This window comes from Anomaloglossus baeobatrachus, chromosome 4 (assembly GCF_048569485.1).
Source record: "Anomaloglossus baeobatrachus isolate aAnoBae1 chromosome 4, aAnoBae1.hap1, whole genome shotgun sequence".
NCBI classification, from domain to species: Eukaryota; Metazoa; Chordata; class Amphibia; order Anura; family Aromobatidae; genus Anomaloglossus; species Anomaloglossus baeobatrachus.
Window position 1 is genome coordinate 24,717,097 of NC_134356.1, and position 72,089 is coordinate 24,789,185.

Consider the following 72,089-nt stretch of genomic DNA (forward strand, 5'->3'; position numbering starts at 1 on the left):
GTGAAAGGGCAGAGGTGATGCTTTAATGATATAAACTTTGATATATTTTCTTTATGAACTAAGTATAACCTCCTTCTGCTCTCCTCACCAATAATATTTTTTTAGGTCAAAGATCCCCTTAGTCTAGGTGTTTTTTTCTGGTCATGTTTTTCTTGATGTTGTGATGTTTTTAGTGATTTGGAATAAATAAATGTTTTTTAAAAAAAATATTTTTTGCAAAATAAAACTATTTTGATACAATATACTTTGATTTCTGTTTGTTTGTTGATGATCCAATATTTTATGCAATGTTATACATCTCATCAGCGCCGGCCGCTCCTGAAACTCTTCTCTGCATTCAGGACAGGAATAAACTCCAGACCCGTCCTGTGTATCCAGCACACGATCAATACAGACCCGGCAGAAGTTGTGTCCACATCTCAGCATTACAGGATCTGTATAAGAGCTCAGACAGATGGAGCAGACCAGCTCGTCTCTCAGATCAGCAGACGTCATTGCTGAGAGTGAAAACCAAAATGCACAAAAGCCAAATGTGGGGTTCGTATTCCTGTCTACAGTGCAGAGCTGAAACGATCAGTCCTATTAACCAGTTTATGGAAACTTGTTAAAATCATAAATTCAATCTGCTGCATATATAGGGCCTATGATGTGGTCAGTAGTGATGGGCAAACCCCCGATGTTCGTGTTCGGGACACTCGCCTGAACGTTTTGTAAAGTTCAAGTTCGGCTTCCGAGATAATGCGAACTTGCATCCGAACACCGAACTTAGACTTTACAGTTACGGGATGGGGTTGCAAAATAAAGAATATCGTTAATAAGAAACATTGTCATTATACTTACAGGTCCCGCGATGCGTCCTGCAGACCCTGTCTCCTGAGGTTTCTGCTTCCAATCATCGCTCTGCCCTCCCGGTAACTAGCACCGACTTCCAGGACCTTCCGAGACGTGATAACCATGTGACCAGTCACGTGTGAATGTTGTTTTACCTCGTTGGTTAGAGACCGGTCACATGGCTATGACATCATTGCAAGGTCCTGTAGTGTCAGTGCATCTCACCGGTATGCAGTGCTCGCCTGAGCATCTCAGTACTCGGTATACTCAGCGAGCTCCATGTACTGGCGAGATGCTCGGGCACATGCTTGGCTACCTCTCCCTGCATGTTGGCATTTTTTACAGAGTCCCCCACATGCAGGGATTGGCTGCCACACACTAATGCCACAGCCGGTGATGAATATTGGTGCCGGGAATCAGGTGATCGGAGATCACCGTTGCTATAGTAACCCGTTCGTTAGGTTACTTTGGCAATGGTGGTAGCGGTGATGTCAACGCTTACCAACCCGCAGCCTGTGCCCACTCATTGAGTGATTACACAGCACAGGTAGGAGCAGCGTCTTTATCCCCCTGTGCTTTGTGATATAGCAGAGCTAGATGGGTTGAAGAAGAGAGAAGACTAGGATCGTGGAGGGGTGAGAGGGAGAAATAAAGATGGAGTCCATAAGTGTGTCTGTGTACTGATTTCTAATAAAATATTTTTTCTCTGAGTGGTGTCTTTTTTTAACCCTTTATTAGAGATTCTTAATGGCCGTGTCAAACTTAGCGTAACATTAAGAATTTTGGGCTTAATACCACCTGGTAAGACAAAGCTTGGATTAACCCCTTATCACCCAGCGTGCCACCTGGCACCAGGGCCACTGGAAGAGTTTGATACAGCGCCAGAAGATGGCGCTTCTATGAAAGCGCCATTTTCTGGGGCAGCTGTGGCAGTGGGGGGAGGGCAGAAAGCTTGAGCCACCCTGCGCTGAAGATTCCAATCCCCAGCTGCCTAGTTGTACCTGGCTGGACACAAAAATTGGGCAAAGCCCACGTCATTTTTTTTAATTATTTCATGAAATTCATGAAATAATTAAAAAAAAAAAAAAGGGGCTTCCCTATATTTTTGGTTCCCAGCCGGGTACAAATAGGCAGCTGGGAGTTGGGGACAGCCCATCCCTGCCTGCTGTACTTGGCTAGCATACAAAAATATGGCAAAGCCCACGTTTTTTTTTAGTTTTTTGGGAAAAAAACTTCCCTGGATTCTCCATTGCCAGTGAACGTAACACCAAGCATCAGGGATTACCTTTAGCTAGCAATAGAAAATGCATCGGGAGCCCATGTTTTTTTAGCTTTTTTAAATAACTAAAAAAAAAAATGGCCTTCCCTGGATTTTGATCTCCAGGCAGCTTGGGGCTGGGATTCTCGGCAGCCCGCAGCCGCCCCTGGAAAATGGCACATTGTTTCTTAGCGCCATTTTCAGGAGCGTTACCCAACTCGGCTAGCGGCCTTGGTGCCGCATGGCAAACTGGGTAATAAAAGGGGTTAATACCAACTTTGTATTCTCAGATGGTACTAAGCCCGAAACTCATGGTGTCACACCAAATTAGACATGGCCACCATGAATTTCTAGGAAACAGTAAAACAAAAAAACACAACACAGAGAAAAAAATATTTGATTAGAAATAAAACAAAAAAAACCATTTAGAGACTCCAGAATTATTAAAAAAAAATTCTTAGTCCGACATAATCCACTGGTACAGCTGTTATAACCCGGTAACCGTGGAAGATTACAAAAAACTCCCATTGGTGAAAAAACACCAAGAAACAGGAGTAGTTGGAACCTGGGCTGACTGTAATCCCCTGACTATCAGACCACACTAGAAGTAGCCGTGGAGAGTTCCTAAAAACCTAGACGCCACGTCACCTGAGAAACTAGCTACGCCTCACAGAATAAAAAGAGGAAGTCTACCTTGCCTCAGAGCAGTCCCCAAAGGAGTAGGTAGCCCCCACATATAAAGATCACGGTGATATAGAAAAACACAATACTCAGGCCCAAGGCGAGGCCCAACTAACTTGATACAAAAAAAAGGAAAGGAACTGATTGTGGTCAGTGCAAAATCCCTATAGAAAAAATACCAAATTCCTGATAGCAAAAAGGCCCTTGAGGTCATACGACCTCACCCCCACCATATCAGGTACTCCTGTAAATAATAGGAAAACAAAATACCAAAAAAGAACACAAAATACAAAAGAGCAAATAATCAAATCAGACAGGGATAAAATCCCTTTTCCTGCAGGAGAGCCAGCAAAGGGGAAACCCCCATGCTCACAACACAATTGAAACAAAACTTCACCTGCAAGAAAAGACACAAAGCAAAACAAGGAAAAACAACACCCTAAGGTGTAAACCAGGAAGCAAGGCAAAAAACGGAAAAAACTTATCTGCAGAAGTCTTGCTCAGGGATACAGGAAAGTACAAAAGCTCCAGGCCAGGGAGAGAGGCTGAGGAATATACAATTATAACCGGCGTCAGGCGGGCTGAAAGTGCTCTTCTATATAGACCAGACTTGTCTGCAATAGGACTTCCCCAATGCCCAATTAACACTGACACCTGTCTGAGTCAATGGCTCAGATTTAGCTCCATTACCATTCCTGGCCACCAGAGGGAGCTTCAGAACAGCACCCACACAGATGACGTTCATAACAGACCGCAAAGTCAACTTTGCTTCATCACTGTGCACAGACAGTGTCTATACATAGTGAGAAGCAAAGAAACCCATGTCATATCTGCTATATCACTCTGTACAGAGCAAGATGCAGGCTAACAGTCAGGGGATGATTGCACTTGCGTCTCGTATTGCATCACCCCACTCAGGACAGGAGCGACTCAGCTGCATGGAAATAAACGCAGCTCACCCGCTGCTGTCGGGAGATTGTGCGCGTGCTGCGATGTAACACTCGAATCACGGCGCGCCAGGACTTTTGATGATGTCATACTCACGTGACCAATCTGTAGCCAATGAAGTAATACAACATTCACACGTGACTGGTCACATGGGTATGACGTCACGGAAGGTCCTGCAAGTCCAGTGTTGGTTATCGGTTGGCACAGCAATGATCGGATGGACGCCGAAGCAGAAGTGCTGCGAGACACAGCCTGTAGGACGCGTCGCGGGACCTGCAAGTATGATCATAATGTTTTTAATAACGTCCTTTTTTTTTTTTTACAGCCCCTGGACCTGAACTGTAACACGAGCTTCCCTCGTCAATGTCCTGTAGGGCAGTGTGGTGACGAGGCTGCTGAAGTCCTCAGAGGAATAAAAATAATTGTCAGAACTATAGCTGAATGCTGATGGGGTTAAGTCTGGTGGGAGGGGTTTGCTCGGTTGTGTCCCATGCCGGGCCTCACACCACTTTATCAAGGTGTGGATTCCTCCGGAACATTGCCAGTAATAGTTCCTGCTCTTCAGCATGCTCAACTGGTTCTTGTGAGTTAGCCCTGATCCGTCCCGCTAGCCAGCTTTCCTCTCCCTGACCTCTGTTTCCCTTGTACTGTTTATCCAGCCTGTCTACCTGACCCCGATCCCGTTCATTGTGTCTTGGTCTCCACCCGCTCCTTGTACTTACTTGCTCTCCCGGCCTCTGACCTCAGTAATGTTTATAGAATGGATTTAGCAGGCTCACCACTCAATGATCTGGATCCACAGGTGCTGGGATGAAGTGGTTGGCATCCACAATTCAATGCAAGAAAGGAATCCAGCACACCGTTCTTCATAAAATTCTTCAAGACTTAATTAACTTTTATTTAATAGTTTTAAAGAATTTTATGAGGAATGGTGTGCTGGATTCCTTCATCCTTTTCTCAGTAATGTTTCCTGACCTCGGCTCTGCTTCCCCTATTTGGCTTTTGACGTGACTCCTCGGCACCAGTTTTACTTCCACCTGTTTACGGCTTGCTCGCTCCCCCCTGTATTGACGTGACATCCGGGTTTTGATTTAGGCTTGTTGACTACTCTTTCTGGTGCTTGCGCCCTCTTGTGGACTTTTGTCTAACTGCACTTTGGAGTTCTATCTCTATTCAGCTTCTGCGCCCCCTGGTGGAAGCCTGACCATAATCTTACGTACCCACAACCAGTGGTTGTCTTCATTTTATGTGTCTCCACGGATTACTGAGGTGCATTTAGAAAAAAAGATTCTTGATTTCCTTTATGGGATAAAAATGGTGCTCAGTCTCATTGATGAATTACAAGCCAGAGCATACTGTAGGTTTGCACAGGGTACCCTAGATACGTCCACAGGTATCCCCATTGCAATCAAGTTGTTTTTTTTTAAAAACATCCAGTCCAGGCCGTTCCTGCCCTAGGGAATCCCGGTATTGTGGATTACTTTGTATGTTTATTTTGTTTTAGCAGAAAAACATTAGCGAAATCAATTTCTAGGACTTTTTTTTTTCCCATCACTTCACCAGAAACCTAGATCTAGAAAATCTGTAATGATATTAGAGGGTTTAAAATGATCAGAAGGAGAACAGTCAGTTAATCTTTCCTTTGGGCTCAACTATACATTAAAATATCCTGGAATGTAAGGCGATAATCCCAGTATTGAACTACCTGAGGCTGTAGACATATTTCTGCCATGTCTGGTTAGAAAATTGTGGCTGGTACTGGTATGACCCCAAAATTAGCTACATTGCCCCAAATATAGTGAATGCCACCGTGCACTCATATATAGTGATAAACACAGTATTCCAAAATACAGCAGCAGTCCCTTGGAATATTTATATAACTCAAGCGAGTTGAGCAATCTCCCGAAATTTGGCAGACTAGATTGACTCGGTAAAAATAAAACCGGTCCCAAATCAAAAGTCCTCCAATTGCTGTGTAAAGACATTTAAGATGTGCCATAAGGTCTTTTCAAACACCAGATTTAAGGGAAGGAGTTAATAAAATATATTATACTCGCTTGTCCTAGTCCTTCACCTCTCCTTACTTTGCCTCCACGGTTCCCCGGTCCTATAGTCCATTTTTCGGTTCTTCCAGTTCTCAATGCCAATGCAGGGACCAATGATTGGCCTCAAGAGTCAATTGGGAGGGGCAATGCGGTCAAGAGGTCATTTGATGGAAGGGGAGGGTTCGAAGCTAGCCAGTTATGGCCCACATAGACTCACATATGAGGCGATAAACATCACTGATGTCAGTGATGTGCATTGCCCCCCCTCCAGTTGAGCTCAAGAGGGCAATCTTTGGCATATTGGACCGAGTGGTTATGGAGACAGCATAATGACAATTAAGGGCTTAGGACAGGTGAATATGCTGTATTTTATTCTTTTAATCACATTCTAATAAAAAAATGACCCAAGAAAATGGAGCCAAGTGGAGAACTGAATCCCCAAAATTTTGGATTCACCAAAATGAATTTGATTTGCTAATCAATTACCTCATCTCTAAACTCCTTCCCTTGTCCTGCTGGGGATTATATCACAGCACTGCCTCAAACACCATGCATACAGCATGGTGTGTGAGGCTCTCCGTAGCTCAGTAACCCAGGGTCGTCATATTGATGACCCAAGGTTAACATGGTAGCGATCAGATTCCTGTGATCACGATTGCCCGGGAGAGGATAGCAATTCCTCTCCCTGTCTCCTGAATGCTGTGATTGCAGCATTTAGGGGGTTAAACTGCCAAGAGCAGCACGGGCACCGCTCCGGGCAGTGAGAGCTGGGTCCCGGAGATGTGGGAGTACAGAGACCAAACCCCTGTGATTGTCATGTCTTAAAAAAAAAAAAAAGCACAAAAAGAAGCAGGTTAAAACACATATGAAAAAACGCGCAAACACAAGAAGTGTTTTTTTTCTGCTGCGTTTTTTTCTGCCAAAACATGCTTTTTTTACGCGCAGAAAAGAAACGCACAAAAGAAACAACATTGGAACGTAGCCTAAAATAATTAATCCGATTTTCATCCAGAAGAGTGGGACACCTTTTTTCTCATTCTTGTGCAATGAGTTTTTTTTTTACTCAGAAGCGATTAATCATTTACAGTTTCCTATGCTACAGAAGTGCAATGTATTTGTAAAAATTGGATGCAAAACTGGGGCTCCATGTGGCATCCGATTTTGTTCTCACACCCATAGACTTGAATGGTTGAAAAAAATCCAAAAGAGTCAGCGGCACTCACCATACAGTTAAAAACGTCATGCTTTATTTAAACCACTTAATCAAATCACAGCTAGGGGGAACAGGTGCCAGAGGCCGGATGATGGCCGTTTCGCATTTCCAAGCACTTTAACAGGTCCTATCCACCGCTGGTCCTCTAGGCGTTCCACCGCAGGTCCTTGATACGTTCCACTGCACTGCATCCCAGGTTCCCCTGCAGACTAGAAGCAATCGGTATCACCAGATATGGTGAGTGTGTGCGATCTGATGTATGAGTGTGTCGGCCAGAAGCAGGGGAGGATAAGTGTAGAGCATACCTGCTGAGAGCGCCCACCGAAGATCGCAGGAGGACCTGGGAGTGATGCAGACGTCCGAGGTCAAGAAATTAGACTCTCCTGGTAAGAGAGTCTGTTTTTTTTTGGGGGGGGGGGAGTAAACTCACTCCTAAGGCCCATTGCCCACGCTGTGTAGATTTGATGCATATTTTCAGAAATCTGCAGCTCAATCTGCATGTCCATTGTGAAGCCAGCAAAGTCTATGAGAATTCAGAAGTGCTGTGCCCACGTTGCTTATTTTTCCCTTGTGTATTTGGTGCAGATTTGGTGCAGAAAAAAAGAAATCTGCACCAAATACGCAAGGGAAAATACTCATAGCACTTCTGAATGCTCGTCGACTTTGCTGGCTTCACAATGGACATGCAGATTTTGCTGCAGATTTCTGAAAATCTGCGTCAAAATCTGCTTCAAAATACGCAGTGTGGACACAGGGTCTAAGGGACACTTTGCACACTACGACATCGCAGTTGCGATGTCGGAGGGGTCATGTCGAAAGTGACGCACTTCCGGCGTCGCACTCGACATCGTAGTGTGTAAATCCTAGATCATATGATTAAAGAGCGCAAAATCGTCGTAATCGTATCATCGGTGTAGTGTCTGGGAATTCCATAATTACGCGACTGCGACAGGTATGATGTTGTTCCTTGTTCCTGCGGCAGGAGCGAGGAACATCTCCTACCTGCGTCCCGGCTGCCAATGCGGAAGGAAGGAGGTAGGCGGGATGTTTACGTCCCGCTCATCTCCGCCCCTCCGCTGCTATTGGCCGCCTGCCGTGTGACGTCGCTATGACGCCACACGACCCGCCCCCTTAATAAGGAGGCGGATCGCCGGCCAGAGCGACGTCGCAGGGCAGGTGAGTGCATGTGAAGCTGGCGTAGCGATAATGTTTGCTACGGCAGCAATCACAAGATATCGCACCTGCGACGGGGGCGGGTACTATCGCACTCGGCATCGCAAGCATCGGCTTGCGATGTCGTAGTGTGCAAAGTGCCCCTAACAGTCTTTCCCCAAGGATTAGCCCCACCCTGAAAATAAGCCCTAGCGCATTTTGGGTAAAAAAAATTATATAAGATCGTGTCTTATTTTTGGGGAAACACTGTAGTAAAATATTTGCTTTCCCATGAAGCTGGAGTACCTACTTTTCTTTTTATATAGTCAAAGTGCCTGATGAGGAAATTGGAATTAGTAACACTAAAAGATAAAAAGAAAAAAACTCAGGTATTCATCATCTATATACATAGATTTTAATAGCCCTCTGAATATCCAGACTTGGTGTCCCCAAAAATTAAACAAACTGGCAAAAAGGCAGATTTCATGTAATTAGGATATTATCAAAACAATACAGGGAAGATTTACGAGATTACATCCACAGTTTCAGACGGTGGCAAAATTTTGAGAATTTAGAGATCTCTTGTGCAGGATAAAAGTAAAGCTCCACATAAAAGGAAAACTGGTGAGACTATGATGTGACTTCAGTTTCCCATCACAAACAGGTCGGGAGTGTTTTACACTCATAATGCTGCTCTAAGAATAAAAAGATTTCTATGTATGTGGAATGTTCTTTGTGTTTAACCCAAAGGTGGAATCCGACCATAGGGTAAATTGTGCGGAATTCCATTTGCGGAATCCATGATTATATGGGGGAGTCGGATGAGATACCCATCGACTGAATAATCATTGGCTGACAGCTATATGTTGTATATTGTCAGCTTTAGAATACAGACATTAAAGGCCCTGTCACACACACAGATGGCAGATCTGTGGCAGATCTGTGGCAGCAGTGAAATTGTGGACAATCAGAGACAGGTTTGTGTCTGTGTACAAATGGAACAATATGTCCATAATTTCACTGCAGCCACAGATCTGCCAAAGATTTATCTGTGTGTGTGACAGGGCCTTAACTCTTCTCACTGGGGGTAAAAACGTTTAGGGATGTAATGTGCCCCAAAACACTCACTTCCTCCCCCAGAAATGCTTTGTTTATGGCTGGCTGTATGTGGGTGGAGAGCCATACTGACCAATCATTAACTTTTATTATACTCATTACTCGAGTTGAGGCCGTCCGGGCGTCTGACCTGCTTGACTCGAGTAATGACAGGTGAATTGTGAAATATTCAGGTTCAGATTATTTGTACTGAGTACTATTCCAGTATTCGTCACAAATAACGAATCTAATGCAAATCAATGGGAAACCTGAGCATTTTTCTGGGAAATACTTGGATTAGGTTTGTTATTTGTGACTAATACAGGAATAGTACTCGGTATTCAGAACAAATAATCCAAACCCAAATATTTCACTATTCGCCTATCACTAGTAACGGGCACTCGAGCATCACAGTGGTCACTCATCATTTTGCGTGCCGAGCATTGTACTGCTTGCCCATCACTAATCAACACCTACAGCCTTGTCTTCTTATTTATCCAATTGGCTGATCCCAGTTGTTGCCTCCCCCGAATATCTTTATCGAACCATCCCATATACATAATGCAGCATGAAGGGGCTCGGTGAAGATGGCAGTGAATGTGTGTAAGTGTCTGATGGGGTCACACAGCTCATAAAAGGACAACTGCCCGACCTCATAATCCAGACATATCCTTACTCTATCACTGGAGATCTTGTCAGGTAACTGGATCTCTTCACTGTCATGTCTCACTGAATACTGATTATCATATCTCCACAAACTCCAGGACTTGTTATTATACCCAATATATGACTGGCGCCCCCTCCTGTCTATACTGAGATAACACATCCCTACAATCCAATAATATGATCTTCTGTCCTCCACATCCCAGTAATGTCGTCCTGAGGTAAATCCCCTCCTGCTCATCACCTGGTAACCCTGGAATCTCTCTGCTGTTTCTGGACGATTCTGGTTCTCTCGTGTCCTGGTTGCAGTTTTTCGGTTATCAGAAATATGAATATAATTATTAGCTGTGTTTTCATCCAGTAATATGTCTGCAGGACCCTCCACATAGATCCCGCTCTTTATATCTGTTATTACCTCACATAATGTGTCAACTGTGTCTGAAATCACAGCCACATCCAGGTCATCTTCATCATGGAGCTGTTTATCATGGCCCCCTGTGTCCTCATCACCTCCCTCCTCTTCAGGATCACACAAGTCCCCGGTGTCTGGTTCCTGTAAGACGGTCAGTGGATCAGTCATGTTACACAGCTCCTCAATGTGCCTCATCTTCCTGGACAGCTCGTCCTTCTTTATTTCTAGCTGATAGATCCGAGCAGGCAGTGACAGTGACTCTTCCTTTTCCTGTCTGTATATCTCCCTTGGGATCCTCATCTCCAGGTCGTCCAGTCGTCTCCTGATGTCTGCACACAGGGCAATGACTCTCTTGACTTTTCCAGCTGCTTTTTCTTTAGCTTTTCTTCTGCGCTCCTTCAGACTGTGGAGTTGTTCCTCAGCCTCCTCTCTCTTTATGGTCAGTTTTTGATAAACATTCCTCAGCTTCTTCTTCTTCTCAGAGGCGCCTCATCTAGCATCTCCACCCGGTGTCCCCGATGTTCTCCGGCCAAACTGCAGGACACACAGATACAAGCCGCGTCCTCAGTGCAGTAATATTCCAGGATCTTCTTATGGACAGAACATTTGCTTTTCTCCAGAGAAGTGCTGGGATCAGATAAGACGTGTTCTGGAGATTTGCTGTGAACTCTCAGATGTTTCTCACACAGAGAAGCCTCACAGTGTAGACAGGATCTAACAGCAGGTACAGGAGAGTCCACACAGTAAGTGCAGCAGATCCCGATTTCCATCTGTGTTGGTGGAGTAATCAGGAAATTCTCCATTACTTTACTCAAAGCTATGTTCCTCATCAGCGTCGGCCGCTCCTGAAACTCTTCTCTGCAGTCAGGACAGGAATAAACTCCAGACTCGTCCTGTGTATCCAGCACACGATCAATACAGACCCGGCAGAAGTTGTGTCCACATCTCAGCATTACAGGATCTGTATAAGAGCTCAGACAGATGGAGCAGAGCAGCTCGTCTCTCAGATCAGCAGACGCCATGGCTGACACAGGAAGAGAGAAACAAAACTACAGTTATCTGCTGCTCAAAAACCAGAGGGCGGATTTTATATCTGTGTTGCTCAAGGGCGTTTGTAAAAATCAAGTATCCAAGCTAAGTTTTTACTTGTAGTTAAAGTTCTTAAGGTCCAGTCACACTAAGCAACTTACCAGCGATCCCAACAACGATAGGGATCGCTGGTAAGTTGCTAGGAGGTTGCTGGTGAGATGTCACACTGCGACGCTCCAGCGATCCCACCAGCAACCTGACCTGGCAGGGATCGCTGGAGCGTCGCTACACAAGTTGCTGGTGAGCTCACCAGCAACCAGTGACCAGCCCCCAGCGCAGCGTGGAAGATGCTGCGCTTGGTAACTAAGGTAAATATCGGGTAACCAACCCGATATTTACCTTGGTTACCACCGCACGGAGCTACACGTGCAGAGAGCAGGGAGCAGCGCACACTGAGCGCTGGCTCCCTGCTCTCCTAGTTACAGCACACATCGGGTTAATTAGCCGATGTGTGCTGCAGCTAAATGTGCACAGAGCAGGGAGCAGCGCACACTGCTTAGCGCTGGCTCCCTGCTCTCCTAGTTACAGCACACATGGGGTTAATTAACCTGATGTGTCCTGCAGCTACATGTGCACAGAGCAGGAGCCGGCACTGACAGTGAGAGCGGCGGAGGCTGGTAGCAAAGGTAAATATCGGGTAACCAAGGACAGGGCTTCTTGGTTACCCGATGTTTACATTGGTTACCAGCCTCCGCAGAAGCCGGCTCCTGCTCACTGCACATTTAGTTGTTGCTGTCTCGCTGTCACACACAGCGATCTGTGCTTCACAGCGGGACAGCAACAACTAAAAAATGGCCCAGGACATTCAGCAACAACCAACGACCTCACAGCAGGGGCCAGGTTGTTGCTGGATGTCACACACAGCAACATCGCTAGCAACGTCACAAAAGTTGTTCGTTAGCAGCGATGTTGCTAGCGATGTTGCTAGCGATGTTGCTTAGTGTGACGGGGCCTTTAAGGTCCCCATACACATTAGACTGTCATCCAAATCCACTAGTTTGGCTGATCTTGAATGTGTATGGCGGGGTCCCAAACCTGTGGCTCTGGAGTCACATGTGGCTCCCAGGGCTCGTGATGTGTGGCTCTCTGCAGTCTTTCAACTTAGTCTCCAGATGGGGACTTTTGTGAGTAGCCTCACAGAGAAGAGCACTTTTGAATGGGGGTAGAATAGAAACCCCTGTACCTTGTATCCCCTTAAAATTAAGACATCTGCCCATTAGCTGAATATCAAGAGCAAGTGGGTCACACAGCAAGACAACGACCCAAGGCACACAAGTCAGAAAGACAATTTCTGTCCTAGGAGCTCCTACACTTCACATAGTTTTCTATGGAAGCAGTGCTAAGCCAAGTCTTAATACTTCACAGTAATCCTAATAGAATTCAAAAGATTCGAAGCCACGCTAAGATCCCAACAGGCTTCTGAAAAGGAGTCAACAAAATCCTTTTGTCAAGGAGCTTTCTTGGTAGAGTCTTGATCTCTCACTTTCCCAGACACCATTGGTAAATTACTTTCAGAAACCATGTAACATAAGGCTGAAGATGTCCATGCGGTGTGCGGAGATCCTTCCCTTACCCTCCCGTCTCCCATTCATGGAAGAAAGTCTGAAACCATCCCCTATAGAATACCCATGTAGGAACCCTATCTAGACATTTTGCAATATTGATCTTAAAAGGGAAGGTGTCGTCCAAAAAAAAAAGTAATAATTTCAATAACTGAAAAAATGTAAAGTATTAACGTTTTAATGTTTGTTTAATTGAGTAAAATATATATATATAAAAAAAATAAAAAGTTTGATATTTTTCACTCAAACTCTAGGGTGGCTTTAAGTATGGATACACCCTGATAAAATGGAAGTGGTTGCTGATATCACCTTACCGTTTGTGGCATATTAGTACATGGAAGGGGCAAAACATTTGAGGCCGGGTGACGCCCATGGCAGCTGTGACGCCCTGGGCAAGCCAGGGGTCACAGGTCATCACACCACCACACCCTACACCCCAGTTAGGAACACCAAAGCTAACCAGAAATCCTTGTTGCCTTCCTCCAGGGGCTGGTGTCCACACCAGGGGGTGGGCCAGGCGGTTGGCTCCGCCCACCGAGGAGTTCACAGCTCTGGAGGCGGGAAGAACCAGGCAGAACAGAGTCCAGCTAGGGACGGAAAGGAGTAAATGAGTAGTTCAGTTTAGGAAGTGAAGTGGTAGAGGAGCTTAGGAGAGAAGCTGAAGTAAAGTGAAAAGTGACAGTTTGTAAAGCCTGAAGTTGGTCCGGGTGTGTGCCCCGGGCTGAGAGACAGCAAGGTCAGCAGACGGCGGTGATTGTCCGCAGGGGTGACTGCTCGGAGGTTGCTGGAAGGACCGCGGACGGGTGGTGACCCGGCGGTCTGGAGCAGTGTACAAGGAACAGTCAGCACCAGGGCAGGGGCCTTTCGGATCCCGGCAAGGCGAGGAGTCGCCATAATTTGCCAAATCCGTCAGTGAAGGGGACGACTGTCTCCCAACAACCAAGTCCCGATAGAAGGCAACAGTCCGACCATAACGGAGAGACACCGCCACCGCCAGGGCACCAGTTTCTCAGGGCCAGCGCCTGCGGGCAAAGTAGGGCTCCTCTTGCCCATATCCAAGCCGGGGAGCGGGTTACCGGTGGGAACCCATCGCAACCATCATCATCTTAGGTGCAGGACAAAGGGACCGTCACCGTCAACTACTGGGGAAAAGCAAGTGCAGCCGTCCGTGGGAACCGTCTTTCCAGCCGTGTGTTTTACCGAGAACGGTGTCATCGTCTCAGGCTGAGTGAGTACCACAGTGCCGCAAGGCACAGCGCTGCCCCCGCGTCCCTGCGCCCACCAGGCCCTGCATCTCCCACCTCCTCACTGGGCCCCGGGATCACCAACCCCTACCCACGGAGGGGCAACACAACAACTTGCTGCTCCATACCATCATTCCCGGGATCCCCATACAGAGCAGCTGTGGTGTCAACAAATCACCACAACCGTGGGTGGCGTCACGGACAATAAACTATATCCCAAAACACAATCCCCTTTCACTCACGGGCGAGGAGCGCCGCTCGAGACCCACGGGATCCGGCCCACCGCTTGAGCCACCACAGAGCAGCGGCAGCCGGACCCGAGCAGTGGGGTGAGCGCAGTGCTGACACCCTCCTCCCCGCCCGCGACACAGCCATCTGCAAAGCCGCCATTTTGAATTCAACTTCACTTTTTTCAATGGGAAGGGAGTCATGTGACACATCAAACACAGAGAATTGCACAAGAAAAACAATGGTGTGCTCATTTTTAACTTAGCTTTATTCATTATCGAGTTATTGACACGCTCAGTGCCCTCTCTTTTCTGCTTTTATTTAATTTAGATTCCTTAGTGGGGAATGCATCTTTTATTTTATTGTCCTCCTTGGCCCCTCAGCTTCTTCACGTCTGCTCCTTCCCTCCCCAGTAGAATCAGCCTCATGACATTCTTCCACCGGGAAAAAAAATGCATTAGGAAAGGCGCAATGGCAACACTGAGGTCAACACAAAGTACTGTAATGCGCATGCTCAGGGAGAGGCCAAAGAAAACCATTGACCGGGAAGTAAAGCAGGTGTATGCGCATTTGTACATTATAAATAAAGTATGCCTGCGCAGGAGCAGAATTTGGGGACACTGTGCGTATGATATAAGACGACTCATCCCCATAAGGCAAGCAAGAGGATGGCGATTGCAGCGAGACAGGAGGCGTAAAAAACCCAAAACAAAACAGGGAGAATCTTAGAGGGGAGAAGCTAGAGAGGAGGAACCTGCATGGGAGGAGCCAGAAGGGAGGAGCCTGCAGGGTAAGTGCGGAGGGGATTAAACGTCAGTTGGTGTCTGTGCTGTGAGGGAGAGAGAACGCGTTTCGGAGTGACCTGGCCCCCGAGGCGATTTTTGGCACAAGTGAGGAAATCCTCTATTTTACCCTTATCAGCCGCCATATTTGGTCCATCACGTTACCATAATTTTAGATCTGGGAAAACAAATTGATAACATTAAGAATTTATTTTGGACTGGGCCCAAGAGTGTTATAATATCCCTGTGTGTAAGGTGATACATTGCAGCATTATTCTCCTTGAGGTGGCGTACATGTTCTGCCATGCCAGGTAAGAAACTGTAGCTAGAATTGATGTGAGAAGGCCTCACAAGTGCCGACCACACTGTCCACAACTATAGTGATTACCACAATGTCCTCACATATACCGTAGTGACACACTCTGGACCCCCGTATGCAGGGATAGCCCCCAGTGTAATTTGCCCCATTGGCCTGGTGGGAGAAGTCTGAGCAGGAGGAGACATCACTATCGGAGAAGAGATCTTTGTGATTGCAGGAGTTATATTCTTCATAATGTAGCATGATTTGCCCGAGGATATAAATCCTAAAAGATTGAGCGGGTTCACAAAAAAACCTGTCAGACTGGAAAAAAAAGCAGGAACCCACCCAACTCGATAACTTTGTAAATAAATAAATATTATAAGAATTGGATTGCAGAGCCTCATTACTGTTGTACTTTTTCCTTTATCTCTAAGGCCACGTACACACAGTATTTGGTGACTATTTTATTTTTTTACCTCCGTATTTGTAAGCGGCTAGGAATATGCAAAAAACGCAGAAGTGGTGCACGTGTTTCTATTGTACTTTTCAATGCCATCGGCAGTTCTCACAGAGCAGCATGAGACCCGGCAGAGGCTGGTGTCCCAGAGGGTGTTTTGTTTTTGTTTTTTTAAATAAAATTATTTTTTGTGTAAGTTTTATTAAATATACATTTTTGGGTTTAGTAATGGGGGTGTTTGATAGATGCCCACCCATTACTAACCTCTGGGCTTGATGCCAGCTGTCATTACACAGCTGGCATCAACCTCATAAACCTTTATCCTGTTTGCCACTGCTCCAGGGTAATGGGAAGAACCAATGCGAAGCGCCAGGATTGGCACATCTAATGGAGGCCCAACTTCTGGATTGGCTGCAGCCTGCTATTTTTAGGCTGGGAAGGACCCAATAACCATGGACCTCCCTAGTCTGAGAATACCAGACCACAGCTGTCAGGTTGACATTGGCTGGTGATCCAATTTGCAAATTGTTTAGTTAAAGTTAAAAAAAAAAATAACGTGGGGTGACTTCTGTTTTGGATTACCAGCCAAGGTGAAGCTTCCAGCTGTGGCATGCAGGCTGCAGCTGTCCGCTTTACTTTAGCTGGCTAACAAAAAAGGAGATACCCCCACGTTTTTTTTTTCTTTCCAAAAATTATGTATTTTCTTGCAAAATAGAAAGCTAAACACCCTTTAGTGCCACATGAAAGGCACTAAATGGTGCAAGCTTAGAATATGTAGAGGGTTGGGACATTAGATGGCTGTTTGACCTCTATCTATTTTACTATCTATCTAGCTATCATTTAACTTTATTCCGTATGTCGTCTTCTTTTACATGCAGGTAAAAAAAAAAAAAAAAGGAGCCAGGATATTCAGTCATTCCATGACGGGAAGTTAGCACTTCAAGGAGTGTTTGGAATATTATAAAAAGCTTGTGTGCGCAAGCCAAAACATTCATGCCTTCATGGAGTACTGCTGAGCCACCAAAAGATGTCATGGCCGACTTATGTGGAATGCTTCTGCTCCTGGTCCGAATATTGTGACAAGGTGAAGCGGACTGTGTCATGGACTTTTTATATGCCACCAGATGTACCCAAAGTTCGACAAAAACCCACCTGATGTGCAAGATGGAATTAGTAAGTTTTTTTGGAACAAAATTTATTCTTGCTTACCCCTTGCTGTGGCCTACATGTGTTAGATTAGATTCCAATATAATCTTGACGATTCTTCCCTATTATATAACAAATGATTTCGGATAACTTAAAATCTGTGTCTTGCTAGCCATGTGTGGCTTGTGTCCACGTGATGTGTATCTTGTGGCCCTGTCGCCAAGATGACTGACTCTCAAGGTCAGTCATTTTGGAGAGCTCTGTGCAACATCACAGTAGTCATTCCTTTATTTTTTGGTTGGGGAAGGGGGTGAGTTATTGTGGCCAAAAATGTAATTTTTCTTGACTCCAAATTTGACAGTTTTGTTTTGTTTGTTATTTTAGGGCATTTTGATTTGCACAGAGATAATAGCTTTTGTGAGATGACCTTAAAAATAAAATTTAAAAAAAAAAAATTGCTAAGACAGCTCCCCCCCCCCTCCCAAAATACAAAATAATTTGCCAAACACATGATCAAAATGCACAATTCATATTTGTCATTTGAGGATCTCTTGTCCTGATAATGCGCTGAAACAAATGATAACATTATCAGACGCTGGCAAAGCTGTAGAGATCGGCATAGGAGGGCGCTGCAGCAGCAAGTCCGAAATGAACATGGGGCATCCTAAAACGTTCCATATATTTACATAGCCAGACTTAACTTCCTGTCGCCAATGATAGACCTCGGGCTATAAGATTCATTCTGGGTTTTTTTTTATGGCAAATTTGTGTTATTTCTTATTGTCTTCGCACTTCTTACGTACCGGCACTTTTTACATTACAGAACAGAAATAAACTTATGTGAGCAGGACACAGTTTCCAAGACAGAGGCGGCAGAAACTCAGGAAGATGAGGTGGACCATCAGCGGAAGCCAGAGAGGATGAACCTGCGCATAGCAGCAGCCCAACGTTGCCGCTTGACACCTCCCCCACAGCGGTACTAATACCCTGCAGAGGACATCAAAAGGGGGGAAGAAATCGCCAACACCACCTGTCACGAGGTAGATAGTCAGGTAATCAACTATCTAGCTAGCACAAACAAAAGAATCCGCAATCGTGAATTCACATATGCGGCTATCACATGACCGCTCAAGCACGTCCTTAACATACAGAATAATGAATAGAGGAAAAAAGGACTTAACGTGCAAAAAATCAGAGTTGTCATAATCAATCAAAATCACAACCTCAAGTAATGCATATAAAAGTCATTTTTATTATAAGATATATAAAAAGCAGGTTGGATTTTCATAATATATAAATATACTTTGGTACAGAGTATTTGTGATCACAGTGAAAATGAGGACAGAAAAAAAACAGCACATTAACCCAAGCATGTAAAGTATAATATAGGCTAATAATGAGCTCACCCATGGAGCTTAGTAATGGATCATACATAAAGGTACAGGTAAAATATATCTTTGCACCGTGTTAGCCAGTAGAGATAAAAAATTGGTTAAAAGAACTGAGAGTCCTCAGTGGTTGATACCTTTTAATGGCTAACTGAAAAGATGGTAATAATAGCAAGCTTTCGAGACTACTCAGGTCTCTTCATCAGGCATGGTATCAAATACCAGATACCATGCCTGATGACTCAGGTCTCTTCATCAGGCATGGTATAACACAGAATCTGAAGAGTCACATATTTATACACAACAGGACATAGAATACTGCAGTAAAAAAAAACAAAAAAACAACAAGTTATATGAAACAGAACTCTCACTATGGCAGGGGGGCAAACTAGTTTGCCCCCCTGCCATAGTGAGAGTTCTGTTTCATATAACTTGTTGTTTTGTTTTCTTTTTTTTTTTTTACTTCAGCTCTGATTTTTTGTACGTTAAGTCCTTTTTTCCTATATTCATTATCTAGCTAGCACAGTCAATGATGGAGATGCGGATTAATGCCATAGTCTGTAGTGGCATTTATGCAAGACTTCCTAAGGACCTTCAGCTGTGGACCAAAGCTGCAATCATGCTGCTCATCGATTCCACACTTCCCCCAAATAGCCTTCAGGATGTCTTCACTTTGCTGGACTCAAAGCAGCTACAGCCACCAACCTGAACCCTGGCTACCAGCACTGTGGCCAACCAGACCCTACCACTACCACCAAGACCCACATCCACTGGCTACTATGGTAGTTGTTATGAGTAACAACAATATAGCGGGTCAAGGGAATGATGTAGTCAACAACATCATCCATACCATGTGGGATACATGTCCCAACGTCGTACCCGAACCCACCACCAGGAGGCCCCACCTGCTCCAAATGATGAGGAGGGTACCTACTTCCCACCACACCTCAACCCAGCACACCCTTATGTTCCACGTCAATCCACCTGCTCTTATAATCCCTCAACTCCTCTACCTAGCCATCCAAACCCTACCACCAGACCCGCACCCACTTCTACTTCTCCATCCAGGTATTATAATTTATAAATTGCTGTTTTTTGGTTAAAAGAAAGAGAACATTTTTAAGTTTTTCTTTATTTTCTGTATATTTATGCCCAGGTTTGAGGTTTCGGGGGGGTTTTTTTTGGAACATGGAAAAATAAAACCAGTGTTGTGTTTTTAAAAACATGTCTTAATTTATTGTTTGAACATTCCTTTTGGTTAAAGTGCATTTTGCAAACAAATTACAGGATGGTTTTGAACACAAACAGTGGGTGGGGGATTATGGACAAAAAATTCTATTTGTCAAGACATCAGGTAACATCATTTTCCTACCTGGGTGTTGACCCATCCGGCGACAAAAAAATAATCACAAAAAAGCTCACTCACTCTCAGGTCACAATATGGTGGCGCTTTTCAGTAAGTATGGTGATGCTAAAGTCATGTTATAAAGTTATCATGTAGGAACTGTATGGCAGTATTAGTTATAATATAATGTATTTAGTTATTGTATGGTGCTCTCGGAAAAAATGCTCAAGTTCCCATTAACTTCTATTTTAAATCGGGTACTGGAGTTGTGCCAATCCAAGCATCCAACTGCTCTTAATGAGTACTGAGAATCTGAGCATGGTAGTGATCACAGGGCGGCACGGTGGCTCAGTGGTTAGCACTGCAGTCTTGCAGCGCTGGGGTCCTGGGTTCAAATCCCACCAAGGACACCATCTGCAAGGAGTTTGTATGTTCTCCCCGTGTTTGCGTGGGTTTCCTCCGGGTTCTCCGGTTTCCTCCCACACTCCAAAGACATACAGATAGGGACTTTAGATTGTGAGCCCCAATGGGGACAGTGTTGCAAATGTATGTAAAGCGCTGTGGAATTAATAGCGCTATATAAATGAATAAAATTATTATTATTATTATTATTATTATCACTCATCACTATTCTTTCTGTATGTGAAATGTTATTCACTAATGATGGGCGAGTGTGCTCTGCACTGCTTGGTACTCAATCGAGCATCGGGGTGCTCGGGTACGCTCTGTGCTCAGCCAAGTATCATGGGTGCTTGTTTGTGTCGTTCGTGAAACATCAAAGACAAAGCACAGGCTCGCTTCAGTGAATTGAATGATTTGAGTCGACACCCCAGTGAGCGCCACTTGCAGTCTCTGAATGGCTCTCACTGGGGTAAAAACAACATTTTCGGATGTACCATGTTTCCCCGAAAACAAGCCCTAGCAGGAGTTTTCAGCATTTTTGGTGTAAGGCTTAAATATAAACCCTACCCCCGAAAATTAGCCCTAGTTGCGGTTCAATAATTAAGTGTCCATGCAACCAAAAAAAGTTAGATGCTGCAGGACACTTTATTATAGACAGCAGACACCCCCAGAAGAAAGAAGAGAGAAAACCTCGAGATCATACTCAGTAGATGCTGATCGGGAGGACCTGTAGTGGATCGCACACACATATGATCGCACACCCACAAACATTGCACGCGCGCGCACACACACACACACACAGTCGCACACACACAATCGCACACACACAAACCACATCCAGCGATATCGATTGCTTCTGGCCAGCATAAGGACCTGGGCCACAGTGCAGTGGAGCGCAAGGACCTGCAAGTGGAACGCATGGAGGATCCAGAGGTTGAACAAATCGGTGCGTTACAGCCACAGGTCCTCACACACCACTGTACTGCGACCCAGGATTAGCCAGCTGGAAGCTATCGGTATTACTTGATGTGGTGAGTGTGTGTGCGCAATCTGATGTGAGTGTGTGTGTGTGTGTGTTGTGTCAGCCAGAAGCCGGGGAGGATTGCGTGCAGCATACCTGTTGGAGCACTCGCCGAGGACCTGGGAGCCACGCAGACGCCCGGGATCTGGTAAGCATGACTCGCCTAGGAAGGAAATCTGCATTTTTTTTTTTCGAGGGGCAAACTTTCCCCAACCATGTTTCTCCGAGAGTAAGCCCTACCCCAAAAATAAGCTCTAGCGCTCTTTCCAGGGTAAAAAAAAATATAAAAAAGTGTCCACACAAAAAAAAAATTCCCGTCGTTCCCTGTATACGTTCTGTGTATGGGTGGCTGTATGTGTGTGAATAACCGAACTGCCCAATCATTGACTCGTTACTGGAGTTGAGCCAGTCCGAGTGTCTGACCTGCTCGACTCGAGTAAAGAAGTTCACTCGTCATTACAAGTACCGAGTATTGCACTGTTCACCCACCACTATTATTCACACATCAATTTTTTTGTTGCAGAATCTGCACTTGAAAATCAGCAACGAATTAAAGTACAATGTGAGAAAACAGTATATTACCCATCCCAATCTAACTCTGTAAAAAGTAGCACTGAAATTCAGATCTGTACCATACCCAATCTATTGCAGAAATGTCACAGATTTTCACTTTTCTGATTTGGGCTCATTCAGATGTCTTTGATATTCTAATATGAATAAAATGGACTAAGTTTCATCAGTGTCATCAGAATTTGGTCAGTTTTAAAAGCTTTTTTCACTGGTGGGAAGAAAACGTTTTTGCTCCTTCTCTACCAGTCAGTGAAAAACGGACAGCATACAGATGACATCCCAGTGGTATCTTATTTTCTTCACAGACCCATAAACTTTCATTGCTGACTTTGATCTGACACTTGGATCAATAACAGACATGGCTCTTCAATTTTGCCTAAACCAGTCGGTCCATGCGAGGTGAAAAAAAATAAATAAATAAAAATCGGACTTGTGAACAGACCCATAGACTGCCATAAATCCAAGTGCTAAATGTGAAAAAGCACAGCACTCGAACATGAAAAACTGACGTGTGAATGTGGAATAACTATGGAAAGAGCTCCGCACCATACCTGTACCAAGATCTGCCAAAAAAACCACATGCAACATTATTTGCTGAATTTTCAGAAAGGTTTTCATGTAGCTTTATTCAGGAAACTCTTCTCAATGTGTAAATTTACCCTTGTGTCACCAGATTTGCGGCCATCACCAGTGGGCTCTTATAACTCATTCTAACATGCTGTACATAAGAGCCCAGAACGCTGTGTAGAACGTAAAAAAACCCAAAACTTTATAATACTCAACTAAACGGTCGGTGTAGAGCAGACTGGTAGAATGGGCGTCTCCGTTCTCTGGGTCCGGCGCCTCCTCTTTCGGCCATCTTTGTCCTTCTTATGAGGCTAGTGTGGATGACTCATCCAACGTCATCCACACAAGCTGACACTGGGGTCCTGCGCAGGCGCACTTTGATCTGCCCTGAGCAGGGCAGATCAAAGTATTGTACTGCGCATGCGCGGAACCTCAATGCTGGCTAGTGTGGATGATATCGGACGCGTCATTCAAACTAGCTTCAGAAGAAGGAGGACAAAGATGGATGAAAGAGGAGGCGCCAGACCTGGAGAACAGAGACGCTCATTCGACCAGTCTGCTCCGCACCAACCATTTAGGTAAGTGTTTTTTACGTCCTACACAGCGGCCTAGGCTCTTATATACAGCATGTTCGAATGCTGTATATAAGAGCCCACTGGTGATGGCCCCAAATCTGGTGACAGGTTCCCTTTAATATGAGACATAACTAGGAATAATATAAATGACACATGGGTAACAATGACTACAGTGACACACATCAGCATCAGTCCCCAAATTTTCATTATTGTCTGAAATGTACAGCTGCTCTAAAAGTAATCACCAAGTACCTACACCAGCGAATCATCCACCCATGTGATATAGTCATAGGGAAAGCAGTGATATAGGGATCATGACCTGTAGGCCTGACTTCTTATTAATTCCAATGGCAGAATGATGGAATTCTTAGGTCATGAAGGTTTCTTCAAGTTGCTGCTTCACCCCAATATCGTTATAGAACCATTATATACATATAATGCAGCATGAAGAGGCTCGGTGAAGGCGGCAGTGATGGTGTGTAAGTGTCTGATGGGGTCACACAGCTCATAAAAGGACAGCTGCCCGGCCTCATAATCCAGATGTATCCTGATTCTTTCACTGGAGATCTTGTGCGGTAACTGGATCGCTTTACTGTCTTTTATCATTGTATACTGATCAATACACCGACTCAAACAACAGGACTGATTATTGCATCCAATGTATGAATGATCTCCCCTCCTGTCTATACTAGGATAACACATCCCCACCATCCAATCCTCTGATCTTCTGATCTCCACATCCCAGTAATGTCGTCCTGAGGTAAATCCCCTCCTGCTCATCACCTGATCGTTTTGGAATCTCTCTGCTGTTTCTGGACGTTTCTGCTTCTTTTGTGTCCAGGTTGCAGATTTCCGATCGTCTGATATAAGGAGATTATTAGAAGCTGTGTTTACATCCAGTAATATGTCTGAAGGACCCTCCACATAGATCCACCTCCTTATACCTGTTATTACCTCACATAATGTGTGTAATGTGTGTGAGATCACAGCCACGTCCAGGTCATCTCCATCATGGAGCTGTTTATCATGTCCCCCTGTGTCCTCATCATCTCCCTCCTCCTCAGGATCACACAAGTCACCGGTGTCTGGTTCCTGTAAGATGGTCAGTGGATCAGTCATGTTACACAGCTCCTCAATGTGCCTCATCTTCCTGGACAGCTCGTCCTTCTTTATTTCCAGCTGATGGATCAGAGCAGACAGTGACAGTGACTCTTCCTTTTCCTGCCTGGAGATCTCACTCAGGACCTTCTTCTCCAGGTCGTCCACCCGTCTCCTGATGTCTGTACACAGGGCAGTGACTCTCTCGGCTTCTCCAGCAGCTTTTTCTTGAGCTTGTCTCCTGCGTTCCTCCAGTCTTCGGACTCTTTGCTCCAGCTCCTCTCTCTTTGAGAAATGTTCTCCAGAAACAGACCACAGTTTCTGCTTTTTCTTCTCTGAGGCCTCATCCAGTGACTCCAATTTATGTCCATTATGTTTCCCAATTAAACTGCAGGACACACAGATACAAGCCGCGTCCTCAGTGCAGTAATATTCCAGGATCTTCTTATGGACAGAACATTTCCGTTTCTCCAGAGAAGTGCTGGGATCAGATAAGACGTGCTCTGGTGATTTGCTGTGAACTCTCAGATGTTTCTCACACAGAGAAGCCTCACAGTGTAGACAGGATCCAACAGCAGGTACAGGAGAGTCCGCACAGTAAGTGCAGCAGATCCCGGTTTCCCTCTGTGTTGGTTGAGTAATGAATAAATTCTCCATTATGTTCCGCAGAGCTATGTTCCTCATCAGCGTCGGCCGCTCCTGAAACTGTTCTCTGCATTCAGGACAGGAATAAACTCCAGACTCGTCCTGTGTATCCAGCACACGATCAATACAGACCCGGCAGAAGTTGTGTCCACATCTCAGCATTACAGGATCTGTATAACTGTTCAGACAGATGGAGCAGAGCAGCTCGTCTCTCAGATCCGCAGACGCCATGGCTGACTGAGGAATAGAGAAACGAAATTACAATTCTCTCCTGCTCAAAAGGGCAGGTTTCCACTTGTGTACACACGGGAGGGCTTAGCAGCAGATCAATTACGTATCAAACCTGTTAATTAAAAAGAGCAAAGAAATATGTCACACAATGGGATCACCCACAAAAAGTTTTTTGATAAACATAACAGAGAAGATCCACAAACATTAAAAACACTTAAAAAGTAGAGATGAACCTGCAGATGTTCGGGTTTGCCGGTCCAGCTGGACTTAAAAGAAAAAAAGTCCAGGTTTGAGACCGGACATGAACCTGAACCCCATATAAAAGTTTATGGAGACCCGAACGTTATTGCTATAAAGTGATCTTTAGTAAGGGCTAGAGAGCTGCAAAGCAGGAGAATTATACTTTGTTTCCCCATGGTTGTCGCACTACCTCCTGGTCTCATCATTAAAACTTATAAATATTCACTGCTTCCCTCACTCACCTTCTGTACTGGAATCTGTGATTAGTTGCCCTCAGACTAGCTGTCTAAGTGTCCGAAGTAAAGAAAAATGAAAACATAAATTGCGCAGGGGTCCCCCATATTTTGATATTCAGCGCAGATAAACGCAACAGCTGGAGGTTGCAGCCCTCAGCTGTGTGCGTTATCTTGGCTGTGTATCAATATAGGAGGGAGCCCATGGTTTTTTTTACAATTATTTAAATAATTAAAGAAAAATGGCGTGGGCCCCCCACCCCCCAAATTTTGATACCAAGCCAAGATAAAGCAGACAGCTAGGGGCTGATGTTCTCAGGCTGGGGAGGCCCATGGATATTGGGCTCTCCCCAGCCTAATAATAGCAGCCTGCAACTGCCCCAGAAATTGGCGCATCCATTACATGCGCCAATTTTGGCGTTTTACCCAGCTCATCCCGAATACTCTGGTGCAGTAGCAATTGTGGTAATATGAGGTACTAATGACAGCTGTGATTTGTCAATAAAATAATAATCACAGCTGTGCCCAAGCCCTGGATTTGTAATGGGTAGGGGTTTATGAGACTCCCATTACTAATCATGTAAGTAAAAAGAAAAAAAAAGAGAAAAATCCTTTATTATAAAAAACCCCACCCTCTTTCTATAATTTAGTAACACCCAAAACATCCCTGCGTATCCGACATAATCCAGAGGCACGACATCCCACAATGAACCCCACTCTGCTACATCCTGGGGTTGCAGTGCATAGTCACATTAGAATACGTGACCGATCACTGTGGCTTCTGAAAAACATTAATGGAGCCGCAGCTGTGAGAATGGTGATGTGAGTGAGTTCACCTGAGGTCACAGCTGGAGTTTCCCATGGTACCCCAGCTGTGACCTCAGGTGAACTCAGCTGAGGAGAGTTCACTGCATCTCCTGGCAATGAACACACCAAAAACACGATACGGCTTTGACTTCTTTTTCTGCCAGGAAATGCAGGGAACTCTGCTCAGGTGAACTCCGTGGTGGAATAGTGGATTAGGCTATGTGTGCATGCTGAGTATTTGGTTGCAGAAATTTCTGCACTGAACTTGCAAAAAAAAAAAAATTGCACCAAAAAACGCATCTTGTTTTTGGTGCAATTTTTGCCAGGGAAAGCAGTGAGCTCACCTTTGCTGAGTTCATTGAGTTCACTTGAGGTCAGTTCAACTGCGCCTCTGTCAGTATGTCCCAGAGGCCGCAGTGGTGAGCTCAGGATGTAGCAGAGCTAGGATCGTTGTGGGATATCATGGTGTGAGTTACATTGGACCTGCAGGGGTGTTTGGGGGCGGGTTATTAAAATGGATAAATAGGGTGTTTGTTTTTTTTAAATAAAGGATTTTTCTCCGTGGTTTGTGTTTATTTCTTTTTACTGGCACTATAAAAATGGGGAAGGTCAAGTAATGGATGCACCATTCTTGGGCGCCTGCAGGTGCTATTTTTAGGGTGGGGAGGGCCCAAGAACTGTGGGCCTCCCCAGCCTGAGCATACCAGCCCCCCCTAGCTGTCTGCTTTATCTTGGCCAGATATCAAAAAATTGTGGGGGGCTCCACATTTTTTTCTTAATGATTTAAATAGTCAAAACAAAAAAAATAAAACAACGCATTAGGTCCCTTGCATTGTGATACATAGAGAAGATAATGCACACTGCTGGGGGCTGCAGCCTCCAGCTGTCTGGTTTATCTGCACTGGGTATTAAAATAATAGGGACACTGCGCCATTTTTTCCATCTATTCATTTCTATACTCTTCTCCCAGGAAACAGGCAGCTAGTGTGAGGGAAACCAATCACACATGCTGGCACAGAGGGTGGGTGGGGGAAGCAGTGAATAATCATAAGTTTTAATGATCGGACCAGGAAGCAGCGTGACAGCCACGGGGAGACTCAGCAAGTGTAAATCTCCTGCTTTAATCCCCATTTTGCACCCCCCTTAGCCCTTTATCCTTGAGGTTGAACACGAACAACAAAACAGACTTCCCTGAGAAGTCCATATTTGGGGTCTGAACACGGACACTAGATTTCCGGTATGGATCCCGAACTTTACAGTACCAGCTCACTCACCACTATTAGGCCTTGTGCGCACTAGGTGTTTTTGCTGCGTTTTTAGCGGCGTTTTTGTGCTTCCCCAGCAATGTCTATGGGTTTTCATAAGTGCTGACCGCACACAGCGTTTTTTTGTAGCTGTGTTTTTGTGGTGACCACAAAAATGCAGCATGTCAATTATTTCTGCGTTTTTCACTGCGTTTTTCACCCATTGAGTTCAATGAGATGTTCAAAAATGCAATGAAAAACACACATTGCAAATATAGCTGCGTTTCTATGACTAAAAACGCAGCTATAAACGCAAGGGGTGGGTACTAAAGTGACGTGTACAGGAAGAGGATTCCTTCTGTTGGTAAACACAGAAGCGTGAATCCTCCCGGTACCGCCACCGCTGCTTCCACAACCCGCCTGGTGCCATGTCCGCTCCCGTGCGGCGTCATGTCTGGGCGGGAGGTGGAGGCAGCGGCGAAAACAAAAGTGAACAGTAGAAAAAATGTCATACTCACGTGTCTGCAGACTCCCGGTAGCATGTCCGCTCCCAGCTCCTCTCCCGGTACCGCCGCTCCGGCTGTGTGCAGTCTCCCCGGGCACGTCCGATGCCTGCAGGACCTGGCGCTGATCACCTGATGCTGTCACCTGACACATCAGCTGATTGTAATTCTCACGGTGACGCCGGCGCCCGGTTTTTCCTATCAGCTGATGCCGTTAGGAGACTTAATCAGCTGATTACCACCAGCTCCTGCAGCGATGGGACAGGATCAGACTCTCATCCGATCGCTCCAGGAGCTACCGGTAATCAGCACGGACGTGACTCAGTATTTTATTTTTTTTTTCTACTGATGCATCAGCTGATTGTATATTGGCTGATTGTATAAAAGCCAATCAGCTGATGTGTGATGTGATTCAGGCCTTGAACCTGACATCATCTGATCGCTTTGCCTTCCAACAAACCGATCAGATGATATTGGATCCGGATTGGATGGCGCAGGACCCTTGACCCAGGATTACTGCGGAGGGGGTTCTTTATTTCAATAAAGATGGAGTCACTAATTGTGTTGTGTTTTATTTCTAATAAAAATATTTTTGTGTGTTTTTTTTTTTATCTGTACTAGAAAATCATGGTGGCCATGTCTAATATTGGCGTGACACCATTAATTTTGGGCTTAGGGCCAGCTGACAATATACAGCTAGCCCTAACCCCATTATTACCCAGCGAGCCACCCGTCACCAGGGCAGCTGCAAGAGTTGGATACAGCACCAGAAGATGGTGCTTCTATGAAAGTGCCATTTTCTGGGGTGGCTGTGGACTGCAATTCGCAGCGGGGGTGCCCAGAAAGCTTGGGCACTCTGCACTGCGGATTCCAATCCCCAGCTGCCTAGTTGTACCTGGCTGGACTCAAAAATTGGGCGAAGCCTGTGTCATTTTTTATTTAATTATTTCTTGAAATTCATGAAATAAAAAAATAAAAAAACCAAAAAAAAAAAAAGGGGGCTTCCCTATATTTTTGATTCCCAGACGAGTACAAATAGGCAGCTAGGGGTTGGGGGCAGCCTGTACCTGCCTGCTGTACCTGGCTAGCATACAAAAATATAGCGAAGCCCATGTCATTTTTTTTTTTTTGGGCAAAAAACTCCTGCATAAAGTCATGGATGGAGGATGCTGAGCCTTGTAGTTCTGCAGCTGCTGTCTGCTCTCCTGCATACACTAGTTCTGCAGCTGTCTGCTCTCCTGCATACAATGAAGAACATATTGAAGAAGGAAATGACATCAGACCTTTTTTTTTTTTTTTTCATCAACAATCTTTAATGGCATTGTGCACTGATTAAAAACGCAGTGAGCAAAGACGCACCAAAACGAGGTAAAAACGCACGCGTTTTTGCCACGTTTTTTAGCCACGGGTGCGTTTTTTGAGACAAAAACGCACAAAAACGCAGCGTGAAAAAACGCCTAGTGCGCACATACCCTTAAAATCCCTATAATACACAATGGTAACTGTCAGAGGTTTAAAAAAAAAAAAAAGTGGGGGGCTGCTTATGACACACTAATGCAAAATGTTCTCCTTATTTCCCCGATGAAGCTTGTTTTTACAAGCGACACGCGTTGGGTGAGGACTTATGAACTTGCACATCATGCCAGCATCTACATAATGATGATATTTTTTGTCCATTTGGTTGTGACAGTATGGGTATCTGATACAGGTTGTATATTGTATATTGATTAATTCTGGTGCTATTTGCTATATATTATTGTTATTTATTGGATCCCAGTGACTCAAACCATCTCAGCTTTATCCTGTTTATTGAGGGCTGTTATATGTGGATATTTTAACGGTTTATGCCTCCTATTGTTATTGATATCCACTGTCTGTTTATTGATCCATATGGACTCTGCCTGTGACAACTATACTCTATTTATGCTGCATTTATGATGGGTGGCACCTTGTTTTTAACATGTTTTTAAGGCTCTGTGCGCACTAGTGCGTTTTACCCGCGGATTTTCCGCGGAAATGTCTGCAATCTTTGTGCAGACATTTACCAGCAAATTCTATGAGAAAAAAAAATAGCTGTGCACACTGTGCGGATTTTTCTCAAGACATTTCCTTGAGAAGAATTTCTCGAGAAAATTTCTTGAGAAAATGATCATGTCAATTCTTTTCCGCAGGTACCCTGCGGATTTCGGCAGTACAGCCTGCAAAATCTGCAGGGAACCACCCGCGGGAAAATCGCGGCAAATTCGCGGCTATTCCGCGGCAAATCCGCATGCGGATTTGGTGCGGATTTTTTCCGGAGGTCCGGAAATCTTTCACTCCCAGAAGTTTCTCAAGAAATTTTCTTGAGAAACTTACCATTTCTAGTGCGCACATAGCCTAATTGTCTGTCTAAATAAACATGGTTGATTTTTTTTGTATACTAGTGAGTGGAGTGCATTATTAGCCCAAGCTTTCTCCTTGTTTTCCATTGTTCCCTTTGGGCTTATGCACCCTCACATAATTAAATTGTAAATTATTTATTGCTGTGCATCCCCAACTTATGTTTTTCAAATGTGATTAATGGGACGAAAAGCAAAAACAGATAACCCAAATAGTGTAGCTTGAATAAAGTCAAACTTGAAAAGTAGAATAACAACAACGTGCCATAAAAGTGGTATTATCAGAAGTATGGAAACACAGTGAGACGAATATCACCACTAAGAGATTATAATTATATATATATATATATATATATATGTATATATATATTTATAACCATACACGCACAATAATGAACCAATAAGTAATTCTTCAATCAACCTACCATATAATAATTGCAGCAGGTACACCTAGTCCATACAGCCAATGTTAATGATGCACATGCCACAGTATTTGAACCGGAAGCATAAGCTGCAGGAATTAAGGTCAGAGACCAACCACTAGAGCATGTGCCAAAGAAAGAATTGATACACATGCGCTGTGAGGGTTATCATCATGACTACAACAAAATAGAGTACACCAAAAGAGAAACTTGTACTGTGCGCATGCCCATATAGGAAAATGCACACATTAAATTGTAAGTACAATGCACTAGTAAGCAAGGAATGCGCATGTGCACAGCGCCAAAGGGAATATTAGATGCACAGGTGCTAAAAAGGTCAACAACATGACCACAACAAAATGGAGGACACCAAAATTAAATCTATAGTGCGCGCGTGCCGAAGCAATACAGTGCACGCGCAGCTTTAAGGCTATGTGCGCACTTACCGGATTTTGCCGCGGGTTTGCTGCATGTGTCGCTGCAGAAAATGTTCATAACATCTCTGCAGTGAATCACCAGCAAAACCTATGGGAAAAAAAAATCCTGTGCGCACTAGGCGGATTTTGACAGCTGCATGTTTTGCTGCGGGATTCCCGCAGCAAAAACAATTGCATGTCAATTCTTTTCCGCTCATTGCTGCGGGATTTCACTCCATTGACTCCAATGTAATCGTGAAATCCCGCAGGGAATAACGCAGGCAGCAAATTCTGTGCGGTTCACTGCGTTATTCCCTGCGGTATTTCGCAGTTTACCTCCGGTAATGTACATCGCTTGCCTGCAGTTTTGCAGGGAAGTGATGTCATTACAGGAAGAGGAAGCCGTGCAGAGAGTAAACACACACAGACACATAGAACACACATAGAAATCAAACGGAAATATAGAAAAAAAAAACCACGTGGGCTCCGCTGTATTTTTACCTTCCAGCCGAGGTAAGCACACAGCGGCGGCCCGGTATTTTCAGGCTGAGGAGGGTGAGGGGCAGGGTTAATGTCCCCCGCCTCACTCCCCCTCCCGCAGCCGAGAATATCAGCCACAGCTGCCCCGGCACTGTCGCATGCATTATGCGGCACTACCAGAGTGTCCTCGGCTCTTCCTGCCGCCGTGTAGCAGTGGCAGTCAGGGTAATACAAGGAGTTAATGGTGGTGGATCGCCGCCATTAACTCCAGGCCTGATCATGTCAGCTGTCACATAGACGCTGCCATGATCAAGCCGTAAGTAAAGTGAAAAAAAACACAGAAAAATCCTTTATTTTAAATAAAAGACAAACAAGCCTTGTTCACCCTTTTATTAACCCCTCCCGAAACAAAGCTCCGGCGTAATCCACAGCTCCGGCGTCCTGCGAGGCTTGCATCCAGCCGCTGACAACAGACACTGCTGAATGCAGCCTCGCAGCGAGACAGCAGAGGTAACCACAGGGCATTTCCCACGGCCGGTAATGTGAACTCACTGCCGACCGTGAGAAATGCAGAGTGTGCTCACAGGGACTCCGTCTATCCCTCTATTTCTCTATCTCAGAATTAAATGACTTTTTTTTTTTTAATGTGCTTTATTGCATTGAATGCAATAAGGCACATACCAACCAAGATTTCTGCAGCGACCTGAAGAGCACACATGCGCTTCAAATCGCTGCAGAAAATGTCCGTAGTGAAGAAAAAAAAAAAGCCGATTCCATGCGCTCTGACTGCAGCTCCTCCCATAGAGCAGGGGCTGCCGGCAAAGCGCACGGAAGTAGTGACATGTCACTTGTTAGAACGCGCGCTTCGGGAAGCAGCCGAAGCGCTGCGCTCTAAGACGCCACGTGCGCACGGCTCCTGCATAATCTTCATAGATTATGCAGGGGACGCAGGACGCATGCAGCTACGCTGCGCTACAAAGCGCAGCGTAACTGCATGTAATTACGCAACGTGCGCACATAGCCTAAAAATTGCACTAAGGCTACTTTCACACATCCGGTTTGAGCAGTGCGGCTCAATCCGGCTGTGCAAGCTATGCAACGGATGCGGCGAAAACACCGCATCCTTTGCATAAGTTTTTACATGCGGCCCGTCCGTTTTTTTTCCGGTTGCGGCATGCTACTGAGCATGCGCAGTGGAAAATACCGCATGCGGCAGCCGGATGCGGTTTTTTCCGCATCGCGCCGCATCCGGCGTCCATAGGCATGCATTGGAAAATGCGCCGCAGCGGCTGGATGCGGCGCGATGCGGTTTTTTTGCCGGACAAAAAAACGTTGCAAGACACGTTGCCTCCGGCCGCCGCTTTGATTACTTTTGCCGCATCCGGAAAAAAACGGATGCAACGCAAAGCCATCAGGTACAATCCAGTAACAATGCAAATCTATGGGGATAAAACGGATGCGGTACCGCATCCGTTTTACCCGTTTTTTTCCGGATTGTACCTGATGGAAAAAAACTGATGTGTGAAAGTAGCCTAATACGCAGGAAATATGCAAATGCAAGGCGATTGTTACAGAATAATATGGCAAAAAGGATACACTCCTGAGGACCCCAGTATGTGCACATGTACTGTATATGAGTACTGTACTAACAAGGCACTAAAAGATTAGTAGTAGGGGTGAGCGAATGTATTTGTCACTATTCGGTATCTGACGGATAACAGGCTATTCGCACCATTCAGTATCCAACGAATAAAACTACATCCGCTCCGATACTTTCAGTTTCATTTCTGACTTCCTGGCGAGATAGAGATAGAGATAGAGATAGCCTGTACTGTTTCTGCCTTTTCCCCAGTCACCACAGCTCGCTGTTAGGTCCAACGTGAAATTATTCGGGTTTCCCATAGACTTACATTGGGCGTCGAATATTCGCGAGTAGTCGAATAGCGGTGACATATTCGCCGGATATTCGGTAAAGCGAATATTAGGGTATTCGATCATCCCTAATTAGTAGTGTACAAAAATCTATAAGTTCAGGACAGGACACACAGGTGAATAATAAAAATGGCAGTAATCCAGACGCAAATGGAACATTGTCCTTAAGCCTGTAAAGGTGCACGAAACGCTGCATACAAGTCTAAGCTGTATACATAGAGGCACAGGTGATGTCTTCCACTCTTTATGCTTGCTTGACACTATTTTGCAGTAGTGGCTTATTCTGAAATTTAGGTTTAATATGACTATATCGTGTTGTGGCAACCTTTCATCACCCCTCTTTATGCGCAGTATACATTATCTGGTTGATACTGTCTAGCATCAATTGAAAAATTATTTTCTATCTCCTTTTTTGTTCTTTCATTGTTTCATATTATGCTGTTGAACATCTACTTACACATTTTTTTCACCAAACACGTTTTTAGCAACTTTCCTTTTTCTGAGGACCCCTAGTGGTTATTTAACAATACTGCATTTTTCATTCTTTTTTGTTTTCTATTGTATATTGTGAGGGTGTAATTTATTCAGCTGCACCTGCAGTAGAAGATTTCTTATTGATATTACAGTACGTGTATAACTTCTCTAATAACATTTTAGTTTATTTAGATTACCAGTTACTTATATTTTTATATATTTTTGTGTCTTTGTGCTATTTTTTGTGGCCAAGTTTTCTAATGATGGGTTAATTTCATTGGGTGTAGCCCCTTTTTTAAAAATGTATATTTTTAATGTTTTTTTTCCAATAAAGATCAATTAATTTTTATGTTTGGCTGAGTACTTATGATGATTTATAGGTATTTCTGTTTTTTTATGCGTTAGCCTTATTTATATCAAGCCATTTATTGGTTTCTCCTGTCTCACTCAGATGTAGTAGAGCAGAAACAGTCAAACGCTACATCTGTCTCTGCTTTGCTACAGCTGACCATCACTCTGCCCTGTCACTCCTCATGTAGTGTCTCTGACAATCTCAACACTGCTATTTCTGACCATCTCTCTGCCTTGTCACTTTGCCTTGTCATTCTGCTTTGTCACTTTGCCCTGCCACTCTGCCTTGTCACTCTGCTCTGTCACTCTGCTCTGCAACTCTGCCCCACCAATCTCCTCTGCCCTGCCACTGTCCTCTAAGGCCATGTGTCCACGCTGCGGAAAATGCGCGGATTTTTCCGCGGATTTCTCGCGGAAAAGCCGCGGATTTTCCGAAAATCTGCAGCAAAATCCGCGGCAATTCCGCGGTAAATCCGCGGCAAATCCGCACCTTTGAAAAGGTGCGGATTTGCCGGGAAAGTCGCGGATTTTGATGCAGAAAAATCCGCAGCAACATTCTACCGTGGACACATAGCCTTAGGCGGATTTGCCGCGGATTTTGATGCGTATTTTTTTTTTTCCCCATTCTATACCCAAAATCCGCAAGAATAATTGACATGCTGCAGATTTTTCCGGATCAAAATCCGCGGCAAATCCGCCGCGGAAAAATCCGCAGCATGAACACAGCATTTCCAAAATGCCATTGAAATGGCTTGGAAGTGCCGCTGCTGCAGATTTTCGGGAAATCCGCGGTAAATCCGCGGCAAAATCCGCAGCATGGGCACATAGCCTAAGGCTGTGTCCGCACTTTGCGTCGTCCTACTTGCAGTTCCAAATGCACCCTCTGGCAGCAATTGATTTTGCCCAAAGTTGCTTATGACCACAAAATAGCGCTAAAAACGCATGTGTATTTACCGCATTTTAGGTGCGTTTTCAGCGCTTTTTACATGCTTTTCAATAGCGTTTTGACAGATGCGGTTTGAACATAAAGACACTGCTAAATAAAGTTTAAACAGTCAAACATAATGAAAAAAGAGAAAAAAAAAAAAAAGAACCACATTTATAATTTATTAAAAAATAAAGAAAATAGTTATATTTCATATAATTATAGCGGTTATATATTATTTAGCGGTAAATAGCAATAAATTGATATTTTTCATTAATTTTATTGTCGGACTATGTGTGTGTGTAAAGGGACACATCAAATCTTTATTTTGATGTCCAAAAAGCATGCGTTTTGTTAGTCCAAAACGCATGTTTTCTGCACCTAAAAAGCAGGTAAAACACTGAAATTTTGATTTTGCATGCGTTTTGAAACTTCTCATTGACTTCAATGTCATCAAAACGCTGCAGAAATGGCAAAAACAATTGACATGCTGCTTCTTTGAACACATGGTTTTTGCCACAAAATATGCAAATTAAACGCAGCGTTTAGAAATGCAAAGTGGGGACAGAAAATCATCATTTTCCATTGACTTTGCTGGAAAATCAAAACGCATGCTTTTTGGCATGAAAACACTGTAGTTCAAAACGGACCTAAAAAGCACCTAAAACGCAGGTGGAAACGCAAAGTGCGGACACAGCCTAACTCTGCCCTGTCACTCCTGATGTCGTGTCTCTGACAATCTCAGCACTGCTGCATCTGAATGATACAGTCATAGCACTGGGGTCCTGGGTTCAAATCCCACCAAGGATAACATCTGCAAAGAGTTTGTATGTTCTCCCCATGTTTGCGTTGGTTTCTTTGAGGGTCTCCAGTTTCCTCACACACTCCAAAAACATACTGATATGGAATTTAGATTGTGAGCCCCAATGGGGACAGTGTTGCCAATGTACGTAAAGTGCTGTGGAATAGCGCCATATAAACGAGCAAAAGTGTGTGTGTGTGTGTGGTGTGAAGCTGAAGTTGATTTCTTATTCAGCAGCTTCTTCTTTGGCTATTATTTATTTTCTGGGGGTTTTCTTACAGGTTTAGCAGCAAAAAACAAAACTCAAAGCAATAAAGTACAATGCAGTGTGGCGCCCTGATGTGAATACACTTAAAAGCAGCTTAAAAAATTGGTACAAAAATGGGCATCAAAGTTGGCACCAATGTAGGTTATTGAAAGAGTTAAATGACTTTGGGCCACTGATATGACAATGCAGATACACAGATCATGATGCCCCACATCTAATTCAGGTCACTCCAGCCAGGTCCAAATGGGTTCTGAGCATCAGAACTGGCGTGAAAGTGGGCAAAAAGCCAATTTTCACAGATTTGCTGGAGTAGGGACGGCAGAGTGTTTTTTAGTTTCCTTTATTTTGTTTGGCCACAGTAAATCCAAAAACATTGTTTTTAACCCAGAGTGGGAGCCATTCAGAGACTGTGAGTGGCTTTTACTGGGGAGCCGGCTCCCATCATGCAGTGAATCGAGCCTGTGCTTTGTGTTTGTTGTTTCACAGACAAAATACTATAAGCACCGCGAGTATCCAAGTACCCCGATCCTCGATCGAGTACAGAGCAGTGGCGAGCACGCTCGCCCATCATTAGTGGCTTCTTTTAACTGAGCGACCATATTTATGGCTTCTCCAGAACTGCACTCGCTATTCTGCTAATGGAGTAACAATGCAATTACATTATTGATCCTGAGTTACCTCCTGTATTATACTCCAGAGCTGCACTCACTATTCTGCTGGTGCAGTCACTGTGTACATACATTACTGATCCTGAGTTACCTCCTGTATTATACTCCAGAGCTGCACCCACTATTCTGCTGGTGCAGTCACTGTGTACATACATTACTGATCCTGAGTTACCTCCTGTATTATACTCCAGAGCTGCACCCACTATTCTGCTGGTGCAGTCACTGTGTACATACATTACTGATCCTGAGTTACCTCCTGTATTATACTCCAGAGCTGCACCCACTATTCTGCTGCTGCAGTCACTGTGTACATACATTACTGATCCTGAGTTACCTCCTGTATTATACTCCAGAGCTGTACTCACTATTCTGCTGGTGCAGTCACTGTGTACATACATTACTGATCCTGAGTTACCTCCTGTATTATACTCCAGAGCTGCACTCACTATTCTGCTGGTGCAGTCACTGTGTACATACATTACTGATCCTGAGTTACCTCCTGTATTATACTCCAGAGCTGCACTCACTATTCTGCTGGTGCAGTCACTGTGTACATACATTACATTACTGATCCTGAGTTACCTCCTGTATTATACTCCAGAGCTGCACTGACTATTCTGCTGGTGCAGTCACTGTGCACATACATTACATTACTGATCCTGGGTTACTTCCTGTATTATACTCCGGAGCTGCACTCACTATTCTGCTGGTGCAGTCACTGTGTACATACATTACTGATCCTGGGTTACTTCCTGTATTATACTCCGGAGCTGCACTCACTATTCTGCTGGTGCAGTCACTGTGCACATACATTACATTACTGATCCTGGGTTACTTCCTGTATTATACTCCGGAGCTGCACTCACTATTCTGCTGGTGCAGTCACTGTGTACATACATTACTGATCCTAACAGCCTGAGATAAAGTCTATCCTCATACTGAGATCAAATTGCATTTTTTCTTTGCAGGGAATTTACCCCTATCCCCCATTGCTCCATTTCCTCCTCTGCTGGTTGTCACTGGAAACAGTCAGTAAGCATACTTTTACAATGTAAGTTTCCCTACATCAGAAGAGAGTTGTAAAGAGGAAACTGCCATGAAGAGAAATTACCAGAGAGAGACAGGACGCAGCAAGAAGTGTGGAGATGTCAGTCATCACTGTAATGGCGGCCGTGTTGTCCTGAGCTCCTCTTGTCGTCTCCTTCCTGTTCCGTCATTGCTGGTGGTGGTGATGGGAGAGGACTCAGGGGGCGGAGGAACAGGGGGAGGAGCCTGCAGGGGAGGAGCCAGCAGGGGAAGAGCTAGAGGGGAGGAGCCAGAGGGGAGGGGATAAAACGTCAGTCGGCCTCTGTGCTGAGGGAGAGATGACGTCATTCTGAGTGACGCTGCCCCTGAGGTGATTTGTGGCAGAGGTGAGGAAATCCTCCATTTTATCCCCATCACCCTCCATGTTTGGCTCATTATGTCACCATAGATTAGATGTGGGAAATCTGTGATAATGTTGGAAGGGGTTAAATCATTGGGAAGAGGAATAGTCAGTAATTATTAGCACTGGGCCCAGCAGTGTGGTATAATATCCCTGTGTGTGAGGTGATACATCGCAGTGTTGTACTCGCTGAGGTGGCGGACATGTTTTGTCATGTCTGGTAAGAAACTAGCCAGGTTTGATATGAGGAGGCCTCACAAGTGGCGACCACCACACTGCCCACATATAGGCCACGTGCACACAGTGAGGATTTAGTGAGTTTTTTACCTCAGTATTTGTGCCTAAACCATGAATGAGCTGAAAAATGCAAAAGTGGTGCCGTGTTTCTATTATATTTTTCCTCTGACTGTCCCCTGCCTGGTTTTGGCTGCAAATACTGAGGTAAAAAACTAACCAAATACTCAATGTATGCACGTGGCCATATAGTGATCACTCACCACAGCACCCTCACATATAGCGCTCACCACAGCGCCCTCACATATAGCGCTCAACACAGCACCCTCACATATAGCGCTCAACACATCGCCCTCGCATGTAGCGCTCAACGCAGCGCCCTCGCATGTAGCGCTCAACGCAGCGCCCTCGCATGTAGCGCTCAACGCAGCGCCCTCGCATGTAGCGCGCAGTGCCCTCGCATGTAGCGCTCAACGCAGCGCCCTCGCATGTAGCGCTCAACGCAGCGCCCTCACATGTAGTGCTCAACACAGCGCCCTCACATGTAGTGCTTAACACCGCGCTCTCACATGTAGTGCTCAACGCAGCGCCCTCACATGTAGTGCTCAACGCAGCGCCCTCACATGTAGTGCTCAACGCAGCGCCCTCACATGTAGTGCTCAACACAGCGCCCTCACATGTAGTGCTTAACACCGCGCCCTCACATGTAGTGCGCAACACAGCGCCCTCACATGTAGTGCGCAACACAGCGCCCTCACATGTAGTGCTCACCACAGCGCCCTCGCACAGTGACACTCTCATAAATGTTGGGACCGACCATTATCCACCAAAAGAGGTTATAGTTGACCAGCTTGGTTATTTCTGAGAATTTTAAATGGGTGTGTACAGGGGGGATAGATAGTCGTTATATGTAGAGGGTATGGGGTCGCCACCTTAAGCAGTTTTATTGCATATCAGCAGTCACCACAGTGTCTTTACATATAGCGACACACTCCGGACCCCCGAATATAGTGACAGCCCCCGGTGTAACTCACCCCATTGTCCTGGTGGGTGAAGTCTGAACAGGAGGAGAGATGCAGGTCTCATTGAATTTACCTGAGGTGACTTTACCCAGTAGTCACAGGCGGGGGACCGTGGCAACCTCCAGCTGTGACCGCAGATAAACTCAGTGATGTCACTGCTCACAGCAGTGGCTCAGTCAGTGTCTGCCTGAAGCTGCAGCTGACGGCCACGTTTTCTAATGTGCCCGCACGCTGCGACTTCAGTTCATAGCAGAGCCGGGACCGTCAGTGGTCTTCATATGGATTATGTCGGATCTGCAAGGGGGTTAATAAAGGGGTGAAAGAGGATGTGTGTATTTTATTTCGAATAAAGGATTTTTTCGCAGTATCTCACAAAAACCTCATACGGCATTACCAATACAATGTCCTTCCATTTGGCCTTTCATCAGCACCTCGAGTATTTACCAAGTTGATGATGGCAGAGGTAGTAGCATTCCTCAGACAGAGGAATGTCTGCATAATACCATACCTCGACGATTTCCTTTTAATTGCTCCCTCAATCTAGATACTCGAACAGAACATACAGCTGACCCTCGAGGTCCTGGGAAACCTGGGATGGATAGTAAATCCACCGAAATCCAATCTTACTACCTCTACAAGCAAGGTGTTTCTTGGGGTCCTGCTGGATTCGATCAAACAAACATCCTTCCTGCCCGAACACAAACAAACCGTCCAGAATCTCGACTCTTTACAGGCAAGGATCGGTAACCTTGAGATCTGCCATGTTGGTCCTAGGATTCATGACTTCCTGCATTCCAGCAGTAGATTGGGCCCAATTCCAGTCAAGGACCCTTCAGACAGCAATCTTGACAGCCTAGGACGGATCTCCCAGGTCTCTCAACAAAAAGATCCTCCTTTCCAGATCTGTAAAATCCTCCCTTCCATGGTGGATGTCTCTAAAAAAAACTCCAAACAGGGGTATGTTGGAACCAAGTCCCACTAGTAACGATAACAACAGACGCCAGCCAGCGGGGTTGGGGAGCCGTAGTCGCTCAGTCATCTTTCCAGGGGCTCTGGACTCAGGAGGTCAGGAGGTCAGCCTTATCTCCTCCAACCTCCAGGAACTAAAGGCAGTGGACGAAGCACTCAGAGCAGCATCTTCACTGTTCCAGGGCCATCATTTAAAAATTTAGTCAGACAACTTGACGATCGTGGCCCATCTACGTCACCAAGGGAGTACCCGTCATGCAACCGTAAAGAAGTGCTCAAGAATACTGAGCTGGGCAGAGAAACATCTTCTATCCCTCTCGGTATTCCGTCTAAAGGGCTCTGCGAATATCCAGGCAGATTTCCTCAGACAGACGTTCATACGGGCGAATGTGCTTTAAATTCGGAGGTGTTCCAGATCTTGGTAGAGAGATGGGGCAAGTGGACCTCTTCACGAATCAGCAAAATACCGAGACTCATCATTTCTTTTCCCTAAATCCAAGGGACCTGTGCCTTGCTGTGGATGCTCTCGCGCACAAACATGGGACTTCGGGCTTGCCTATGGCTTTCCACACATTCTGATGTTGGCGAAAACACTACAGAAGATTCGGACAGATGGGGTTACTACAATCCTCGTTGCACCAATGTGGCCGAAGAGAAGTTGGTTTGGTAACCGATCTGGCATGCAAGGGGCCGATCATACTTCCCCAAATCTACGACCTTCTTCATCAAGGTCCAATAGTCCATCAGCATCTTCCCACACTCAAACTAGCAGCCTGGCTTCTGAAGCCACGATCCTGAAGGCCAGAGGCCTATCTGACAGGGTGATTACACATTGAAGAACAGCTGGAAACCAGTAACAATATATTTACATGAAAATCTGGAAGACTTTTTCCTCCTGGTGTGAACCTGACGTGCCCGACCCATTCCGTCCTAATGTGGCACAAATCTTGGATTTTCTTCAAAGTGGCCTAAACAAAGGCTTGCGACCTAACACCCTCAAGGTGCAGATCTCGGCTCTCAGCTCCTTCTTTGACCAAGATCTAGCAGGCCATCGATGGATTAAACGATTCATAACTTCAGCAGGAAGATTACGTCCCAGACATATTACTCTGGTCCCTCCTTGGGACTTGAATGTAGTCCTTATTGGCTTAACACAATCACCTTTTGAGCCTATTTGCATCTTCCACTCTACAGCCTCTATCATGGGAAATTGCATTTCTGGTACCAATCACTTCAGCCAGACGAGTGAATGAATTACAAGCTCTTTCTACTAGAGAGCCATATTTACGATCCTGGACGACCAAATTTATCTTCCGTCAAGACCAGTCCTTTCTCCCTAAAGTTGTGTCTGATTTCCACAGATCTCAGGACCTAATTCTACCTTCCTTCTGCCAGAATCCATTAAATCCCAGAGAGGAGTGTCATTCTTGTTACGTGAGCAGAACGGTCGTGCATTATCTCCAGAAAACAGTAGATATCAGGTTGGACCATAATCTTTTCATACAGATCATGTGGAAGAATAGTAGTAGAAAGGCGGCCAATAGCACAATTGCTACTTGGATCAAACGAGCAATTATGGAAACCTACCGATCTCAAGACCTATCACCTCCAGAGAACCTCAAGGCTCATTCTACCAGATCAGTTTCTATTTCTTGGGCCAAGAGGGCTGATGCCTCCATCAAGTTGATATGCAGAGCCTCCACCTGGTCGTCAGTCCATACCTTTTACGAGACACTATAGGCTAGACTTATGCCGGCGTCACACGGGACGATCTATCGTGCGACCGCACGAGCGATCGTACCCGCCCCCCCCCCCCGCGTTTGTGCGTCACGGGCAATTAGTTGCCCGTGGCGCACAAAGTCGTTAACCCCCGTCACACGCACTTAGCTGCTGAGCGACGTCGCTGTGGGCGGCAAACATCCTCTTCCTGAAGGGGGAGGGACGTTCGGCGTCACAGCGACGTCACACAGCAGCCGGCCAATAGAAGCGGGGGGCGGAGATGAGCGGGACGTAAACATCCCGCCCACCTCCTTCCTTCCGCATAGCCGGCGGGGCGCAGGTAAGCTGTGTTCGTCGTTCCCGAGGTGTCACACGGAGCGACGTGTGCTGCCTCGGGAACGATTAACAACCGGAGCACAGAAGGAGGACCGACATTTTGAAAATGAACCACGTGTCAACGAGCAACGATAAGGTGAGTATTTTTGTTCATTAACACAGTCGTTCAGTGGTGTCACACGGTGCGATATGTCTAACGATGCCGGTTGTGCGTCACTAACGACGTGACCCCGACGACATATCGCCCAATATATCGTACCGTGTGACGCCGGCATTACTGTCCAATAAGGACCTAGCCTTCGGTCGGAAGGTCCTTCAGGCTGTTCCCCCCCCCCCCCCCAAGTATGTTCGTTGGTACTTGAGTTGGTGACTAGAGAAAATAGAATTAGTTCTTACCGGTAATTCGGTTTCTAGGAACCCTCCACAACAGCACGGATATTCCCTTCCCGCCTATTATGACAATTAATGGGTTTGACTGAAATAAGAGACCATTCATGCTGGTGTAGTTACTTGGAAAAAATACTGGAGATGTGAGGTGGGGAGGAGTTATTTAACCTCTTATGTTTCCTGTCCCAATTAGGGCGTGGAGTTAACTCCTGTGGTGCTGTCTTGGAGGGTTCCAAGAAACCGAATTACCGGTAAGAACTAATTTCTATATATTTTTTTTTTTATCAAGTACACACACACACACACACACACACACACACCCAGCTCAGAGCTGCACCATCCTTCATCTGAGATTTGTCCCAAGATGCATCTAGACATGATGCTGGAAATACTTCTGAGCATGCTATAAAAACAAAAGTCTATGACTGAAAAACAACAAAGTGTAACAGTGAATAAAATAATGAGACAGGAGCGCATTACTTTTATTCTTAGACTTTAATTAGAAGAAATGGTACATATACTATGTCACTTAAATTTGTATTAACATTAAAATTAAGTCAAATGAAAAAAGGGCTGATTGCAAACAAAACGGCCAATCATCAAATACAATTAAAAAAATGAACGATGGCTGACTAAACATTCATTATTGGTCAAAATGTCGGATCAGCCAAGTTGTATTTTTTTGGAGGGCTGATAGTCACTGGCTGCAAAAAAAACAAAACAAGGTGATGCTGTCTGACATAAGTTATCTTATTCCACTAACATGCAACTGTTTAATGAGACCCTCCCAATCAGATCTGGAGCATTTTATACTTATCCATGCATATGGCTGAGGGTACAGTTCCACTTGAGTATGACTCGCGCGAGTCTCGCATCGGTATCACCTATTATGTCCGCACACTTTCCTGACAGAAGCAGGTTGGCTGCATGTATTTCCATGCAACTGAGGCGCTCGTGTCCAGAGGGTGTGAGGCCGTGCCGGGTGATACCGATGCAAGACTCGCACTAGTCATACACAAGTGGAACTCCGGCCTTAAGCGGGCTTTACACACTGCGATATCGGTCCCGATATCGCTAGTGTGGGTACCCGCCCCCATCTGTTGCGCGACACGGGCAAATCGCTGCCCGTGCCGCACAACATCGCCCAGACCCGTCACACATACTTACCTGCCCGGCGACGTCGCTATGACCGGCGAACCGCCTCCTTTCTAAGGGGGCGGTCCGTGCGGTGTCACAGCGACGTCACTGAGCGGCCGCCCAATAGCAGCGGAGGGGCGGAGCTGAGCGGGATGTAACATCCCGCCCACCTCCTTCCGCATAGCAGGTAAGTGGAGGTTCCTCGTTCCTACGGTGTCACACGGAGCGATGTGTGCTGCCGCAGGGACAAGGAACAACCTCGTTACTGCTGCAGTAACGATTTTTGAGAATGGACCCCCATGTCACCGATGAGCGATTTTGCACGTTTTTGCAACGATGCAAAATCGCTCATCGGTGTCACACGCAATGGCATCGCTAATGCGGCCGGATGTGCGTCACCAATTCCGTGACCCCAACGAGTTTGCATTAGCGATGTCGTAGCGTGTAAAGCCCCCTTTACTCTATGACTTACCCTGCACAATTTTTTCTATGTATGTGAAATGTTACTAGCACATTCAGCATTTGTTGCAAAATCTGTGTTGAAAATGAAAATTATTGTGCAATATTAGAGAATAGTATTTCAACAATCCCAATCTACTCAAAGGGTAAAAATGGTGCAGCTGATTCCAATCTGCACCTTACCCAATGTGTTGCAGTAATGTCGCAGATTAGGACGCTCTCACACATCCGGCTTTTCGCCTGATGTGGCGCACGCCAGTACAGTGTATACAGTACAGTGGCAGCGCACCAAGCGCCGGTCACATGCTGTCATGTGACCGGAGCATGTGACCCGGAAGTTGTGGCGCTGCCACTGTACTGTATCATACTGTACTGGCGTGCGCCGCATCCGTCAAACCGGCGAAAAGCTGGATGTGTGAGCGCGCCCTTAGATTCCACGAGCAGTTATGGGTGCACATTTCTAATCCCTGCCTAACCGTCCCTGTAGTTAGTAGTTTACATAAAGGGATCTTTAGAAAAAGTATTTTTAAAGATCTTTTATCATATGCTAATGAGGCCAGCGACTAGTTGCAAGGGCATTAGTTCCCTTGGCTAGTCGGCCTCCTTAGCATGATGTAAGCATGCCCCTGTGGGAGTGCTAACATGCTAATTAAAGCAGAGCGTCAGAGTTATGGTAGATCTCACCGCTCTCTGCTGCCACCGCACCAGGCACTAGATTTCAGCTCAGTGCGCATGATTAGAAGTCCCGGACTTCCAGTCATGTGCACTATGAAGCCGAGTGTACGCATCCCGGCTTCTAACTATTGTAGTGCGCATGACTCAAAGTCCGGGGATGTTCTGATCGTGTGCACTGAACCAAAAACTAGTGGTGGCAGCAGAGGAGAGCCCGACCATACCTCTGACGCTGCACATTCATTAGCATGTTAGCACACCCCCTGTGGGTGTTCTAACATGCTAAGGGGGCCGACTAGCCAAGGGAACTAACACCCTTGCGACTAGTCCCAGGCCTCATTAGCATATTATAAAGAATCTTTATAAATACTTTTTCTAAAGATCTCTTGATATAAGCTACTAGATACAGGGACAGTTAGGCAGGGATTAGCAATATACACCCAGAACTGCTCATGGTTCTGGGAGCATACTGCACCTGACAGGTTCACTTTAAGTGCTTTCTCAGGCAGATTCCTGAGTGGACCCACCTGAAAAAGACTCCGTATGCACAAAACCTTAAAGGGTATATCTGGGACTTTCCCCACAAAAAATGTGCCTAATCACTAACAAGCAGTTAGTTGCTAACTAACCCGCTGTCGTGCCTCACTGACACTGACCATTCCTGCCGGCGGTACAATAGCTTTGTCAACTTATAGAGGCCTCTTTTCCACTCTGCTCTGTGGACGGGGCTTGATTGCCGATGTGATGCTGATAGGCAGCAGGAGTCGGTTGTCAAATTGGGGGATCCGGCTGTCAATCAACATGAAGTCTGCTGTCCTGCCTAGTCTACACAGCAGAGCGGATGAGAAGCCTCCACTCAGTTGACTCAACACCAGCTGAATCACCAGCAGGAGCCGTCTATGACCACTCTGTACCAGTGAGGAATGGTCCTGGGCACAGCGACCAGGTAATTAGCAACTATCTGCCTAGTTCTTAGGCTAGGTTCACATTTCCATTGTATTGCATCAGTCACAATCCGCTGCTCTGATAAACAACGCAATCCGTTTGGCGGATTCCATTGTTTCCCATAGACTTAAATGAGCGGCGGATTGTGACTGATGCCCTTGCATTGCATCCTCCGCCCGAATGATCAGTCGTGGAACGACTGACCGTCGGGTGTCAGGAACGCAGAGCGTACCGTTTTTTGAGCAGTGGAATCCTTATGATTTAGCTGCGCATGCTCTCTCTCGGCAGCTGAACGATCAGCTGATCGCCCGGCAGCCGGCTTCTGTGAGCGATCAGCTGATCTCCCGGCGGCCAGCTAATGAGAGCGATCAGCTGATCGCTCACAATAGCCGCCTGCCGGGAGATCATCTGATCGCTCACAAAAGCCGGCGGCCGGGCGATCAGCTGATCGTTCTCTCTCTCTCTCTTTTTACAATGGAATCCGCTTTCTAATTCCAATTATTGTCATCTATTGTATAACGCATCAGTCACAAGCGTCAAGTAACGCATGTGACTGATGCAAAACAACGGAAATGTGAACGTAGCCTTAGGCACATTTTTATTTTATTTTTAATAAAGTCCCAGAGATCCCTTTTTAGTGCAGATTTTCATTCCGATTTCCTTTAAGGCTATGTGCCCACGGGACTCTGTACCCGCTGATATATCCGCAGGTATCTTCTCAGGTTTCCCACAGCAGGTCCCCGGAATCCGCAGCTATACATAGCTACGGGATTCCAGAGAAATAGCTGCGGTAAACCTGTGAACATTCGTGCGACTTACCTGCGTAAGTCCCGGCCTCTATCTCCATAGTGGAGGGCCGGGATTTCCGCAGGTATTTCCGCAGGAATAATTGACAAGCAGTTATGTGCGACATCCGCAGCATATTCCGCAGCCGCACATACCGCAGCATGGACACAGACACTCCCCATGTCCCATAGGATAACATGGGGAGTGTCTGCACTTGCTAAAACCTGCAGATTTATCTGGAAAATCCAGATAAATCTGCAGGTTTTCCGCGGCAAAATCCGCGGGTACAGAGTCTCATGGGCACATAGCCTAAGAAAATCTACTCAATGTGTAAATTTTCTCTTGTAAAATATACTAGTTTTAAACACATTGTTAAGTAGCCAGAGCATTACTAGAAATAATAGCTTTGAGACATGAGTGAATTATTTACACAGGGATTAAAAGGGATATCCAATGTCATCATTCCCCAAATTTTCAATATCATCTTTATTATAAACCTGCACCAAGAGTAATCACCAGGTACCTACACAGCAGATCATCTACCCATGTGATGATGTCATAGGAACCGCTATTATATAGAGATCATCCACCTGTAGCCCTGATTTATTAATCCCTTAGGCAGAATGATCCAAGAATCCCTAGTGGAGTTTTTAAATTATGATGGTTTCTCCCATTTTTTGCTTCCGCCTAATATTTTTATAGAGCCTTTCCATATACATAATGCAGCATGAAGGGGCTCGGAGAAGGCGGCAGTGAAGGTGTGTAAGTGTCTGATGGGGTCACACAGCTCATAAAAGGACAACTGCCCGGCCCCATAATCCAGACAGATCCTGAATCTATCACTGGAGATCTTGTCAAGTAACCGGATCTCTTTACTGTCATGTCTCACTGAATACCGATTATTATGTAACTTTAAACTCCAGGACTTGTTATTATTTCCAATGTGTGATTGATCTTCACTCCTGTCTATACTGGGGTAACACATCCCCACCCTCAAACTCCCTGATGCACTAATCTCCACATCCCAGAAATGTCGTCCTGAGGTAAATCCCCTCCTGCTTATCACCTGATAATCCTGGAATCTCTCTGCCGTTTCTGGACATTTCTGCTTCTCTTGTGTCCTGGTTGCATTTTTTAGGTTGTATGATATTTGGAGATTGTTAGCAGCTGTGTTTACATCCAGTAATATGTCTGCAGGACCCTCCACATAGATCCCCCTCCTTATATCTGTTAATATGTCACCTAATGTGTGTAACGTGTGTGAGATCACAGCTAAATCCAGTTCATCTCCATCATGGAGCTGTTTATCATGTCCCCCTGTGTCCTCATCACCTCCCTCCTCCTCAGGATCACACAAGTCACCGGTGTCTGGTTCCTGTAAGATGGTCAGTGGATCAGTCATGTTACACAGCTCCTCAATGTGCTTCATCTTCCTGGACAGCTCGTCCCTCTTTATTTCCAGCTGATGGATCAGAGTAGACAGTGACAGTGACTCTTCCTTTTCCTGCCTGGAGATCTCACTTAGGACCTTCTTCTCCAGGTCGTCCAGTCGTCTCCTGATGTCTCTACAGAAGGCAGTGACTCTTTCGGCTTCTCCAGATGCTTTTTCTTGAGCTTTTCGCCTCTGCTCCTCCAGACTCCGGACTCTTTCCTCAGTCTCCACTCTCTTTGTGGTCAGTTTCTGGAGACCATTTCTCAGTTTATTCTTCTTCTTCTCAGAGGCATCATCCAGCATCTCCACCCGGTGTCCCCGATGTTCTCCAGCCAAACTGCAGGACACACAGATACAAGCAGTGTCCTCAGTGCAGTAATATTCCAGGATCTTCTTATGGACAGGACATTTCCTTTTCTCCAGAGAAGTGCTGGGATCAGATAAGACGTGTTCTGATGATTTGCTGTGAACCCTCAGATGTTTCTCACACAGAGAAGCCTCACAGTGTAGACAGGATCTAACAGCAGGTACAGGAGAGTCCACACAGTAAGTGCAGCAGATCCCGGTTTCTGTCTGTGGTGGTTGAGTAATCAGTAAATTCTCCATTAATTTACAAAGAGCTATGCACCTCATTAGTGCCGGCCGTTCCTGAAACTCTTCTCTGCAGTCAGGACAGGAATAAACTCCAGACTCGTCCTGTTTATCCAGCACACGATCAATACAGACCCGGCAGAAGTTGTGTCCACATCTTAGCATTACAGGGTCTGTATAAGTGCTCAGACAGATAGTGCAGTCCAGCTCGTCTCTCAGATCAGCAGACGCCATGGCTGACAAAGAATGGGAGAAAACGAAACTACATTTCTTTCCCGCTCAAAAGGGCGGGTTTATACTTAACAGGGGATGGCTGAGGAGCAGATAAGTTGCAATTAACCTGTTAATGGACACTTGTGAAAATCACATCTTCTATCTGCTGTACAACCCGGTCTACATTGTGGTCACCTATAATGAGTAAATTAATATTTTAATTTGACACTCAGGATTGTTCAGAAGAAAATTGAAAGGGGAAAAAAAAAAATCACAGGAATGATGGTGGGAACTTGCCTATCTCATCAGACATTCTCTTTTCAAAAAACTGTTTAAAAGAACTGAAGTCCTCAGTGGTTGATACCTTTTAATGGCTAACTGAAAAGATGGTAATAATAGCAAGCTTTCGAGACTACTCAGGTCTCTTCATCAGGCATGGTATCTGGTATTTGATACCATGCCTGATGAAGAGACCTGAGTAGTCTCGAAAGCTTGCTATTATTACCATCTTTTCAGTTAGCCATTAAAAGGTATCAACCACTGAGGACTTCAGTTCTTTTAAACAATTTTTTATCTCTACTGGCTAACACGGTACAAAGATATATTTTACCTGTATTCTCTTTTCAAAAATGTTAGTAAAATTCTGTCACATTTTCCAGATTTCCAGTAGAGATGAGCAAGATTTTTTTACCAGGCTCATTGTTCACGGGACAATCAGAGAGTAAGGGGTACTTTGCATACTACGATATCGCTGGTGCGATGTCAGTGGTGTCAAATTGAAAGTGACGCACATCGTTGTCAATATCGTAGTGTATAAATCCTTTATGATACGATTAACGAGCGCAAAAGCATCGTAATCGTATCATCGGTGTAGTGTCCGACATTTCTATAATGTAGCTGCAGCGATGGTACGATGTTGTTCCTCGTTCCTACGGCAGCACACATCGCTGTGTGAGAAGCCGCAGGAGCGAGGAACATCTCCTACTTGCAGCTCACGCCGGCTATGCGGAAGGACGGAGGTGGGCGGGATGTTTACGTCCCGCTCATCTCCGCCCCTCCGCTTCTATTGGCCGCCTGCCAGTGTGACGTCGCTTAGTAAGGAGGCGGTTCGCCGGCCAGAGCGACGTCGCAGGGCAGGTGAGTGCATGTGAAGCTGCCGTAGTGATAATGTTCGCTACGGCAGCAATCACAAGATATTGCTGCTGCGACGGGGGCGGGGACTATCGCGCTCGGCATCGCAAGCATCGGCTAGCTATGTCGCAGCGTGCAAAGTACCCCTAAGGGCTCACTCACATGAACGTATGAATCGGACGAGTGCAATACGAGATCTCGCATTGCACTAGGACCAATATTGGTGAATGAAGCAGAACAGATCAGATCAGATTTGGGATGAAAAAAAAGATTTGAGAGGGGAAAAAAGTTGCTTCATGCTGCAAGTGGATGCGTAAATCGGAAGAGACTCTCCAATACAAGACAATGGGTGTGAGAAAAAAAACAGAAGGCACACTGACCATCCGTATGCCGTCCGTTTTTTAATGATACATTACCATTCTGTAGCATAGAATACTGTAAATGGTCCTGTAATTGATTGTAGAATAATAGCTGCTGAGAAAAAAAAGCCTGTCATACAGATGGCATATGCATGTCATACGGACGCTAGGCGAGAAAAAAAAATTGAAAACTCGTATTGCACTCTCATGACACATGGAATACTAAACAGATTTCACTCATCCTAGTCTCCCTGACGAAAATCGGATTTTTTTTTATTTTTAACACTCCTATGACTCTAGCCCAAAGGGTGCTTTACATGCTGCGACATCGCTAACGATATATCGTCGGGGTCACGGTGTTTGTGACGCACATCCGGCGTCGTTAGTGACATCGCTGCATGTGACAGCTAGGAGCGACGATCAACGATCGCAAAAACGTCAAAAGATCGTTGACACGTCGCGCCTTTTTATAATATTGTTGGTGGTGCATGCCGCTGGTTGTTCGTCGTTCCTGCGGCATCACACATCGCTATGTGTGACACCGCAGGAACGACGAACATCTCCTTATCTGCGTCCACCGGCAATGAGGAAGGAAGGAGGTGGGCGGCATGTTCCGACCGCTCATCTCCACCCCTCCTCTGCTATTGGGCGGCCGTTTAGTGACGCCGCATGAACCTCCCCCTTAAGGCCCTGTGCGCACTGGAAAACGGAATTTTCTTAAGAAAATTCCGCAGGGTCTGAAAGATTACCGCACCCGCGATAAAAAAACCGCACCCGAAAACTTCATGCGGTTTGCTGCGGTAAAACCGCGGTATTGTCCGCAGTTTTGCCGCGTGCGAGTTGGTACGTGCGCTTTAATGCATTCAATGCAATAAAGCACATTGAAAAAAGGAAAAAAGGTAATTTCCTTAGATAGTCCCTGTGAGCACACGCTGCATTTCTCCCGAGCGGTAATGTGAGTTCACATTACCAGCCGTGGGAAATGCCCTGTGGTTACCTCTGCAGGCTCGTTGCGAGGCTGCATTCAGCGCTGTGTCTGTGTCACTCGCTACTGGATGCAAGCAGCGCAAGACGTGGATTACGCCGGAGCTGTAGATTACGCCGGAGCTGTGTGATGGGAGGGGTTAATAAAGGGGTTAAAGAGGAGGCTTTTTTATGTTTTATTTAAAATAAAGGATTTTTCGGTGTGTGTGTTTATTCACTTTACTTACGGGTTGATCATGTCAGCTGTCTCATAGATGCTGTCATGATTAAGCCTGGAGTTAATGGCGGCGATGCGCTGCCATTAACTCGTTATTACCTGGATAGCCACCGCATCACAGCATCTGGAAGAGCTGAGGACACTCCGGGACTGCCGCATAATGCATGCGACAGTCCCGGGGCAGCTGCGGCTGATATTCTCGGCTGCGGGAGGTGGGAGAGAGGAAGGGGGACATTAACCCTGCCCCCCGCCCTCCCCAGCCTAAGAATACCGGGCCGCTGCTGTGTGTTTACCTCGGCTGGAAGGTGAAAATACGGCGGAGCCCACGTGTTTTTTTTTTGTTTTTTTTTCTATATTTCCGTTTGATTTGTATGTGTATTCTATATGTCTATGTGTGTATTCTATGTCTGTGTGTGAGTGTGATGTGTGTGTGTGTTTACTCTCTGCTCCGCTTCCTGTAATGACATCACTGCCCTGCGGAATTTCACGATTAGATTGCAGTCAATGGAGTGAAATCCCGCAGGGACCTGCGGAAAAGAAGTGACATGCAATTGTTTTTGCTGCGGAAATCCCGCAGCAAAACATGCAGCTGTCAAATTCCGCATAGTGCAGACAGCATTTTTTTTCCCCCATAGGTTTTGCTGGTGAATCACTGCAGAGATGTTATGAACATTTTCTGCAGCGAAAAATGCAGCAAAACCGCAGGAAATCCGCGGGAAAAACCGGTAAGTGCGCACAGGGCCTAAAGGAGAGATTGTTCGGTGTCTCCAGCGACATCGCTAAGCAGGTATGTGCGTGTGACGCTGCTGGAGCGATATTGTTCGCTATGGCAGCGATCACCCCCATGACGAAACAGCGACGTGGGCGGGTGCTGTCGCGCACGATATCGCTAGCGATGTCGCAGCGTGTAAAGCACCCTTTAGTTTTCAAATAGCAAACAAACTTGGCTTTGTCGATAACAGAATTGAGAATTAAAGAAGCCAATTCGGATTTTGAATACTATTCATTATTGCATTTGCTCCTATTTTTTTTTTTTTTTTTTTATTTTTTTGTCACCTATTTTTCATTTGCTCTTAATTTTTCTTTTAAGCCTTTGTCCATCAATGAAGTAACTGTATGTCCTTGGCTGCCTCCCTCCGGTTACTGCAGGCTCTGGTGGTGAGCCCGCTGTAATCCCCACACATCTGCTGATCTGATCAGCAGAGATGTATGGTTAACAGGCGCAGGTGGATCAGAGATCCACCCCTGCCTGTTAACCTCTTAGATCGCACTGTCAAATTCTGATAGCACCATTTAAATGGCCACGGCGCAAATCGCCATGGTAGTGCGGGGTCAGCTGATGACCCCTGACGCTACCATGACTCACTTCCTGTGAGAGCCGACACAGCGCTCTGTCCGCTCTCACAGGAATGCAGCATTTCTCCTGATCAGAGCAATGCTGCTCTGATTAGGAGAAATGCACAGGCGATCGGATTGTGCAGTGATAAAGTCCCCTAGGGAAACTAGTAAAATAAATAAAAAATGTAAAAAAAAGTTTTTAAAAATAAATAAATAAAAAAAATCCCTAAAACTTCAAATCACCCCCCTTTTACCCCATGGACAATAAAACAGTTAAAAAATACACATTTGTTATCACCACATTCACAAATGCCTGATCTATCAAAATATAAAATCAATTAATCTGATTGGCAATAAAAAAATTACAAACACCAAAATTGCGTTTTTTGGTCGCCAAATATTTTTTTTGAAATGTAATAACAGGCGATTGAAATGTAGCATCTGTACAAAAATGGTAAAATTAAAAACGTCAGCTCAAGATGCAAAAAATAAGCCATCACTGAATGTTAGGGGCATTTTACACACTACGACATTGCAAGCTGATGCTGCGATGCCGAGCGCGATAGTCCCTGCCCCCGTCGCAGCTGCGATATCTTGTGATTGCTGGCGTAGCGAACATTATCGCTACGCCAGCTTCACATGCACTCACCTGCCCTGCGACGTCGCTCTGCCCGGCAAACCGCCTCCTTATTAAGGGGGCGGTTCGTGCGGCGTCACTGCGACGTCACACGGCAGGCGGCAAATTGAAGCGGAGGGGTGGAGATGAGCGGGACGTAAACATCCTGCCCACCTCCGTCCTTCCGCAGCATAGCCGGCGTAAGCTGTGGGTAGCAGGTAAGGTGATGTTTCTTGCTCCAACGGCTTCACACACAGTGATGTGTGCTGCCGCAGGAGCGAGGAACAACATCGTACCGTCGCAGCAGCGTAATTATGGAATTCCCGGACACTACACCGATGATACGATTACGACGCTTTTGCGCTCGTTAATCGTATCATCTAGGATTTACACACTACGATGTCGAGAGCGACGCCGGAAGTGCGTCACCTTCGACATGACCCCACCGACATCGCACTTGCGATGTTGTAGTGTGCAAAGTGCCCCTTAGATCCCAATAAATGAGAACATTACTTGTCTCGGAAAATGGTAACAAAAGCGCTATTCTCTTTTGGGAAAAAATGGTTGAATTTTTTTTCACCCCTTAGATAAAAGTAAAAGTATACATATTTGGTATCTATGAACTTATACCGGCCTGAGACATCATACTGACACATCAGTTTTACCATATAGTGAACACTGTGAATGAAAGACCACAAAAACAAACGTGCAACTGCACTTTTTTTTTTGCAATTTCACCGCACATGGAATTATTTTCTCATTTTCCAGTACACTATAGGTAACATTAATTATTTAATTCAAAGGTACAACTCGTCCAGCAAAAAAACTGCAAAAAAATTTGCTCCTTTATTAAAGTCTATTTTACATGTTCGCTGGATTTTCTTATGCTCGCCATTGTGGTTTGGGTTTGACATTTCCAGATGTTTTAGGCTGATTCACATTAATTAATTGCAACGTTTTAAGAAAAGCTGAATTTAGAGCAAATGTACTCGAGTCCCCACCACCCTCCACCCTTGCAGTGATTTTAAATACCATATTTTTCAGATTATAAGAAACACTTTTCTTCTCAAAAATTTGGGAGGAAAATCAGGGGTTTGTCTAATACGAATGTAGCTTACTGGGGGAGGTGGAGAGGGGTCACAGGAAATGCTGCGGGCCGCGGGCGCTGTGCTGCGTGCTTACTGCTGGCGAGCAGTTCACTGGGATGCGGTCGGTGTGGTGCGGGCTGTGCTGCAGGCTGTGAGGCAGGGGCTGTCATTCTGAACTTGTCGGCGGTGCGGGCTTCAAATAATGGCACCTGATGTCGGCGTGTGCGCAGAGGGAGCTTTCGGCTCAATGTCTCATCAGCGCACGTGCCACCTCCAGCCCATTGATCTCTCCTCAACATATCATCAGCACACTGCCTTAGGCCTCTGCCACACTCACATGAAAATCACGCACGTGCCGAGAGACACGTATTTTCCCTGCGTGTTGCGTGCAGGTAAGTACGTGTCTCTGGTACGTGCGGGACACGTGTGTTCTACGTGTGCTATCCGCGATAGCACACGTAGAACCGGTAATTAACATACTCACCTGGTCCTTCCTGCTGTCCTTCCTGCTGTCCGTGGTGCTGATCCTCGGTCTCCAGCCCTCCCGTCTCGCCGCTGCTGCTGCTGCCAGGCAGTGAAGTGAATATTCTATGAGATTAATGAGCGGCGGTCGGCAGCAAGAGGCAGCAGCGGCAGAGACAGGAGGGCTGGAGAAGGTGAGTTAATGTTTAGGTTTTTTTTCACTGACATGTGTGTTTTCTCCGGCGCGTGTCACACGGGACCGCATCCACACTACACTCGTGTGGTACGGGTGCGGGCCGTGTGATACCCGTGCTGCGGGAGAAAACACTGACATGTCAGCGCTTTGAAAAATGCACACACGTACAAACGCACACGGACACACGTTCCGTGTGGTTTTACGTGTGTGTGCCTGCTACAATAGGGTAGCATTGCTGAGCGTGTCTCCGTGCCGCCGGTACGTGTAAAAAATGACAAACACGTGCCGGCGGCACGGATGTGTGTTGCAGGCCTTAGTTGGCTAAAGGTGACTTTGTTGTCACTATAATAATTCATTATTTGGGTCCCCATTTTTAATTTTTCTTAGATCAACACCTGTTCTGGAGGCACGATAAGCTAGGACGCAGTATAAAAACAAATGTTATATCCTTTTTAGGGTACATGCGCATGCTGCGTTTTTTGCTGCGTTTTTGGCTGCAGTTTTGTTGTCAGAACTTTCTGACATTTGACTTCCCAGCAAAGTCTATGAGAAGTCAGATTTGCTGCGCACATTGCAGTTTATTTGTCAGCGTTTTATTTGTCAAAAGTTTGTGACAAAAGAAAATGCAGCATGTTCATTCTTCCTGCGTTTTTGTCAACATTTGTCACAAAGACGCAGCAAAAACGCATGTTGTGAAAAACACACCAAAAACGCACCTACAATTACAAGCATTTTTTGTGATATTTCCAGGCTCTCTGACAATGTGCAGTTTTGGCGGCAGTATGTGAACACAAAAAGATGCAGCGTGTGCATGTAGCCTTATGCTGCCTCCTGACCTAAAAGTGTCAGAGGCACCAACTATTACTGCCTATGACAACTGTGCGGTAGAAAGCCTCTAGCATATTCCATACTCTTCAGTGGAGCCATTAAAAGGAATCTGTCACGAGTTTTTGTTCTGTCATCTAAGAGCAGCATAATACAGAGACCCTGATTCCAGCGATGTGTCACTTACTGAGCTGTTTGCTGTCATTTTTTATGAAATCAATGTTTTCTCTGCTGCAGATCTGCCAGTGAGGGTCAGCACACACGGCGAGTAATAAGGAGCGAATGGAATGAAATATCAAAATTGCATTCCACTCGGACCAATATTACTCTATGGGGCAGCTCCCATGAGCAATTGTTTTCTCAGCCCTAATCGGACCGAGAAAACAGTCACAGCATGCTGCGGGTGGAATGCGGTCCTGTTTCGCTCACACCCATTCAAGTCTATGGGGCGAGAGAAACATCGCATTGCTCTCGCATTACACCGGTGTAACACGAGTGCAGTGCGATTCTCACATCAGCCGGCAACGGAGGAGATGGGGAGAAATCCCTCCCTACCCTCCACAGCGCCGGCCCTACCCTCCGCAGCTGTGGTCTGATTGCACGATCGGACCACACCCACATGACACTGGGCTCCCGCTGTGCTGTGAGCTTGAGCCAAGTGTCATACGAAGACTCGCAGTAAGCCCCATGTGGCCTCAGCCTTAGGGTATGTGCGCACGTTGCTTTTTACCTGCTTTTTACCTGCTTTTTTGCTGCTTTTTCTTCTGCGCTGTTTAATGCCAAAATGGATGTGTTCTTCTATTCAAGCAAAGTCTATGGGAATTTGGGTTTCTTGTTCACACTATGTTGTTCAAAATGCTGCCTTTTTGTGGCAGAACTTTGGTCAAAAACTCAGCTTTGCAGTGCAAAACCCAAATGGCAAAAACAATTGACATGTTGCTTCTTTGAAAAGCTGAGTTTTTGACCAAAGTTCTGCCACAAAAAGGCAGCATTTTGAACAACATAGTGTGAACAAGAAACCCAAATTCCCATAGACTTTGCTTGAATAGAAGAACACATCCATTTTGGCATTAAACAGCGCAGAAGAAAAAGCAGCTAAAAAGCAGGTAAAAAGCAACGTGCGCACATACCCTTAGGCCTGTTTCAGACGTCACTGATTCTGGCATGTAAGTGCTAGTTTTTATACGTACCAGAATCACTGACATACGCAGACCCATTATAATCAATGGGTCTGCTCACACATCAGTGATTTTTCACTGACGATGTCTCCATGCGGCGTACACGCGAGTCCGTGATTGCTGCACGGAGACATGTCCGTTTTTTCTGGCATCACTGATGTCCCACGGACCACACTATGGTGTGGTCCATGAAATATTGCACCAGAAAAACACGGACATTTAAAATAAACATTTTCAACTCACCTTTTCCAGCGACGTTCTCTGCAGCTTCTGCTCTCTGCGGCTTCCTCCCCGCCTCATTATGGCATGCATATTTATTTATGCAGCCACAGCCGACCCGAAAGTAGCTGCAGAGAGCGGTGGCCGGATGCTGCAGAGCTGGGGAGTTCAGCACCACGGAGAGCAGGAACAGGACAAGTTAGTACAGCGGTACCTCGCTTAACGAGTAACCCTCTTAACGAGAATTTCGCTATACAAGCAAAGCTTTCTGTAAATTTGTAACCCGCTTTACGAGAAAGCTTTGCTGTACGAGCGAAATTCTCACCGCACACACTTCCGGTTTCGTCCATCCACCACACTCTGACCCCCACTTGCAGTCCACACAAACACACACATGCACAAACACATACATGTACTCACAAACACACACGCACGCACATACAGTATTATGCTCACCTTACCTTCCATTCCACCGCTGGTCTGATGGTTCTTGTAGTTCCCGGGTACATCACGACGCCCTCATGGCGAACTACAAGACCCAGGAGGCCTGCGATGGAACGGAGGGTAAGGTGAGCAAATAATATAACATAATATGTTTACCTTTCGTTTAATCGCCGGCCTCCTGGGTGCTGTAGTGCGCCGCGCCGCTCCAGTCCGCGCTGTGTATCTGGGAGGAACTTCCTGTCACCGCTAATGAAAGGCAGAGCGCTGGCCAATCAGAGGCAAGCGGCTCTGCCTTTGACGTCAGCGCTCTGGCCGGGAACTTCCTGCCTCGTCGTTATGGTAACGCGTTACACAGCCCGGCCCCGTACCAGAGAACAGCAAGTCCCAGCAGACCGGCGATGGAACGGAAGGTAAGGTGAGCATATAATATGTGTGTGGTTGTGTGTGGTTGTGTGTGGTTGTGCGTGGTTGTGCATGTGTGGAATGATAGAATAGGGGACCAGGAAGGGACATTTTAGAAGTTGTGGAACGGATCGTCAGTATTGCAATGATTTCCTATGGGAAATCTTGCTCTGCTGAGCGAGTACCTTGATTAACAAGCACAGTCCCAGAACGGATTGTTCTCGTTAAGCAAGGTACCACTGTATACAGTATGTCCATGTGCAATCACAATCACAGATTGCACTTGGCAACCCATATGAAGGGACATATGAATTTTTTACACGTCAGTGAAAAAGTCTGGTTTTTCACGCTGTGTGAAACAGGCCTTATACAGAGCACATGAATATGCTGGACTACCTGGCAGCACGCCAAGTGGTCCTCTAATGATAATCTACTGCTGATTAAACAGTGATTTTATCAAAACTACACCAAGCAGCCCAGTAAGCGAAACAACGGTGAAATTAGGGTCTCTGCCCATACGTTATGCTGCTCTCAGACTAGGTGGCAAAAAATTGGTGTCAGATTCCTTTTAAAGGGTTTATTCAGGACTATTTTCCTGTGCTACTGGCATAAAACTAACACATAGGTATCGCGTTTCCCCAAAAATAAGACCTACCCCAAAAAATAAGCTCTAGCAGGAATTTCCAGCATAAGACTTAAATATATCCCTGCACCCAAAATAAGCCCTAGTCGCGTGCTCATGCAGCTAAAAAAACAGTTAAAGAATACTGCAGGACACTTCATTCTATAAAGCAGGCACCCCCAAAAGAGAGACCCTAAAATCATATTCACCAGATGCCGAACAGGAGGACCTGCAGAGGAAGCATCAAGGACTTACTGTGGAACACACACCAGATCGAACACACCAAATCCGGTGATACTAATTGCTTCTGGTTGGTAGAGGAACCTGGGACACAGTGCAGTGGAGCGTGAGAACTTGTGGTGGAACGCATGGAAGACCTTAGGTGGACGCATCAATGCAGGTCCTCTATGTGTTCTACTGTAGGTCCTTGCACTCCACTGCAGTGCATCCCAAGTTCCTCTGCCAGCCAGAAGCAATCATTATCGCTGGACGTGGTGTGTCTGCGATCTGATGTGTGATTGTGTGTGTGTGTGTGTGTGTGTGCGATCTGATGTATGTGAGTGTTGACCAGAAGCAGGGGAGGACAGCGTGGAGCAAAAAAAAAAAAAAACCTGCAGGAGGACCTGGGAGCAACGCAAACACCCGGGTTCTGATAAGTATGATTTTCCTGGTAAGGGGATCTGAATGTTTGAGGGTAAACTTTGCCCCAACCATGTTTGCTTGAAAATAAGCCCTACACCGAATATAAGCCCTAGCATATTTTTGGGGACAAAAAAAAAAAAAAAAAAATAAGACTCTTATTTTTGGGGAAACGCAGTAGTTGCTACTTACCTGCCTATTTTGTCTAGCGCTGATCTCTTCCGGCACAGAGTGGTTAAACTTTTTTTCTGCCGCTTCTGCTGATATCACACTGGCAGAGCCGCGGCTTCTCTTCAGTTGTGCTCTGTTGATGGGACATGACTGCTAACATCAAGCTGGTTGACAGCCTGCTCCCCGCTGCCCAAATGCTGTCAATCAGAATGAAGTCGGTAGTCACACCCCGTCGACAGAGTAGCCCGGAAGAGGAAGGGCTGCTCAGCTGACATCGAGAAGCTTTCCAATCATATGCTCAGGTCCACCATTTTTAAGGAGAGGATTGTAAAATAACTCAAAGTGCATTCAGCAATGGTACTGGCAAGTCATGCTGTATACAAAGTATGTAAGGAGAACCAACCTAATGTAACAATGAAGCACAATATAAGAAAATAAAGACACAGGAACACTTTGATTTAAATTTTTACATTTTAATTAACTCCCCAAAATAACAATGATAAACACAGATCTGGTGTCCCCAATAGTGATACAAATGGATATAAAATAAGGCAGATTTCAGGTGATTGGGTAATTTATCAAAACAATAATTCACTGGTAAAGAATAAAGATAAGTCTCCACATTGAAAAATAAGAAATTGTGTGTGTGTGTATGTATATATGTATATATGTATATGTATGTATATATATATATAATATATATATATATATAATGTGTACACACACACACACACACAAAATGTGTCTTCAAGATCAATGAGAACCTTTCACCACATTTTTTAGATTGAATTGGTTGTATGATGATATACTGGCTGCAGGGCAGAATCAAATAATTTTTGAAGTTTCTTTTTTTTCGTAATTTTGTCTCTGTCTCAGAGATATTAGCAATCAACGTATTTGACACTTAATCCTCATTAAAGGGGTGGTTCTCCCGTTTTCATTACTGGCCGCATCGATATGTTGAGAAACAAGGCTTCTCTCAAATACCTTGTGTTGTCAATAGTGCCTGTGAGCGGCGCTATTGCAGTCCGCTCACCCCCTTTGCGTGACTCTCCAAGCTCCGTGATCTCTGATGTCTGGTGATGTCACGCCAGCTTCCTGTCAATCTGACATCACCGCGGCCGGCCCCAGTCTCCGTGAGTCACTGGGCTGTGGGTGACATTTCACCGCTCGACACAGACCAGCATCGCTCCTGCTTGCAGTGAAGGAGGAGTGAACAGGGAGAAGCTGGGCTGTGAAGAGTGGTGAAACACCGCCCACAGCCCAGTCACTCAGGAAGACTGCGCCCAACTGAGTTGACGTGACATCACCGAACATCAGAGGTCATGGAGCGGGGGGTGGGTCGTACAAAGGATGTGTCGACCACAATAGTGCCACTCAGAGGCACTATTGGCAACACAAAGTGTTTGAGAGAAAGCTTGTTTCTCACCATAATATCGATGTGGCCAGTAGTGAAAATGAGTGAATCACCCCTTTAAGTTAATATGGGTATTATCAGAATTTTCACTGGAGGTGTTTTATTCGGGTAGCAACACCCCCCCAACCACGGCTTAAAACAGGCTATTCTTGTGTGAGATGTAATGACAGAAAGCCTGATTGTACATCAGTGCACAATAGATATGTGCGATTACGGAGACCATTGAGATTTCATCTCCTGGAAGTCCATATGGAAGAGGTGCAGTACAGCTGAAATGCCAGCACTATGAGAGGAGAGGTGATAGAAGGGTATGTAATGTGACGCAGCTAAGCTCAGCTGTACTGCCTTTCAAGGGAAGAGGACTACCAGGAGATTAAAGCTTAAATGTGATAGTAGTCACACATATCTGTTGTGCTCACAGAAACTTATAATCACTCTGCAGCGAGATCAGGCTGTCTATATGTAAAAACATTAAAATTAATACATCTAGTTATCAAAGATTTTATAATAGGACATATTATATATATATGTTCACAGTTCTGTCTATATTGGAAGGGCATAGCTTATTGATAACAGTACTTAAATTAAGATAAAGATATCCATATTGAATATACATAAGTGCTGACATAGTATGGTATATTTATCCATCTGGAAGCTTCTAGTGACATGCATCCAGCAGTAATTTCCCTATATGATCTGGACAGTTGCCATATATATATCATGACACGATGGAGGGAGTCTCTCACTCCTGCACGTCGCCAACTGACCCAGGATCCTTCCAGCCTGCAAGATGAAGACATGCTGTCAAGCCTACAGTATATCACCCCTGCCTTACCATTCAGGATCCAAGGAGAGATGGATGAAGATTTTCTATTGATCAGTATGGACTAATTGAACTCTTTTACGTAAGCTAATGCAGTATATTTTTTTTCCTTTTCTGTAACTGAACTGCAACTTTATAATTAGCCAACCATTTTTATCAGATATAAAATACATTTATTTTTTTTTATATATTCTGAAGTCCATTATTCATGCGTCTTATCTCGTATTTGAAGAAAATTATATTTAAGAGTATATTTAACACTATACGTCTTACAATGGGAAACCTGTCTAAGCTGTAGTGAGGTGTGTTCTGTTCTTTGTTCTCTTGTGTGTTGCTGCCTGGTTCTTATTAAGCAGCAGCATATTGGGAGAAGTACTGGCCTCCAGAAAATCTCACATGACAGTCAAAAAAAAGTCAACATGGCCGAAGCAGTCTGAGTTTTTTTCCCACACCGACAAACATGTTTATTGTGACCATCCCAAATTGCATGTGAGGCTGGAATCACACTTGCGTGTGACCCACAAGAGTATCGGATCGCAATGCCCGAACGTTTCGCCGCTCTCCTGTCAGGAGGAGCTCAGCTGCATAGAAATACATGCAGCTGAGCCGCTCCTGTCAGGAGAGCTGTAGGCAGACCAGGCAGTGCGATCCAATACTTGCACGAGTCGTATGCAAGTGTGACTCCAGCCTTATGCACATTCACTCATATGGCTTACTTTATGAACCCACCCTGCACAAAGACCCCTCTGTATGGGAAATGTTATTCACACGTTGAGCATTTGTTGCAAAATCTGCACTTGAAAATCAGTAATAAAGTGCACTACAGTGTGAGAAAACAGTATATTACCAATCGCAATCTACTCACGGTGTAAAGAATTTGTAGTGAATTCAAAATATCAAGATTTCACAGCAGCTTTTACTCATTACTCTAGAAAGAGTCAAATCAGCAGTCATAACTGTTCCAAAATCTGCCATAAAATATGCAAATTTCATTGCTCTTTTAGGACGGATATTCATGCACATTCATTTTAGAAAAATATACTCCATGTGTACATTTGTAACGTTCCAAGTTTCTTTAGTAGCCGGAGTATGATTACGACACATAGGTGGATTATCCACAAGATTTATAGAATTGCACATTGACAACATTCCCCAAATTTCCATTATCTCCAGTATACAGCTGCTCTAAGGTTATGCACCCACAATCAGGACTCACTGCGTCCTGGACGCAGCAGGACCTGACCGGCGAACCACAAGTCTCCGCAGGAGACAGCAGCTGCTCGTACCCACGATCAGGGTTCAGTACCCTGCGGTCTCTCGCTTGTGTTCGCCCTACAGAGGACGCATGCAATTCCACAGCAAACAATTGAAATGCTGCGGTCTGAAAAACCACGCTGCAGGTCAGTGTTTGGAAAAACAAGCACAGTGGGCACGGGATTAGTAGAAATACCATCCACTATGCTTGTGCTGTACTTTGCAACGTTTTGGACGCAGCGAAACACGCTTCATCCAAAACACTGTAAACACTAATCGTGGGCATGCACTAAGGGGCATGTGCCCACGGGAGCTTGTTTCTGCGGATTTTGCCGCGGAAAACCTGCAGACTTTTCTGGATTTTCCAGATAAATCCGCAGGTTTTAGCATGTACAGATACTCCCCATGTTATCCTATGGGACATGGGGAGTGTCTGTATCCACGTTGCGGAAAGTGCGGCTGCGGAATATCCTACGGATGTCCCGCAGCCGAATGTAACTGCATGTCAATTATTCATGCGGAATTACCTGCGAAAATCCCGGCCCTCCGCTATGGAGATAGAGGCCGGGACGTCCGCAAGTAATTCACGTGAAAGTCCGCAGGTTTACCGCAGCTATATCGCTGGAATCCCGCATCTAAAAATAGCTGCGGATGTCGGCGAGCAGCTGCGGCCGTACCTGCGGATACACCCGCCGTTACGTTCTCCCGTGGGCGCATAGCCTAAAGGCCCTATGCCCACACTGCGTATTTTGACACGGATTTTCAGAAATCTGCATGTCCATTGTGAAGCCAGCAAAGTTTGAGAATTCAGAAGTGCTGTGCCCACGTTGAGTATTTTCCCTTGCGTATTTGGTGCAGATTTCTTTTTTTCCTGCACCAAAACTGCACCAAATACGCAAAGGAAAAATATGCAACGTGGGCACAGCACTTCTGAATTCTCATAGACTTTGCTGGCTTCACAATGGACATGCAGATTTTGCTGCAGATTTCTGAAAATTCGCGTCGAAACTACACACCGTGGCCACAGAGCCTAATGCTATGTGCCCATGGGACATCGTACCTGCTGATATATCCGTCGGTATGTCCGCAGCTTTCCTGCAGCAGCTCACCGGAATCCACAGCTATCCATAGCTGCGGGATTCAAGCAAAATATCTCGGTAATCCTGCGGACATTTGTGCGACTTACCTGCGGAAGTCCCGGCCTCTATCTCCATAGTGGAGAGGTGGGACTGTTGCAGCTATTTCCGCAGAAATAATTGACATGCAGTTACGTGCGGCTGCGGGACATGCACAGCAGCACATACCACAGCACTCCCCATGTCCCATAGGATAATATGGGGAGTGTCTGTACTTGCATAAACCTGCCAATTTATCTGGAAAATCTGCGGATTTTCCGCAGATAAATGCGAAGGTATATTCTCCCATGGGCACATAGCCTAAGGCTAGTTTCACACTTGCGCTATTTTGACGCAAACTGAATCCGTCACTAATGTAGTACAGTTCATTTATTTACATTGGAAGCGCGTTACTATGGCGCGTGTGTGTCATGCAGAACCCGCTTGTGTCCACATGATGTCGCGCTTCCACTGTAAATAAATGAACTGTACTACATTAGTGACGGATTCCGTTTGCGTCAAAATAGCGCAAGTGTGAAACTAGCCTAAGAATAATCACCAAGTAACTAAACAGCAGGTCATCCACTCATGTGATGTAGTTATAGGGAAATCAGTCATATAAGGATCATCACCTGTAGCCCTGACTTCATATTAATCTCTTAGGCAGAATGATCCAGTAGTCTCTAGTGGAATTCTTAGGTCATGAAGGTTTCTTAAAGTTTCTGCTTTCCCCCCGAATAGCTTTATAGAACAAGTATATAAATATAATGCAGCATGAAGAGGCTCGGAAAAGGTGGCAGTGAAGGTGTGTAAGTGTCTGATGGGGTCACACAGCTCATAAAAGGACAACTGCCCGGCCTCATAATCCAGACAGATCCTGACTATCACTGGAGGTCTTTATAGCTGGGTTTACACACTGCAACACCGCAAAGGACATCGCTGTAACGTCACCGGTTTGGTGACGCAATAGCGACCTCCCTAAGTCTCTGCTAAGGGTACCTTCACACTTAGCGATGCAGCAGCGATCCGACCAGCGATCTGACCTGGTCAGGATCGCTGCTGCATCGCTACATGGTCGCTGGTGAGCTGTCAAACAGGCAGATCTCACCAGCGACCAGTGAACAGCCCCCAGCCAGCAGCGACGTGCAAGCGACGCTGCGCTTGCACGGAGCTGCCGTCTGGAAGCTGCGGAGACTGGTAACTAAGGTAAACATCGGGTATGGTTACCCGATGTTTACATTAGTTACCAGCGCACACCTGTGTGCAGGGAGCAGGGAGCCGCGCACACTGAGCGCTGGCTCCTTGCTCTCCTACCATAGCTACAGTACACATCGGGTTAATTAACCCGATGTGTAATGCAGCTACATGTTCAGAGAGCAGGGAGCCGCGCACACTGCTTAGCGCTGGCTCCTTGCTCTCCTAGCTGCTGTACACATCGGGTTAATTAACCCGATGTGTACAGCAGCTACATGTGCAGAGAGCCGGAGCCGGCAGCACAGGCAGCGTGAGAGCTGCAGAGGCTCGTAACTAAGGTAAATATCGGGTAACCACCTTGGTTACCCGATGTTTATCTTGGATACAGCTTACCTCAGCTGTCAGATGCCGGCTCCTGCTCCCTGCTCGCTTCATTTGTCGCTCTCTCGCTGTCACACACAGCGATCTGTGTGTCACAGCAGGAGAGCGGCTTTGAAGAAAACGAACCAGGGCTGTGTGTAACGAGCAGCGATCTCACAGCAGGGGCCAGATCGCTGCTCATTGTCACACACAGCGAGATCGCTAATGAGGTCACTGCTGCGTCACAAAAAGCGTGACTCAGCAGTGATCTCGGCAGCGAGCTCGCTGTGTGTGAAGCACCCCTAAGTCTCTGGTGAGCGTTCAAACAGGCAAACCTGGCCAACAACTCAACAGCGATCCGGACCTGCAGAGCGACCTAGCTGGTTGTTTGGGGACGTTGATAAGCAGCCTTTTGAAAGGGAAGTTGCTAACAAAGTCGCTGCAAAGTCTTCACACACTGAAACTTCATGCTGCACAGCGGGAAACAAAGGACCTAGGAATGGTCCTGAACGATTTGTAACGATTACAACTTCACAGCAGGGGCCGGGTCGCTGATAGGTTTCACACACTGCAACATCGCAAACAACATCGCTATTGCGTCACAAAACCGGTGACGTTACAGCGATGTCGTTTGAGATGTTGCAGTGTGTAAACCCAGCTTAAGTGTAAACAGGCATCTTTTCTGAGATATCTCACTGAATAATGATTATTATATCTCCTTAAACTCCAGGACTTGTTTATCTCCAATCAGTGACTGACGCACCCTCCTGTCTTTACTGGGATAACACATCCCCACCCTCCACTCCCCTGATCATGTTACACAGCTCCTCAATGTGCCTCATCTTCCTGGACAGCTCGTCCTTCTTTATCTCCAGCTGATGGATCAGAGCAGACAGTGACAGAGACTCTTCCTTTTCCTGCCTGGAGATCTCACTCTGGGCCCTCTTTTCCAGGTCGTCCACCCATCTCCTGATGTCTGTACATAGGGCAGTGACCCTCTCGGCTTCTCCAGCTGCTTTTTCTTGCGCTTTTCTCCTGCGCTCTTCAAAACTCCTGACTCTTTCTTTAATGTCCTCTCTCTTTATGGTCAGTTTCAGGACAACATTCCTGAGTTTCTTTTTCTTCTCAGAGGCCTCATCCAGCATCCCCACCCGGTGTCCCTGATGTTCTCTTGCTGAACAACAGATACAGATCAGAACCCCGTCCTCAGTGCAGTAATATTCCAGGACCTTCTTATGGACAGGACATTTCCTTTTCTCCAGAGAAGTGCTGGGATCAGATAAGACGTGTTCTGCTGAATTGTTGTGAGACCTCAGGTGTTTCTCACACAGAGAAGCCTCACAGTGTAGACAGGATCTAACAGCAGGTACAGGAGAGTCCACACAGTAAGTGCAGTTGATCCCGGTTTCTGTCTGTCTTTGTGGAGTAATCAGGAAATTCTCCGTTATGTTCCTCAGAGCTATGCACCTCATTAGCGCCGGCCGCTTCCGAAACTTTTTTCTGCATTCAGGGCAAGAATACACTTCAGACTCGTCTTGTATATCCAGTGCACGGTCAATACAGACCCGGCAGAAGTTGTGTCCACATCTCAGCATTACAGGATCTGTATAAGTGCTCAGACAGATGGAGCAGCGCAGCTCGTCTCTCACATCTGCAAACGCCATGGCTGATGGAGGAAGAAAACTGAAACAGAAAAGAATTCTCTCCTGCTCAGTGTCAGGTTTTATACTTGTGTACAGGGGGAGGGGAAGGGGGGGGCTGAGGAGCAGATCAGTTACTAGTAACTAGTGATGAGCGAGCATGCTTGTAACTACTCGGTACTCGCACGAGTATCACTGTACTCGGGCTACTCGGCGGGTACCGAGTAATTTTGCAATACTCGTGCTTTACTCGTGGTCGTCATCCCTGCATGTTGGCGCTCTTTTGAGAGCCAGCCCTCATGCAGGGATTGGCTGGCAGACCACTGCAATGCCACAGCCCTGTTAGTTGTGGAATTGCAGTGATTGGCCGGCCCGCACAGCGTGACCGAGCCTTTATACCGGCCGGCGCGCTGTGCTCTGTACACAGCCATCTCATATTCCCTGCTTTCCACGCCCACAGGCGCCTATGATTGGTTGCAGTGAGACACGCCCCCACGCTGAGTGACAGGTGTCACACTGCACCCAATCACAGCAGCCGGTGGGCGTGTCTATACTGTGCAGTAAAATAAATAAATAAATAATTAAAAAAACCGGCGTGCGGTCCCCCCAATTTTAATACCAGCCAGATAAAGCCATACAGCTGAAGGCTGGTATTCTCAGGATGGGGAGCCCCACGTTATGGGGAGCCCCCCACCCTAACAATATCAGTCAGCAGCTGCCCAGAATTGTCGCATACATTATATGCGACAGTTCTGGGACTGTACCCGGCTCTTCCCGATTTACCCTAGTGCGTTGGCAAATCGGGGTAATAAGGAGTTAATGGCAGCCCATAGCTGCCACTAAATCCTAGATTAATCATGTCAGGCGTCTCCCCGAGATTCCTTCCATGATTAATCTGTAAATTACAGTTAAAAAACACACACACACCCGAAAAATCATTTATTAGAAATAAAAAACACTAACAAAGTCCCTCATTACCAATTTATTAACCCCGACAAACCCTCCATGTCCGGCGTACTCCACAGTCCTCCAGCGTCGTGTCCAGCTCTGCTGCATGGAGGTGACAGGAGCTGCAGAATACACCGCCGCTCCGGTCACCTCCACGCAGCTAATGAAGGGAATAGCGCGATCAGCTGCTGTCAGTCAGGTAACTCCCGGCCACCGCTGGATCCAGCGGTGGCCGCGATTAACCTCAGTGAGGTTACCCGCGGCCACCGCTGCATCCACCGCTGGATCCAGGTAACCTCAGTGACAGCTCAGCTGATCGCGCTACTCATCTCATTAGCTGCGTGGAGGTGACCGGAGCGGCGGTGTATTCTGCAGCTCCTGTCACCTGCATGCAGCAGAGCTGGATGCGACGCTGGAGGACTGTGGAGTACGCCGGACATGGAGGGTTTGTCGGGGTTAATAAATTGGTAATGAGGGACTTTGTTAGTGTTTTTTATTTCTAATAAAGGATTTTTCGGGTGTGTGTGTTTTTTAACTGTAATTTACAGATTAATCATGGAAGGAATCTTGGGGAGACGCCTGACATGATTAATCTAGGATTTAGTGGCAGCTATGGGCTGCCATTAACTCCTTATTACCCCGATTTGCCAACGCACTAGGGTAAATCGGGAAGAGCCGGGTACAGTCCCAGAACTGTCGCATATAATGTATGCGGCAATTCTGGGCAGCTGCTGACTGATATTGTTAGGGTGGGGGGCTCCCCATAACGTGGGGCTCCCCATCCTGAGAATACCAGCCTTCAGCTGTATGGCTTTATCTGGCTGGTATTAAAATTGGGGGGGACCGCACGCCGGTTTTTTTAATTATTTATTTATTTATTTTACTGCACAGTATACGCCCACCGGCTGCTGTGATTGGGTGCAGTGTGACACCTGTCACTCAGCGCGGGGGCGTGTCTCACTGCAACCAATCATAGGCGCCGAAAAGCAGGAAAGCAGGGAATACGAGATTGATTAATGAGCGTCCGGCTTTTTTAAAAGAGGAAAAGCCGCCGGAACAGTGTGAACAGCCGTGCAGCGCCGCGCCGGAGATCGGGGAACGGTAAGTAAGAGAGAGGGGGGAGAATGACCGACAGACTGTCAGAGGGGGACAGACAAGACAGAGAGAGACAGACAGAGCGAGACTGTAAAATGATTAAAATTAATACATCTAGTTATCAAATATTTCATAGTAAGACATATACGTTCATAGTTCTGTTTATGTTGGAGGGCATAGGTTATTAATAAAGTTTATAAGGGTAAATATGCCCATATTGAAAATACTTGAGTGCTGAGCATGGAGGGATATATTTAAATCCTTCCCGAAGCTTCTCGAAGCTTCTAGAAGCTTACGTAATATGGAACTATATTCAACTGTGTTACACTAGAATGCCCTATATGGTTTGAACAGCTGGTATATAATACACGATGGAGGGGGCTACGGGGCGCTCTCCACACTGCCTGCGGTGAGAAGACTCCAGTGCTGCAAGATATGACACGTTGTCCAGGCTAAGAGATGACATCCCCAGCATTGCCGTTCAGGAGCCAAAGAGAGATGGGTAAAGACTTCCCATTGTTCAATATGGACTAAATGAACTCTTTTTACATAAGCTATCAAAGTATATTATTTTTTTCCTTTCTGTAACTGAACCTTGGCAACCATTTTTAAATAGATAAAATACATTTATTTTTTACATTTTTGAGGTCTTTTCTTTCATGCGGCTTTACGTATTTGAAGAAAAATATATTTAAGAGTATATTTTTTAACATTTGGCGAGTCAGCTATTCGTGATTTTTTATATATATATTTTTTTGTTGTTCCTTCACTTTGCATAAGGGGGGTCGAAGTTATCAAAGTCATAAGTATTTTAAGTATCTCCTGCAAAGGATCAGGAATCAACAATTTATAAAAATCACGTAGAACCTAGGAAATACGTATAAGTCAAGTTGCATGAATGTTTTTTTTTTTTAAATGAACTTTAAAGTCTTTACAAAGTTACAGGAGTTAACTTTCGACGTATTTTTGAGCAAGAAAGATAAAGTCAGTCCATAAGAAGTATTGGACGTGTTGAATAAGGTGGATCAAGTCTTACAGGATCATCCATCAGATCATCTGATCATTTCAGGTAAGAAAATGGATTTTATCTCTTCATATGTGAAGCAAAGTAAACTTCAGTTCACTTATCCAGATATTTCTAATGTAGAAGAGATTTGGTTACGCTTTTATGAGGAGTGTGAACTTGAGAATTCACGTATAGAATGTGCAAGGTCTTTTAATAGAGAGAAACAGAAAATCAGAAATGTCTGTCATTTAGTCTATGATTTTCACAAGTTAATCGTAGAAAAGTGTAAAAATGGTGGAAATAGACAACCTGAATTGTCAGGAGAGTCAGTGACAGAGAGATCCAAAGACTGCTTAGAACCTGGAATGTCAGTCAGTGATATTGTGAATTCTGACTGTAATGTTGGCTGTAATTTTGTAAATCAGAATTTTGATAATGGCGGCAGACACGTGCTACGTAATCAAGGTGCCTTTCAAGATACTGAGAAAGAAGCAGGAAATGACGTAGTGAAGCCAGAAGGGGGAGGAGCCAGAGTGGGAGACGTGCAGAAAGGACACGTGGAGAGAGAAAATGGCGACGATCAGTTTCTAAAAATAGAACAGGCTAAGTTAGGGATTACACTTAGAAAAAATTTATTGGACATATGCAAATTAATTCCCGCATATAATCCTAAAATACATGTTTGCAGAAATTCAGAGGTTTTTGAAGGTTCCATCGAGAAGTTAAATTTAACCAATAGTGAGACGAATCAGTTATTCTGTATGTGGTTACCTCAGCATTTTTTTAGACAATTGGCATTAAAAAAGTCTTCTGACAATGAGACATTTGATTGTTCAAATGATAACGACATCATAAGGCTGAAAAATCTCATATTCTGTACAAGGAATGAATCTGATCCAAACTATGAGATGTTGAAGGAATTACAA

General features: G+C 45.6%; 1 protein-coding gene across 1 annotated transcript; it reads right to left on the reverse strand.

Annotated features, from left to right (window-relative positions):
- Positions 1–9,167: 9,167 nt before the first annotated feature.
- Positions 9,168–49,449, reverse strand: LOC142302285 (uncharacterized). Its single transcript, XM_075343354.1, is given in 5 exon segments — positions 9,168–10,783; positions 10,786–11,322; positions 15,555–15,787; positions 23,379–24,955; positions 47,843–49,449. Coding segments are annotated over 5 exon segments (5,013 nt in total). The 5' UTR covers positions 49,442–49,449; the 3' UTR covers positions 9,168–9,716.
- Positions 49,450–72,089: the final 22,640 nt, after the last annotated feature.